Here is a 72,089-nt window from a genome sequence, read left to right as displayed (position 1 = left end):
ATATACTGCCTATATAAAACCCCAAAGCACTGAGTGAAGATCTCTTAATGATACCACTAACATCCATATAAAACCTGAAGCCTCCCTCGCCCAGACTGTGGATTAGTTGGTCTAATAGAAGACATCACCTTTACTAAGTCACTTTACCTTGTTTATCCCTCCAGATAATTCTGGTTAGAAACAAAAATGTTATTAGTGCCTGGTATATCAAAACCTCCATCTGGGTGTCCACCTTCCCTTGGAGAAAAAACCCTGAGAATTCAGGTAACTCCCCTGGCAAAACCAGCTTTGCCAGCCAAAGGGATACAGCAGAAGAAAGGTTTGTGAAGTCTCATTTGCAGTCACAAGTCCTCTCTCCCTTTACTTATCTGTTAATCAATGATCCTGGCAGGTCTCTTCCAACACAGCATACTCTATAGTCCTATGAACCTGAAAATATCATGTAGCCAGAGACTCAGAAAGCCTGAATGCCAAGCTCTGTCTGATCTGCTTTCCCAGCCTCTTAGGATCTGTAAGATCTCCATATTTCAGCTCCCTTAGAGCGAGGCTCCTCAGCCTCCCAAAGCACCTCACTCCAGAGTGTGATCAGCATTTATGGAGACTGCAGGTTATTACAAAACAAACCCTTTGTGCCACTTCCCTTGCTGCACTGCTACTGCAAGTGCAAGCCAGCTGCAATAAACACCAAAGCTGATATGTTGCTGAAATAACTGAACTTCATGCCATCAGTATTGTGCGCTTCTCAGCCTGCAATCTGTGTAGCACAGCCTTTAACATGCAGATGCTTTTAGATAATGCCACAACTTAAAATTGTAACCCTAGGAGTCCATTTTCCTCAACACATTTAACTATGCAATAGTTTGGCAAGAGAAGCAAGAAGAAAAAAAAAAACAGGACTACACCCTAATAAACAACTTTGTCTTATTCTTCACATCATATGTTGTTGGCTACAGATGGCAAAAGGAATTTAGAGCAATTACAGATTAACCACAAATACAACCAAAGCCAGAGAGGATGCAGACATACCACTAAATAGCCATAGTCTGTAATACCTCTAAATTAGCTCATTCGTTTCAATCCATTGATTCTTATATTAGCAAACTGTTCACCTGCTCTGGCAATGCCTGTTTCAGCTGCAGCTCGATGTTGCCCTCCTGTGGGCCGAAAAAAGGGAGAGCCCTTGAGCTCCTTCACACCTTCACCACGGAGAGAGAAATCTGGGCATTATTTGCTTCTTTCCAGCTGAGAAGGAGTAAGCAGAGATGAGCTGAATTCCTGTGGATCGTGTAAATGCAACATTGTTCTCCAGATTTAATCACTTCTGGACTACTTTTGGAACAAGTCTGCTGCACAAGAAATTGTTCCATAGGAATAAACATCTGCATCTTGCCAGATCAACCACAGTTTACAAGATGGTATTTATGCTGACTTTCTTCCAGCCAAGGGAGTGGAAGAGATACATGAAGTTTGCTGGAACAAAAGCAACTCTTCAATTTCTTCAGCAGTTTTTAATGGTAGAGTGATTTTTTTTTCCATCCTTTGCCTAACAGTGGAGCTTCAGTCTTGAGAAACTCCAGACAAACCATTCTTGCTTGAAATTTGATGAAGACCTCTCCCTTGCCTAGGCTGGGGTGAATTTGTCTGGAACAGCCTGGTTATAACAGAGTTTAGTCTTTGTCACTTGTGTGACTCTTCCCATGTTTTGTCACTTGGGGACTGCAGGTCCCCATTTCTGTACCAGACTGAATTTGGGGGCTATCTGCATTCTGAACTGGGGCTGCATTGAGGATGGCATATAGTTAAGCTGGTCTCCACTAATCTTCCACTTCCTAAGGATGGGGTAAAGGAGCAAATTCCCCACCAGCAGGAGGTAGGAAACACTCCAAAAATCAGCAATTCACAGAGCACAGACACTACTTAAACACTGGGAAGCTAATATTTGATTTCTTCATGCCAGAAGCAACAGCCAGGAGACAGGATGGGATTAGCTGGGCTGTGTGAGAAAAGAGCATTCTCCTTTTCTTGTGCTTAATTTGTGAGTAGTGAGAGCTATGAGGAACATAGGTTAACATAGCTTGTTTTGGTGCTTACACTGGTAATCAATAATTCTCTCTGCAAAGCCCCAGCACTGTCACATCTGTTACTCCAACAAAGTTGACTTCCCCAAGACTCCTCTAGGAGCAATGGCAAGGAAAAGGTGTTTGAGGCAGCTGCAAGAAGAACCTGAGCTCCAATTCCTCTTACCAGAGCAGCATCTCAGGTCTGTGCCAGGGTCATTGGGCAGAGATGGTCTCAGTAATATATGATACTGATATTTACAGCCCTCAAGAACAAAATCACATCAAGCAGAGAGTTTCAGGTTGTTTAATTCTTCTGAAGATGAAAGCTGTGCATAGCAGTGCTCCAAACAAAAGGAAAAGGGTTCAATCTTTAGCAGCAAGATTTGACTATACACATAGTTAACACAAAGCAATAAGCTGCGTAGTCTTGGATCATTGGTAAAATCCCCCTCTGAATCCAGAAATGCACTTTGTGGCTGGGTCTGACTGTTGCCATAAGCCAAACCAACATCTTCAATCCAAACACAACCTCAAGGAAGCTGAGGTCAGACAGTTGTGGCTTGGGTTCATGTCTGCTTGCTACCAAGTCAAAGGCTTCCCTCTCAAAAACAGAGCGCTAATGATCAAGTGACAATCCAAATGCAAACAAGAAAAAAGCACCAAGACAACATCTGGAAGCAATACTGGTAGGAAGAGAACATGAAGACGTGGCCAAATGCTTCACTGCCAAAGAGGGGTGAAAAAAAAAAAATTTATGACAAGGGGCTTTTCCCTGCCTGTGTTCAAAGAACATCAACAGAGCATCTGTGCAGAATAAAAGACGAGGAGAGAAAGTACATACGTGGTGAGGGAATGAGGAAAGTAGAAACTGCTAGAAAAGCAACTCCAGGCTAGCTAAGGAAAAAGAAGCTGATTAGCATGCAGTCAGTTGAGATCTACACAATAAATAGCATAATCAGCATTCATATACATCTGTCCAATAAAGCCTGAAGGAGCCACCATTTTCCCTTAACAATCTCCAAGTTTAAATCAGAAATTACCATGCACTGGCAAAGTCAAATTTCTGAAATCTTTCTTGCCACGATCAATCCATTGATTAGGCATCAGCATAACACAAGGAGTCAAATTAATAAAATCCCCTGGAAAATTTACACTAGTGCTTAGGCTATAGTGACTGCTGACACAATGAATGCAGATGAATTCCAGAGATGAGCCAGCAAAGAAAATACATTGAAGCAGAAGGAAATTTTTAAAGCAAATCTGTGCATTTCCTGAAATGGTAATTTTGCTGGATTTGGCTTCTGAGGAGGAGGAGGAGGGAGAAAAAAAAATTAAAAGCTACTTTTCTCTTCTGCAGCACCTTTAACAGAAACATTCCTCTTTATTCCCTGTCCAGTTCTTATACCCACACACCTTCAGAGCAGATCTCCAAATACTGGGATATAGAGAGAGATTCAGGACGAATATTTACTCTGTTCTGGGAGGGGGGAAGTGAGGGACAGCAAAGCCCAGGTATGCTGTGTTATAAAAAGAGGGAGTGATGGATGTTGCCAAAAGCCCCCGTGGCCTGGTTTCCATTTCCCAGCTCCCAGTGCCTCTCTGCAGGAGGCTGAGGCTCCCAGTGCTGTGGGGAGAGCCTGGCAGCAGCCAGGGCTCGTGGTCTCTGTCCTCAGGGATGAGCTTTGGCACAAGCCTTCAAGCTGAGCTTCCTCCTCATGGCTGCAAACACAGAAGCCAACACCCATTAGAGTCAGGACATGGAAAAAGCTGTTGTCTGTACAAGTTGCTTTTAGAAGACCTGGTTCTGCAGCTGAAAGCACTTCTAACCTACTGTGGAATTATACAATGGAACAAGAGACAAATTTCCACTCCTGCTTGAAGTGAGTTTCACAGGCTTTATTCTTCCTCTGAATCACTTCAGCTCTGAAACAGTCTTCCAGTTAAAAAGTCATTTCTGAAAGCAGCTCCATCCAAATGACAATTCAAATAAAATATACTACACACATTTATTTGTCCTTAATAGTATCTTCCTTGATGGATTTATACTTTCCATACATCTATGAAATGAAACCTGACCAGAGATGTGAAGAATTCCCGAGGATGCAAGATCTGATGAGTAAGCAGCTGCTTTATTAGCAGCCATACAGCTCTTGATTTAGAGGCTTTATTCACTCAGAGCTGAGGAACATCTTCTGTGCCTGATGCTATAAATGTCAGCCAGGACTAAAAATGGCAGCAGGACATTCCTGTTGTTGCTTCCCAGGCTTGTCACCCGAGCCCAGTGAAGCTGAACGGGTGATAGAGGAAGCAGATGCCCTGGCAGTGGCACAGCAGCCCCAAATATTGCATCCACACTTCCTCCTGTGCTCCTGCAGTGAGGATGGCCATCGAGGGAAAGCAGAGCCATAAAACAAAGAGGTTTCCCTGCACTCACCCACAGCCCAAAGCACAGACTGAACCCACTCCACATCTCCAAACTTTCCAGCGATGGGACGAAAGCTCTCCAGCACTGCTTCGTCCTTTCACAACTATCTGGGACTGCCAGATCTGTATTGATCCCTGGCCAAGAATGACCTCTCAGGATGCATGACCTCCCCAGCTGACAGCCCAGCTGTGGTTGCAAAGGGCTGTAGGATAACCAGGGCATGCAGCACCGCAGCAGGGAAGCAGGGCTGACACGTGGCACAAGAGCCACTCCATGCACCTTCCCATTTCCAACATTCTGCTTTCTCTGTGAAGAGAGTTGTCCTTTCCCCCTTGCCCCATCAGTCTGATTTAACCTGACTCATTACTGCCAACCACAGAAACCCCATGATAAATAAAGATACTTGCTGTGTTTTCCATCCTCATAGGAAAAAAGGTTCTTAACCCTTCATGTGCTCCTTTAGTGCATTTCAAGGAGCAAAACATTATGTAGCCACCAAACAAGATAAGGTTTTTTTTCTGGATTAGTCTTTAAGACCAGTTTAGGAATTCCCTCATTTTCCAGCTATTTTTTTTGAAAATGCTCTTCCCATTTACCATATCTAGAAAGGAAACCCCACAGCACGAAAAGGCTCAAAACTGTAACTTTTCAGCTCACACAGATGACATCAACAATCTCAAGTAAGAAAGAAATTGCTGTTGTATTCTCTCACCTGACACACCCATAAAATCAAAAGCCAGTCCAAAAAATTCAAACTGGCTTTACTCACAAAGAAATTGCCTTTTCTGATAATGACTTCCTTTGACAATAAAGTTACATTGAAACAACTGAACTTTGCCAACAGAGAACTTATGAGGTAACACAAAGATTTCACATCCTATTAGTCAGCAGCTCAAGATTTTTACTTCCAGACCATAAACTAAAGAAACTAAATTAACAATGAATATTCATAAAACATAATAGCCCAAGCATTTTACAGGTTTAAGGTGTAAAATGTACATAATTTTTCCTCTTTGTATTTTTCACTGAAGCCTACAAACCACATAATTGGTTAATGCACTCACTGAAGTATACAAAGTTTCCATCAAATTAGAGCAGATGAAAATTGCTCTGTTCACCTGCCTCTTGTTAAGAAACTTCAAGACATGGGTCTGTGCAAATTTTTTTTAAATATAGTTTTAAGTTCTATATTATTTTTTTGACCTGGCTTTGAAAATGTACTACTAAACATAAATGCCAGTGGTCACCTGAAATATTTGAGTGTTTTGGTAAGGAATTAAGATATTAAAACAAATAAAACAAAAAGGGTTTCAATATGTGGAACAGTAAATAATTTCAAAGAAAAATGATGACATTTTATTTCTGGGAGGTAACAAATATTTTCTCTTCTCCAAATAAGTAGCAGAAAGGCTTGGAAAAGGGGGTCACACCTCTCCAGGTAACTTCATACTCACCACCATACACCATATGGCAATGGCACATTCAACCACCATCTAGGAAAACATTAACCAAATAATTAGCCCCATCATGTATTAACACAACCTCTTATATATTAACATTCAAATTTACAAAAGCCCTCACCAAAGGCAGACCACAGCAGTGAAACGTGGCACAGATCACCTGCTCCAAGAGCCACAAGCTCAGCACAAAGGGCTCGCCTGTGGCAGCTGAGAAACTGCTCTTGCCTGGAGCCCTCTGTGTCCATCTCATCCCACTGGCTGCACAGACCACTCACAGAAAACCAGGAAACCTCATCTGTGCTTTTTTACAGAGCAAGGCTCTGTAGAGCTCTGAAGAAGCAGTTTAGAAATTTACACTTTAAGAACTCTTGAGAATAAAGATCCCTTGTCTCTGTCTGCCTTGCTCCTGCCTCCATTGATGCAAAAGCCATCGGCCACCCATGCTTGTGTTTTGTCCCTGGAAAGCTGACATCTGGCAAACACATGAACATGAGAATCAGAGGTATCATTTAATCAGAAGGTAGAACAGGTACAGGAGAGGCTGAGCACAGTGCAGGGAGGGTGAGTCTCTCTGCTGCCCAGGGAAGGGAAAAGATGCTCCCACGGCATCGCGTTGGCTCTGCTGCCGCTCTTGGCTCCCGCAGTCCGGCTGATTTTGGGCTCCTACCAGAAGACATTTTTAGAAAGTAACAGAATAGGACCAGGAAAGAGATCCCGCACCAAACATCAGCTTCTTGGGAAAAGTTTTGTCTTTGTTTCCTTGCTGTGCAGAGGGAGCTGGCAGAGGCTGTGTCTGCTGCCCCTGCTCGGAGCCCCTCCTGCCCCAGCCCCGCTGCCGGGAAGCGCTCGCAGCCGCCGCGGCCGCTCGCCTGGCAACTGAGTCACTCAGCCAGGGGCCAAGGCCAAGGCTGGAAACTGAGACTCTGCAGCCTCTTCCCAGATTTGCTGCCAAATGGAATGAACAAATCAGTTCTGAGCCACAATTTTCCCATCAAATCCTTTGACGCACTCAGATGAAAGGCTGTGCGAGTGCTGCTCTGTTACCAGACGCTATTTCATCCTCTCCCAGGTTGTAAATTGCAACTTCCACCTAGAAATGTGGGTATGCAAGTATTATTCATGACATTTTTAGGTGCATGTGGACAAATGCACACTGCACAAATATGACCATATTGCTTGACTTGACTCCTATAACTGTACCTTAAGTATTATGTTGGAAGTGGTTTTGCAGCTTTTATTTCTGTCCTAATTTCTACTATCCAAATCCCATCCTGGTTTAACAAGCATCTGTACAGTTTTGACTGCAGGATGGCAGACAGGATAAAGGCACTACTTTATTTGCAACTTCTACCCACCTGAGAAAAAGTACATGAATAAGACAAAGCCTTTTTTTCCTTCCACTGTCTCTGCTCATACATTTATTAACTGGTTTAAATATTTTTACCCCCCCAGCAAATTACAGAAGAGAGTTTATAGAACACATAGATCATTAAATGAAACTGAGAAAGGTCATTTCCAGTAAGCTTAAGTCAAATGTGCAGAAATTCAGCATTTTGCAGTCATGGCCCCAAAAGAGATCTCATTATTTCATTGTTCATTCACTTTGTTTCAAAATTATGGTTATTTAGTCTCTATTTATCAGAGTTTTAAAGATTATTCCTGTAACCAGCCCTAAGTAACCACCAAATAAATCAAATAATGTTCTTGTGGTATATTTATGCAATACATACCCAAGATAGCAGAATAAATATCAGAAGCTTAGAAGACAGGAGACTATTGTAGGACTATCCAAAACTCACTCCTAAATTATAAGCATTTTTTCATGCTGTTATTATTCTTGGTTTAAGTTTAGTGAATATGAGAATTCTAGTAGCCTTGTGTCCCAAATTCTCATGAAAATGAGCACAAAAAGCAACTTTACATATTCAGAGGGTCTTCTTTGAGCTTCATGTGTTATCATTTAACCAAAACATAATGAACTCCAGCTTGCAGAGGGCAGCAGTTCACTTCAAAGAGTTTTAACACACCTTCAAATAATTTCCTGACTGATAAATAAATACAAAATTGACAGTATGCAAAGCTGTTAGTCCACTATCTCTGCAAGTTTTTAGACAGTCCTGAACTTACAGCTAGTCTAAAAAGGAATGGAAAGTTCTATTTTGACATTTGGTTTGAATATATTTATTTCTGAACCAAAGGAGGGATGAAGAGAGGAACTGGAGTCTGGAGAAGCATACCATGAAGAAACCATGCTTCACATTTAAGTAGCATTTTTATTGCCAGTGGTATTGGCTGTGTTGTTGGACTCTTTTCTCCTTTCCCACACCACTCTGCTACACAGAAGAACATTCACAATTCAAAACTTAGGCAGTTGGAAAGCTAGATGAAAAGGAAGAATATTCTCTTTATCAAGGTTCACTTTATACACAGGGCTATCAACATTGCTGAACTCAAGCCAGGTGGGAGCACAGAAAGAAGCTCTGTATCTTCAACCAACTTCCAGGAATCCAAGAGAAGCAGTGAAATGTTCCATAAAACAGTGAGGAAGGACTGCAGGCATCTCTGTAATCACTTTACCAGTGGACCACAGGCGTTTAGGAAAACACTGGGTTCAAGAAAGGAGTTGGCACAAGGGATGGAGAAGTGCCATGGCTTAGCAGTGCTCTGCTCGGACCACGGGACACTGCACCAGCAACACTCAAGGAAAGCAGCACAGTAAAGGCAAAAATTAATGAATTAAATTTATCTAACAACTGTTGGCAAGGGAGCAAAGAGTAAACTAAAGTTGGGGTAGGAGAATGTGGGGGTTCCAATTAGTGGCCTTATAAATAATTCTTACTGTTTCAACTGGCCAAATGTGAGAAATGACAGCAGAGATGCCTACTGGGAATGCAGCCCCTTAGAACAGAAAATGGAAGACAACAGTGGATCTGTTAACTTCTGACATGATCAATATATTTCAGCTTGGCAAGTGGATTGAAATAAGACATTTAATTTTATTTTTTGCATGAAGGATAGACCATGATATGCAATGTTGTCACTTGCTCACTCAATTCCACAGCCTTGCACTTTTTCTAAACTCATTTCGTATGGATTAAGATTTATAACTTTGCTTTGTATACATCTACTTGGTTCCATTATTAAAGAAAAAATTCCAACAAACAAAAACTCAAAAAAATGAAACTCACAAACTTATTTCTTTCTTTTTAAAAATGAAATTGAATCCCAAATCAGTTTTCTTTAGTAGGGTTTTCTAAAAAAATCTGCAAGCTTCAGTACTGAGAGGAAAACATTCTTATCATCTTATCATTAGCAACAAACACTCGTCACTTCTTAGACATTTAAAAGAGAAAAGATAAAAATCCAGTAAACTTTGCTGTAAGTTTTTATCATGAGCAGATTTTCTGTGGAAGATATTCAGCCCAAAAGAGCTTCCTTGGCTTGCCTTTGAAGTAAGGAAGCAGCACTACAATACAGTATGCTGCACATAAAATCTTCAGCTTGGAGAAAAGCACATCAAAAATAAAAGGGCAAAAGCAGATGGGAATATTTGTAAAAGAATTATACAGAAGCAAAATCTATATTTGAGATACTTATCCCATGAAGCTTGTCCAAGACACCAGAATTGTGGACCCAGGCTGTCTCAACCCTTGGCCTCTGTGGGCTCACTATCAAATCACACCTCCTGCTTTGCAGGAAATAGATCAATTAGCACTTTGGCCCCAAGTATTTTGCAAACTTCTCACCTGTTCTTACGTACCCACAAGCTGAGGACACATTGAAGCTGTGTGCAAAGGCTTGTTCTAGCTGAAATGAATCCTTAAATTAGCAACCTACACTCACAGATGCAATCAGGGTCAGTACTGCATGAAACGTGTCAAAAATACACCTGTCCCTGTACTTGACTCCTTTCTGCCTGCTAGCTCAGCAGAGCTTACCCTGGAATTTTAATGCCAAGCATGAGACTGGGCAGGTATTAGAGCACTGCATGTGGGGGCATCTGAGATAAGGAACCCTGACTAGGTTGGAAGTTTGGCTTTATTTCTGAATACATATGTTTTAATGAAATCTCTCATTTTGGTTGTACATGAAGAAAAGACTCTTCAAGAATAAAGTCTGCAACTAGAAGCTCTTTTTAAAGAGAGTTAAAATTATGCCAAAAGAAAAAAAAATTGTGTTCAGGCTGTGGTATTTTGATGACATTGCTCAAGTGCCATCTCAGGCTTCTGGTCATAAAATCCTCCACGTAGGGAATATTTTTGTTGTCTCAAAGGCTGCAAAGCTTTTCTCTCCTCTGCAATATAATCTCTATTTATTTATTTTGAGCTTCTGATTCCCAGCATTCGAATGCTGCTATGGCAGTACATCAATGTACTTTTGTTCCCTTGATACTAAAAGTAAATAAAAATGGAAACAGCTTGCCAAGAACAGATCCATTTATTTGCTCAAAAAACATTTCAAGAACACCTGCACAGCTATTTTGGAAACATACTGGGATGTCCATTCAGGCTTTCCTGTTTTAGTAACTTCAGGTAGATTATGCCTACCTAACGCTGGAAAACAGAGCACTTCCCATACCACTATGTTCAAGCTAAAAAACATCTCATTTTTCCTACTTTTGTTATTTGAACAACTAACATGGATCAATTAATTCATGTGAAGCTCATATTCATACACCCTTTTTTCAGTAATATTTAAAGAAAAATGAAGTCATGCCTGTGTACTCCCCTATGTGCCCTAATTTTCAGAAAAATATAATAATTCTTTTCAGTATGAGGTGCACAATGAAAATCCCCTATTTGCAGAACAAGGCCAAGTTACAGCTAGGCTATAGGAAAAAATGAAGCATAGGTTTGTGTTCATACACATACACTGATGGATAATGAGATGAAGGCTAAAAAGCCCTCACCAAAGGCAGACCACAGCAGTGAAACGTGGCACAGATCACCTGCTCCAAGAGCCACAAGCTCAGCACAAAGGGCTCGCCTGTGGCAGCTGAGAAACTGCTCTTGCCTGGAGCCCTCTGTGTCCATCTCATCCCACTGGCTGCACAGACCACTCACAGAAAACCAGGAAACCTCATCTGTGCTTTTTTACAGAGCAAGGCTCTGTAGAGCTCTGAAGAAGCAGTTTAGAAATTTACACTTCAAGAACTCTTGAGAATAAAGATCCCTTGTCTCTGTCTGCCCTGCTCCTGCCTCCATTGATGCAAAAGCCATCGGCCACCCATGCTTGTGTTTTGTCCCTGGAAAGCTGACATCTGGCAAACACATGAGATGTGGAGGGGGCACAGTTTGGATGGAGAGACGTGCACTGTATGCCTGAGTGATGGGAACACAGGCAAGGAGGCTAAGAGAACTAAAAGTTCATAGCACATGTGGCCAAAATGCTCTCGTGCAGATTAACACATGTGATTGAAGTATAAGAACTGAGAATTTCCTCTATTTTCAAGCAACTCTATCAAAATCTCCAGTTTACAATTCCTGATGGCATAGCAAAGATAAGTGTGTGACAGCTGGATCTAGAAATTTTACAGCAAATCTCTCTTTTATATACCAGGACCTAGCCTACTTCATGTGGTACGTGTTTTAAACAATGACCAAATGCTTGAAATAGCTGCCTGTGAATCACAGTGTACAAAAGTGATTCAGAGATGATGAGTCTCTAAATTTGGCTATGCTAGAAGTTCATTGTTGCACTCTGTACCCACCCACTCACACATTCTCCCAGCCCTGCCAAAGATAAAACTAACCCAACTTCTAGTAGCTTATACTTAATACTCTCTGCCCCAACTTCTCATGCATTCTCTTTACTTCATGCTGAAGTATTGTAACAAGGCAACCCCCATGGCAGGGAGAAATGAGGTAAGAATTGTTTTAATCATTCTTTTCTCTGCTTCTCTCAGGTTCACAGAATGTGAATCCCACACTGGAGTACCTTCCTTTAGAAGGCACCTCTTACAGAGACTTCTATGTTAGAAGTCTCTGAGGAAAAAGCAAGCTAACCTCCCAAATCTTCATCTCTCATAAGCTCAGAGACTTGATATAATTTAGGAGCTAAAACATCAGAGGACTTAATCCTTAAAAAGCACACTCCATTTTCTCTAAGCTCTTTATACACATCCTGGGGTAACTAAGTTGGATCAAACTCTAGCAGTAAACCCTAGATTTCTCTTTAATCAGTGTGCTTACAGTGGGATCAGAGCAAGATGAAGCTTACTCTCTCTGGTACCCTCACCAATTCCATCTCTCCATCCTGACTGCTACCACTAGAGGTGGAGAAAGACCTATCGTTCAAGTATCAACATCACAAACTGAACCCTTTGAAGTTGAACCTTCCCCTTACAGAAGTGATAATTGTTACCAGTCAGCAATTTGCTTTAAGAAACAAAGACCTGATCAGTTATTCTGCTAGTCCTGCTGCTAGAGACATGGAGAAGTGGAAAACAGCAAGGCTGCAAAGCTCCTCTTCACACATGGTGATGACCATGTGAAGAGAGAGACCAGTGACCCATGTCTGTGGAAGATTAAAGCCTCAAGTATGAGCAAAGCCCACTCTGAAGGGTAGGTCCTGATGTTTTAAAGTATTAAATATGGTAAACCATCTCATGGGCTTACATTACTGCTCACTGATTGTCATTACTGCTTACTGATTGTCATTCCAACTCAGGCTCTGAAAATGCAATGCTTTCATGCCCTGTCTACACTACAGACATTGCAGCAAGGAAGTAGCCTCTAATAAATGTATTCTGCTCCTCTCTCTCAACAGACTGCAGAAACCAAGTGGTACAGAGTCACTGGTAGTTGAACAACTCCTCTCACAACTAAGGAAAATTCTGGGAAATAGGAGAACTCCGGTTTGAGGCCAGCAGACCAGTTCCTGAGTCTGTTACTATGTGACTGTACATCTCCCTTGCCAACCTCAGGCACTCAGACATTCAACAGCCATAAAACAGAAGTAAGTGGAGCAGGCAAGTACAAAGGGAAGCACAGGACCCACAACACAAGCAGGTTTTTTCAAGAAAGCCCAGTTTTCTCCACTGCCTAAGCAGCACAGCATCACCCCAGGCCAAGACCCTCCTTGCTGGCCAGGCTCTCAGCTTTGCTGCTTCTGCAGCTGCACTGATGCCAGCACAGGCTGTAATCATGCTGACTGAAATCCTACTTTTGAACCATTGCCACACTCTATTAAACAACTTAAGATTAATATGATTTTATCAGAGAGCTGATCTTACATTTGATCCTTGTGCAAAATAATCCTGAGGGGCATTGCTTTAACACAGCCAAAACAGCTCTTGTGAAGTGGAGCTTAATCCAGAAAACTCACTTTCCAGAAGCAAGAAATTGCCAAGAGAAAAAGATGATCCTGCATTTAACAGCCTTTGCATCATGCCAGGATATCAAGAGCTTCTCAGACCTCCTCCTGTTAGTTGTTAATTCCTTGTTAGTAGGAACACAGCTCTGTGCAAACAGCTGCAGAAGGAGGGAATTGTGTGGGGTGAACTCTGAACTTCCAGCCATCCCCTCCTCATTCTGTCCTCCCCCTAGCTCTGAAATACAATAAAATGCAGCCACCACCCTGTAAGTGGGATGCACTTACACAGATTTGACCCATATGTCAAATAGAAAGAGAATTACACACAGAAGAGAGGAAGGAAGGAAGAAAAAAAAGAGACAAAGTGCCAAATATCTCACTGAAGAAAATAAAAGTTTTTCTTTCCATTTGTATTTAAGCTTTTGACCTAGGTTCTTCAGCACTGTTGAACAAGACTATCTGCTTTATTATATTCCAACTTCTTACATTAAGATACAGAAAGTATTTGTGTTGGAAAGCCATTTAAGTGGCACTTCCACCATCTAGGTACAACAAAATCCTGGCAGTCATAAATTAATTACTTATTCTTCCAACTCTACAGTTGACACTACTAGTGTAAATCTCATCTCTAAGAACTACCAATAACAATTCCACAAATGTATTTTGTGAAAGCTCTGCCCTCCAATTTGTAGTCTGCTGTGGAATCCAAAAAAATCCCAATAAAAAGTAATAGTCAAGTAATTTATTTGACACCTCAGTCACAGGGGCTGCTAAGACAGGTATTGTCTTCCCTTCCACTCTCAAAAATAGCAGAGCAGCTTACTCTGCCATGCAAGAGAGTGAGAATTCAGAGGCAAAGATTCAAAAAAATACTTACTCATTCCAGAACTGAATCCACTGAAGACCATATCAGAAATAAAATAAAACTGAAGTTCTTAGAAAAGCTCACTGTAGTAGCTGAACAGAAACATCTAAGCCAGTTCTTTCAAGCAGAGAAACAAAAGCAAAACTGGTTACGCGTACGTGGGAGGAAAGAAGTACAAGGGTCCTTACTAGATTTTCTGTCTCTTTAATATCTTTATCTGCTGCAAAAGAGAAGCTGCTGTGGAAGCCCTGCACTGAATTAGCATTTAGTCCATGAATACAGCATTTGTGGGGAAAAGTCATTATAAAGAAACAGGCACAATCAAATAGATTTCATTATTATTGCCTCGCTGAAAAAAACCTATTCTTTTGGGGCTTGTCAGTCTTACTCCTACCCACTCACAGTAAGCATGAAACAGTAATCCTCTGGGAACAAAAAAATGAACTGGCAAATAGATATTGGAATTACTTGTTGAACAGTGATGATAAAGAAGATTAAATGTGTAAAACACGACCAAAAGCACTGAACAGTTCTTAGGAGTACAGCTGGAATAATTCACAAATATGAAATAAAACCAAGCTATATTCAGTATTTTTAAGCAAAAGGAGACTTCAGAAATCTACTGCCTATATACTGTTCTCTTACCCACACCACAGTCTCTCCAAGCACTTAACAGTGAAAAGTGAAGCCTGATGAAAGCAGAACAAACAAAATACTTTACAAATTCCTCCTGTTGCAGAGCACCCTTATGTCCCTGTACTCCCGAGGTTTCTCAGGCACTGCTGGAATTTAGGTTGCTGCTGTATCTTCTATGCCCCAAAACAAACTTTGCTAAAGAGACACGAGAATCCAAGTGCTTTTAAAAGTAATGAAATACAGAGAGAACCTTCTAATAGTGGCACTTCTGTTCAGTCTATGTGATTTCATATCCTCACATTCCAACAGCAGGGCAAAGCTTTCAGAACTAATTCAGGTCAACTGTTCAGAAAAAAATTCTTTTCCTGTCATGTGTGAGTCCCCAAGGAGTTAATAAGAACACTTCCATACCTGTTGCTGTCCACTTGAAAGGCAGCTGCCACCCTTTGCAAATACTTTATTAAAAGAAGAAATGAGAGAACATTAGTAACTCAAGCATGGCAAACACATTTTCCCTTCCAACAAATGTGCAGCACAGTAAACACAGAGTTACTTGTCACTACGTGACAGAGTGAACTAAGAGTTGCAAACACAAAAATTTAGCAGTAATTAAAGCCCTCGGGGTTTTCTTCAGGCAAAATACACACAAAAAAGAGACATTTTGCTGAGAATTACAGAATACATAACTAAAATACAAGTTATGGGGGAAAGGAAAAATTCTGCAGAAATCCAGAAACTCCCCTGTGCTCCAGGATTGTATTTCTGTGGTTTTTTTCCAAGAAATCTCCTCAAAACAATAAACTGCCTGTTAACTAATCCAATGGCAAAAAATATTATTCTGTTCTAAGTTAGCCTAAGAGACCACAGACAAATGCTCAGAAAAAGATGACTAACAAAGGCTGTTTTCATTCTGAAGGCTTGAAGATTTTCTTATCTGTAAGGTAATTCTAAGCACAGGCAGTAGAGAGAGAGACACTGAGACAGCTGTTCCACACCAGGAAACAAAGCTGAAGGATAGCAACCCCAAAATATTAGCCTGAAAAGCAGGAAAGTTGACAGTATAAAGAGAAATTGAAAGAAAGTAAAAGATTTCCTGTCAAAAGCCATTCCTTTTCAAACTAGCCCATTTTAATATATTATTGAGGTTAACTCACTTTGATGTATTTGCTTCAGCATAACTTTAAATATGGCTAAAACTCATTCCTCAAAACGGCAGAACAGGGACATAAGCAGATGTGGTTATTTTCACTAAAAGAAAAATCTTTGAAACTCTCTCCTAATCCTGTCAGCTGCAAATAAAGTTTCTGTTTAGAAAATGTGATATAGAGCTTCTTCAAAGATACACAGTTAAAAAGTGAAGTACTGTTTAGATCATCAAACAGCCTCCACATAAAAACAAACCCAGGAACCATCACTCCTGCTGGGGTCGTTCTGCAAGTGTAATGCAAGGTCTGGTACACAGGAACTCACTGAAATAAACTCCAGTAGCAAATAACCCAAAATCTGACATGCCCATCTCCCATCTACAGTTCATTAGAAAATATTTGTCAGTAAATCAGTATTTTAAGAACAGTCACAAATGCAAAGAAACTACCTGATACAGTCAAGTAACAGCTGCTCCATTCATTTAAAATTACCCTTTATTTCTCTCAAGGTTTTCCAACACGTCGTGCATTTTGGCACGATAGACTTTGAGGCAGTCAGCTTCAAGTTTTTTTAAATTACAAACAGTAGATACAGTAGGAATATTTTAAACCAATTTCTTCAAAATAAATGTCAAGTTAAGACCCTTAGCTTCAAAAGAGACTGCCACCATTTCATTTTCCTGATACAAAATTCAAGTAATTTTAAGAGTAGAAAACTGTCCCTATAAAACATCCTATTAAAATTTACCAGCATTCTGAAAATAAGCATAAAATTTCCAGTATCCATTGGGTGCAACTACACATTTAGAAAAATAACTCACTTTCAACAAAGGTCACTTGCTGAAGAAAAGTAAGCTTTCAATAGGATAAGTTCTCAGAACAAATGATAAAACATTTTCTCCTTAGATAAAGGATTTCATCCCTGTTCCATCTCTGCAATTAATTTATTTTTTTCTTCTAAGGGTGTACATTTCAGTATTGACAACGAATACAGAGACGTTTTCCCTTCGGTATAAACCAGCATATAGAATTATTGCTTACCAGAAACAACTGTAAACAAGATTCATTTGATTTTGTTTTTATGCTGTGATTTTCCTTTCTTTGGTTGGTACCAAATATACAGACCACCAAACTTTAGCTGTGTCACTTAACTGAATGAAAACCACGATCAATTTTTCCGATGATCTTGTATTTAGCATTCCTTGGGTTTTGGGTTTTTTTTCAATGAAGAAATGGGTTCACTGTGCTTTTCCATTTTCTCTCCTTACCCACTCTTTAGGACAGCAGAATGGAAAAACAAGTAGGACATGCTTACTTTGGGACTCAAGGCTCAGAGCAGATATCAAGAAATTTCCAACAATATTAGAACATTTTCTGTTTTCCTCCTTTTAGCCCAAAGTATCTCTGCTGTGTAGTAACAGTAACTTAGTTTCTTTTATCACCATCTTCCAGAAGATATCTATAAATAAATGTTTATGTAAAGAACACTGCTGTTGAAGAGGACAAAGAAAAATAAAATTAAGGATCAATAAACGATACTGCAATGTATCTTGTGCCATTCAAGATAGGAAGTCCTTCGTGTAGATGTGTAAGTCTTCCTGGGTGCATGAAGCTCCATCCTTTCCTGGGGGACTCAATGGAGCAGTTGTATCTAAGGAATTTACATCCACCTCCCTGTAGTAAAAACACAAACACAACAAACCCCAAACATTTATCTTGTGCTTTAATAAATTCCTTTTTATATATCCATTGCTTCAAATCATTTGCTATTATTAATAGGCTGGGTTTTTCCTTTTACCTTCTCTTAGCAAGGTTGTTTACATGACAACATCTTTAGAGCATCAATTAACAGACAAGTATTTGCAATCAGATTTCCCTTGTCTTGCTTTAGCATTCACTGGATAGCAACTCATTCAAGCAACAAATCTGACAAACAGACCTTTGATAACTTCACTATAGATTATACCAGAGAGAAGCAAATTGTGTTCACAGGCCTTTGTTTCAGGACTGCACCCATACCCAGGACAGCACTTCAACAAATCTTAATTAATTAACCTGGCTGCTGATTTCACTCTGAAGGTGTGCTTTTTAAAATAGTAAGTGTGCCAAGCACATTTATTGGTGTTAAGTACTATGAATGATAAAGGCTTATAAACACAACAGGTTAAATTTCTCTGTCAGTAAAAGCTGGATATTATTGCCACTGCACTGCCTAGCTCCACATTCTGGGGACTGTTTCATTTGAATCAGTATCAGACTAGAAAATAATTTAGCTCAGAAAAAAACCTAAACAGATACAAGAGTTAAAAATTTTCATTCTGTGGCTGATCTAAAAAAGAACCATTAAAAAAATTTACAGAAAAGAAGTCACTTGAGTCAACCTGGCACTATTTAAACTCTTTTTCAAACTGGTTTTCACTGTACAGAAATGAAGCATTTCAGAAATGTTAAAAATGAAATGACTAACATCTCCTAAGTTTTTCTTCAAACCCCTTCTCTCCTACCATCTGAAACCAGCTTGATCAATTCAGCCTGCCTGGATCAACAGTTCTGGATCCTGGAGTTGAGCAAATTTAGTGCTTGTCAAAAAACCACAAGGCATAATGTATCTCAATTTGTGATGTGCAGCTTCTCCTTCTCAGCTGGGTCTCTACATGTGTTTGGGCTCTAATGTTAGATACTCAAAGAACATTTTTTAAGCCAGTAACTCACCTGGAAGTCCTCTCCTACTTTGTTGAGGGCGATGTTGATTGTGAACGTAGAGGAGTCGTGGTGAGGTCTGAGTGACCGCTGCCTGTCAGGGCTGTATTTCACAACAAAGTTCAGCAGAGCATAGCCCTGCAACAAAACACAGTCAGACCTCAAGCTGTGAACTGCCAAATCACACACAGGATTCCTGGGATTTTGTTTAAAGCTGAGTTAAAATAAAAAATCAACAACATTCATCTTTAACTACTGCTATGCCACATATAAACTCCCAACCAAACCAAAGAGGTGTATTCATTAAAATATTTAAATTTAGTCACACCATGGAGTAATTTCTGCAAAAGCTTTAAACCCATACCTTGGTATAGTAGCCAGCAAACACTTTTAGTGTGACTGGGGCAATGAACTCTCGTATGAAATGCAGCCATTCATTATCCAGTCCTATTTGCTTCATGTGAATGTCATCAGTTGGGACATTTTCATAACCTCCAGAAATGCGGCTGTCCTAGTGAAAACAGCACAAATAGCTTGGATGGAACATGGGATGTTTCTGACATTTCAACAAATATTTATTTGAAATCTGCAAAATCACAAAACTGCAACAAAGCAACGTTTTGGGGGCTCTCTGTACTGCAATTCTACAGCTAACTGCCAAGGAAAAAGGTGTGCTGAGAGCAAAAATTCAAAGTTTTTATAGGATGAGCCAATATTCAGATGTGTACCTGTAAATAAAAGGGCTTCTCGGGATAATAAGCTTTATTTATTGAGCTGCAGATGAAACGGAATTTCTATCAGATCAAGAGACTACAGGCCTCAACTTGACAGGGTAATATTCGACAAAATAATTTGAAGATAAAAGGATGTTAAAATTCTTTCCAGAGGCTCCCACCTCTGGAAAGAATTATGACTATAGTTTTTCATGGTACATGAAATTATGACTATAGTTATCACTACAGTTTTTCATGGTATAAGATAAACATTCCTCTGATTTTAGTGGTAGTTAATAAATACCTTGAATTCTCTGAGAATGTTGACACAACATCTCATAACATTTTCAGGTAACTCCTTAGGGGGACAAGTCTGACAAATCAGTACTTAAGAGGTAAATGAGTAAAACTTGTCTGAACAGTTATCAACAGCCATCCGAATTCAGCTTTGGGTAACTGCCAGGTACCTGCTACAGAGCTGCACCTCTGTTAGTGTCTAACCTGCTGATTCAAAGTCTGCATTGGGTTTCTGTGGCACAGCTTGGGCAGCAGGGGAGCTGCAGAGGTGGCATTTGTGAGAAGCTCCTGGAAACTTCCCCAGTGGAGCCAATGCCAGCCACTGCAAAACAACTGCCACTGCCAAGGCTGAGCCCAGCAGTGACAGAGACAGCACCTCTGTGGTGGCAGTGCCTTGCAGAAAGGGGATAAATGGGGGAAAGGTGTTTTTAAAATGTTGTTTCATTGCTCATTGTATTACCAATTGAACCAGAGTACAAAGTAAACTAATTTCCTCCAACTGAGTCTGTTTTGCCCTGTGTGAGCTATTAAATGATCTCTCCCTTTCCTTATCTGTCAGGTCAAACTCTTTTATTTTACTTTCTCTCTCCTGTCCAGCCAAGGGCAGTGACAGAGTGACTTTGGTGGGTGCCTGGCATCCAGCCAAGGTCAGCACCACAACACTAATTGAAGAATGCCTCTAAATCTGCTGAAGAAGTAGCTACATGGTAGACTAAACTAAGCACTTCATCCCACAAAGCAGATGTTTCAGACCATTGGCAATTGTTGGGATTTATGTTTGTTGCAGTACACTGTGAGTTACTGTTGTAAAAGTAGTTAAGATCACTCATTAAGATTATGTTTACATAGGCTGACACTTACTTGGTGTTTTCCACCAGACCATTGCCCAAAATGCTCCATTTCTTCTACTAATTCATCACAGGCAGTGTCGGAAAATATGGGAAACCAAAACACATCTGGACAGGGCTACAAGAAAACCCCAAACAATTAAAAACTCGATTCTCAAGCACATTCTCACAAAAGCAAAAACTATGAGCTACATTCTAAGCCCTGACCCAGCACTAAGAGTGTGTCAGTGCACCCAACACCTTCTGTGCCTTACGGCTCTAAATGACAACCCTGGTCTTCCACATTTCAGGTTAATATGGGAAAACAGCTTAAAACTTAACACTGCTTTACACAGAGAAAACTTTTAGAGAGACAATGTTCATTAAATCACTGTCCCTAATTGTCACAACTGACCATCCAACACAAGTGCTCTGTCCAGATCAGTTGCATAAAAGCAAGCAGCCTATATCAAACGGCAGAAATTCAGTTCTAACCCAAAATATTAAAGAACTGTTTAGTCACAGACCAAAACAGCATTTGCATGGAAATATTTACTGCAAGCCAATTTATTATCAGTCAGTCACACAAATTTCTAAAAAACTACTTATACTCACCTGTTCTACTATGTTATCAGTGAAGATCTTTGAGTAGTTTGGATTTATGTAAGTTTCCTTCCAATCCTAAAAAAAAGTTATTAAAAAATATTACAACAGAACAATGACAATTGCAAGTGATAAAAAATTATTTATACTCTATTCATTTGCTTTACTGAAAGCACCAGAAACAATTTAAATTTTCTTATTCTCAAACAAACTCATTCCCATCCTGTCAAAAATCATGAAACCTGTTACCTCAGGGCCACATTTCCAATTTCATGCTCTGGTCACCAGCTGGCTTACTGATATGATATATTGTCATTTGCTTGGATGGGTAAAGAACACCTTTGAGCACATGATCAATATTTAGCACACAGGAAACAAAAGTTCTCCACATAAAGCCTTTAAATTTCAAGCCATTTATAATATATAAATTTATACTTTTTTTTAAATGAAATAACTTTTTAGCAATAATTAGATGCATACCACAGGATTCTCAAAGATCTGCCAGAGGTCATTGTGGTAGTGGGAAGTATTGTAATTGGCTGTAGAAAGAAGTCTTCCAAATTCATGTCTGTTGGTAATGTACATGAAAACACCCTATACCAATTAGAGAAAGCATCATTAGCAAAACTGTCCATCTTAGCAAAGCTTTAAAAAGGTTTTCATGATTGTGCTTTTATAAAATATAATCACACACTTGTACACATATATTGTAAAGGTGCTGTTAATTTAGCATTTTAATTTTCAAAGGGTTGACTCTAATCACCAACTACTCTTCATAACTTCTAGTTTACAAGCATTTACCTGCATTTATTTTCTAAACACATTAAACCAAAACATATATTGTTGAGAACATATGTAGAGTTATAGAAAGGAAAAAGCAGAGGAGTGATTGGTCAATTTGCTTTCCAGAAAACTTAAGCAGATGCACTGAAAGAATCTGATCTCAAACTGAAAATGCTCACACACAAGAAAACCAACATCTAGGGTTTAGTTTCAAATTAAAATCCGAAAGAATAAGCTAACAATCAAAGGGTTCATGAGAGTCAGAACAAGAAACTTATTTCAAAGTATTCACTACATGATCCGTCTGGTGAATTGGCCTGAAACAAAAAGATATTGGCAAATACAGCACACAAGAACATTCAGATCAGCGTCCAAAACAGCTGAGCACTCTGAAGTCTGTTCATTTAATTATATGGAAGATATCAAGTAAGATACAGCTTTATTATCAAGCTATTAAGAGAAGGTATTAACAGAACTCCCTTGATTAGAAGTAGTAGCAGAAAATAGTATTTTCAAAAGAAACTTAGGTTCTAGGAAAAATAGTATTTTTGAAAGAAAGTTAGGTTCTAAGTTTCTAAAAGAAACTTAGGTTCTAAATTTTTTAGTTTAAGGTTTTTCAGACTAAAACTTTTCTTCTGAAATATTTGTGACTTTTGGATTTCCAGCAGATGAAGACATTACCATTTGGGTACTTTGGTACTTCTGTATATGTTTTTGTCTGAAAAAGAGTTAAACTGTTAGAAAGATTAATCATTATGTTAAACATGCCCAGTTCTGGGCACTTACCAAATCAAAAAATAGCTGCAGCAGGGAGACTAAGGAGGGCCTGGGTGAAAAAAAACAGCTTAAAGTGACAATGTGGTCACTGAGGGGGCCTGGCAGACCTACAAGTGATCTGAGCTTTACTCCTTCCTAGGACTGCTCCATCCATTTTAGCTACAGAAGCGTGTCAGCACACCTTGACCGCAGAAGCACTGAGAAGCCCCCCTGAGGAAACCAAGAGCCTCCCTGAGATGCTTTCAGCTGGGCATGAAAAACCTGTCCCTGGCAAAAACCTGAACCTCAGCAGACTGAAGAGAAAGCCAGAGCAGTATTTCATCAGAGGAAGTGGACAGAGGAGAAGTATCTTCCTGTGGTAGAGTGATACTGCATGTAATAATAACTAATTAATAAAAAACAAATAAAGCAACACCTTTGGGGCTCTGAGCATATGGAATGTTTCCGAAGAAGGGGAGTCTTTTTCCCTTTGTAAAGTCTAAAATGAAGGAGAATCATCACATCAGTTTTCTGACACAATCTCTTTCTCTTTTCCCAGCTAGTTTTAGGTTTCCACAGGTACATCAGGGAAATAGCAGCCTTTGACCAAAAGCTGATATGCCTTTACAGACAACATGCATCTCCAAGCAAAGCTCTTCATACACATGTCAAAGCTGTTTCCACCAGCCCCTTCTTATCTGCTGCAATACAAAACCAAGCACGTTCGAAACCCTCCTACAGCCCAGACTGACAAAGAGGAAAAGAGGAAGCAATTTTCTCATGAGCCAGTCAGATTAGTTTAATGAGCACATGGAAAGCACAGGTCTTGCAGGAACTGATGCTAAGGAGGTTTGGATACAACAGGACTGAACGGGGATGTTCTGAAGAATCAGTACAAACAGAGGAGATCATGCCTTGTTATGAGGGAATAAAAAAATTAATACTTGCCAACTTTTCTTGTTCAATTCAGCAAAAATATTTTTCAATGCTATAGTGTCTGGAAATAGGTCTGGTTTAGGTCTTATTTGTCTCTGTGCTGAAACTAGTGTAAATATCAGTAGAAATATGGATTTACAGATTCATAACTTTACAGTACAAATAAGTTCTCTCATTACTTCCAGGTTAACACAAGTAGTATTTATCTGATACAGTTTTAATTTATCTAGAAAAATTAATGAGAAATTCATGCTCCCTAAGATTCATACCTTTTCTTAAATCACCCAGGCTTTTTATTTAACACTGCCCATCTTTAGTTTCAATACATATCTACTTAATAAAAAATGGCAAAACATTCCAAATTAGTCTGCTGGAAGTTTCACACTGTATAAAAATATGCATGATAGAGATGATCCAAATGCATTGATAAATTTTAAGTCATACACAGCAGAGCAGTTGAGCCCTCTTTCCTCTACTGAGGTTGTGCCAAGGAGAAAGATATTCAACCTCAACAGAAATTTTCAGGGAGTTTAACTGGAAAACACCATGCAGTCATTGCATCAGTGTATTGGCCTCTGTTCTCAACAATAAAAAAAAATACACCTGAACAGTTTTATCACACAAAAATTGGCCAGTACTTTGACTTAGAAGTAAAACATACTATCCAAGATCAATCAAGCGAAGCAGCCTATGAGTACAGCAGGACTCAAAGAAATGTGTATATTTGCAAGCAAGCTGTTACAGATACACCTTACCATCTCCCTGGCATTCCTGCAGAGGGCCATATCAGGATCCAGCTTATCACGCATGAAGTAGTTCTTTTCTTTCATCTCAGATCTCAGAGTCTGTCCCTTAATTAAGTATATATTAGCCATGTAAGGGATATTCCATACTCCTCTGTTGAAAATAAGAAAAAGAAAAACCAACACAAAAATAGTTTAAAGCTATGAAAACTGATTTGTTGCCTATTCTGTTAAATCAGCATCTCTGTATTTGCTGACAAGACTAAGCAAGATGCGAGGAGAAGAAGCTGAAAGGTTCCCAAGACACTTGGAAAACTACATCTGGACATCTCAAAAGTAGGCGTAGGCAGTAATTCAATTTTTATGAAATACTGTTATAAAAATATTGCAAGGTCAAATTCTCTACGGAATTTTAACTACACATGTACTTCATGTTTCCATAGTTAAGGCCATCAGTCAAACTCTCTTTTAATATTATTTTACAATACCAGATGGAGAAAGTAACTCCAAAACAGATTTTTAAATGAGTTTAAAGACTTCACTGAGACTCCACACAGTTGGTCTGACCTCCTCACACAAATACCCACAGACCACAGTAGGCCATGTATTTATGTGAGTTGAGCCAATTTCAACACAAAAGCATTGCTTTCAAAATGCTCCCTCTGCAGATTCCCCCCCCTCCCAGTGCCACAAGCACATCTTTTAGAACAGGAGGACTGAAAACAAGCCAGTCCTATTCAAGCAGTCTGTTTCAGACCCTTCTGTTCTTCAGAGCAAAGAAAAGGCATCCCCATATGGAACAGTCAAGCTTAGAACAACTTACATCACATTAATTCAGGGGAGGGTTAAACCCAAAAGTTTATCCTTGACACAAGAAGAGCCCCTCAAGATATATGTGACATCAGATACAGAATGAAACACACAAAGAAGTTATAGCTGTTCCATTGATTGAGCATTGGCCCCAAGGAGATGACAAAGTCATTTAATGAATACAACAACCATTCCTTTTGCCTGAGGTTCCAGGGATGTAGAGTTTTGGGTTTGCTTTTTGTTTCTCTTGCGTTTTCTGTACTGTACATTGGCGGAGCAACCAGACATCATCAGACAGGTACCAGTAACGGCTGTGTCCAGACCTACCACCACTAGGCTTAAACACTTGACTTTTTTTTCAAGCTGTGAGTGGGAATAAACAAGTGTATTTCTATGAAACAGAAAACACAAAACAACATACCTAACCTCATCTCTCCAGGAGTAATACCATACTTGTATATCTTCATGCAATATGTTGATAATATACACTGGATGCCCTGACTTTAACAATTAGTTCACAGTTACTTACACTCTATTCCCTTGGACAATGTCCACATAATCTTCTGATCGAGCATAATAACCATCAGGGCTCAGAGCACCCCAGAAATTGGACCAAAGCTTCCCATGGCGAGTTACTAGTGGAGCAATTATCTTCCTGTGAAGTGACAGATTGAATAAGAAAATATGAAAATCTGAAATTGAAATTCACATCAGGAATGCCTGTTTGACAGGAACAAAATGCTTTGTGAATTGATGGGCCTCAAGCCTGTTATGAACTATGGCAATGAAATACCACAAGTAAACAAAAGAGAATTTAACTCTGCAAAAACAAACAGGATCATATTTTCTCTGGACAGACCCCAGAGAATCCTTTCAATTTAGAGGAAATTCTACAAAATAAGAGATTTACTATACCTGTTCTGTTCTATCAGTATTCTTAAAGTTTTTGGGTTTGTCAGCACGACATCTGCATCTATGCTTAAGTAATAATCACACGTTTTATCCTGGCGACAAAGGTCCCTAAAAACACAAAAAGGAATTATTAACTCATGTTAATAACAGTGTCCACATGGACGCATGTCCAGAAAAAATTCAAAAAACAAACACACACAAAGATTTAAAAAAAAAAAACAAACTACAAGTAAGTACTGAACTGATTCATTGCATTAAAAGTCCTCTGCAGCACAGTATTGTAAAGAAAGATGTCCTTAGAATTACAGTAGTTTCATTAACTAGAAGATTAAAATACATAGATTAGACGCCTTATATTTTTCTTTTAATTAACTAAGTGGCCTCTAGCTTTTACCAAGTTCTGTAATACCTTCTATAGAGTGCCCTAATAGAAAATGGGGCAGGGGGAACATGCCATTAATTTCTATAGCTGGCTATCAGTACAATCACTTAACAGTGAAGTATGACCTTATTTAGTAAGCTCCTCTAGCAAGAGGCTGTAATGCTGGCTTTGGAAAAAGATTCCACAGATGCAATCTGAATGGTAATTGAAACCTTATGGAGGGTATAGGACAAAAACTTATAAACTTATATAAAGAAACATATATTTAAAGAACTCTTCTTTGTCTTTTTGACCTACAAGAACAACAAAGTTGGTAAAGAGAAATATAAACCAATTGCAAAGCCAGTGAATTTATACCGGAGAAAGTAACTGAATGTCTCCATACACTGTTCCTATCAGTTGTGATTTTGATTTCAGAAGCATAAACTGCACAAATTCCCATGCTTTGAAGAGAAAGACAAAGAAAACACATTCTACTGTAAATATGAAACATTCACAGATTATGTTTGTATGTTTCTGGTAAGGTTGACTTGCTAGGCCAAAACTTGGTACAGTGAATTCAGCTTTCCTATGCCATCAGAGTAATCAGAGATTATAAGAAATCAAATATACTTTTAGAGAAGGTGGAACAATTTCCTCAAGTCAATATGACAGCAATAGCTTCCTATCATGCAAGTGGCATTACTGAATTTGTCTATTTTCCCTATCTTAATTCCACCATAACAGCTCGAAACATTAATTCTTGTTTTAAAATATCTATAATCAGTGATTTAGTTCAAGTTCCACTTGATTTGATACCTTTTATACTGCACTTGGCATCAGATGTAAATTTTTTTCCAAAAACATTCAGCTCCTTTATCCTTATTCTAGTGAGGAAAATAGACCTGAGACCAGACTTGATCCCAGTCTAGGGTTCCAGCCACAACACTTGCCAGCACTACCCCAAAAGCAGGTAAACCCTCTGCTGCTAACAAAAACACGAAGAGAATTAATTTGAATTATAAAAATGTGATGAAGTGGAACAAATTTATATTTAGTTATAGGCAAATATACCTGGAAAATTAATTACGTAATAGCAAAATGCATTGTCCTTTAACTTTTGCCTTCTTTTCTGCCCTCATTCCTTTTAAATCCAGACCCAGAAAATTCTATTCCAACTGGTCCCACGTGCTTTGTGTTAGAAACCTCCTGTGCCTCATTCATATAATAATCCAAACCACAAAATACTAAATTCAAAGTTTTGGTCTAAGTCACACTCAGTCATTCAGTACTCTATTGAGAGCTCTCTAAAAGCGTTCCTGTCCTAAACAGTCAGGAAATTTCAGGGTTACATTTTTCATCCTATTTCTTTCTCTACAGTGTTGAAGACTGGACCACCACATGGCAGAACTTTTCCTTCACATCTGACATGATGGCTTGTATCTGAAAATGCTGGAAGAATTATGCTGCAAGCACGAAGTTCTGACATTTGGTGATCCTTTGCACTTTAAGGTCACTAAAAAAAAAAAATCTCTCCAAAACACTACAGGTTTCACATGGAGGGAAAGAAAGTGATAAAAGGTTCAGTCAAAATTAATAAAGCAAGCACACTCTCCAGAAATTAGTGCATCTTCTCTTTAGGTTTTCAGTGTTGCCCAGTAGCTTTGCCCAAGGAAATAAATGTAACCCTTTCTATCCTCATGCTTGGCAGTATTGCATTCTCACAGTGCATGCTAACCTCTCCAGAGGTAGAAATCCCAGATTATATGTGAAACTACTTGTATGCACATCCAAGTCACTCCAAGGAACACAGCTTTCTGGCAAAGCTCATGTGTAAAATGCTTCCTTATCTACATTCAAAGGCTAAACTCTTCAATCTACTTGCTTTCCACCCCACCTGCTCTGAAGTAAGACCAAATGTTGAAAAGAAAGCTGTGTCTTTGTATATCACTTAGAGCAATTTCAGTGCAGCAATTAACAATTCAGAAGAAAGCCAAGAGTTTTGGTTGGCAGTGTGAAGTGAAGCTCATCAGTTTAAAGTATTTTGCAATCAGAGTGATGTTTGACTGAGTTTACAAACCACAAGTCCATCTGGAAGAGTGACCTCATCTGAAAATGGGAGAATGTCACAGCTCTTCCCTTCATCACACTTTCCACTGAGATAGTCCAAGGCTCTGCTTGGTTGTGACAGAGACATATTTTCCACCCAATTTCTCTGCCATCGAGCCTTCTCTCTTTTTTTTAGACATAGTTTGAACTTGCAATTAATCAAGTTATCATTTTGAGACCTCTCAGTTCAGAAATACAGTTCCAAATATGGACTGCACGCCCAGAGGGAGAACACTTAAATCATTTGACAGACCTCTGAAAGAAAAGGTGTTCCAGATGCAAGTCTGCAACCAAAAGCCTCGGTGACATCTCCTGCCATTTAGGGTTACATTTTGCATCTCTCCAGACACCCACAATGTGCACATTCCCACTTAAAAGCTGAGATAAATGACATTTTTAATAAAGTTTTGGAAAATTCCTACCCTGTTCTGTTACTAATATTTTTGAGGGAAGAACAAAAAAGGAATCAACAACCCCAAAAGAGAAATCCTGAAGGCTGTAAGTACCAGGAGCAAAAAATATTGTGGAAAACATACTTTTTATAAATAAAAGCTCAGAAATGAATATTTCCCAACTTCCCGTTATTACTTGAACATATTTAATTGCTTTTCATGTTTTCTGTCATAACAAATTCTGTAACAGCTGGCTGAAATCTCATCTGCAACCAAGGCAAAAGCAAAGATGATTTTTCCTTCAAGAAAAAAAGAACTAACTGTAAGAATTCATACCTTAGAGACAAAGGCTAAAAAAAAAAAAAGACATGAAACACTTGAGTGGCATCTCCAAGTGTTGCTATAAGTCAGTAGGTTCTACCAAAAGATGACAGGTTTCCAGGTCTTTGGGTGAGATTTAGTATCACTATAGATACTGATGACACTGAAGATTCTGCCTTACGTTGTCCATATAACAACATAAAGGAAAAGGCAACTCCAGAAACTCTACCTCAGTTACAGTAACATGCACCAAAAAAAGTTTGTCATGAGTGTACATCTGCTTTAGAGAGTACTAGAAACAGAGAAAGAATGATTTATAAACATGTGAATGGGTGCTTAGGGTACCACTAGACATCTGCAGCATTTCCTAGAAAGGCGAGGGGAGAGGTGTGGACCTCAGCCAGAGATCAGCCTTCAGCACAACAAAGCCCCATTCAAACAAACTTCCAAGAACACTACAGGGACTCAAGACCTTCATTCTTTCAGCTGAGCCTATGAACAGCCTATGCTCAACCTCTGAACAGAAATGGCCTTTGGAAATTAACTTCTCTGCTCTGACACTCAGGGAAGATCCGGCAGAAGAGTGAGTCCAAGTGTTATCATGGAGTGAATCCTGCTGCAGGGCCACAGCAAGGTGCTCCTGATCCTGGTGGGATCCTGGGCTGAGAATTCAACTCCATCACGTGGCTGATGTGCTGGGAGAGCTACAAGCCACTCTGCAGGGGCCAGCTGCAGCACTAAAGGGCTGACATGGGATACAAACTCCAAGGTTCAACTTCAGGTACAGAAAGTGCCAGGTTTAAAAGCTAAAGTTTTGGATACTCTAGTAAGAGCAAAAGAAAAAAGCAAGACCAAACATAAGATAAAGTCAGTTGCCTTTGTGAGAAACTTCTGCTTGAGCACTTCTGAAGGATATTCCTGCCTCTTTGAACCACAGGAGGAAAGAGAATTCAGTCACCTGCACATGCAGGTCAAGCTTTAACCATATGTGTACTTAAATATAATGTCACTTAAGAAAAAAGAGTAAGCACTAGCACAAAGAGCAATTGTTTAAAGTATATCCAATGCAAAAATGAAAAAAATTCTGCAGTAAGGTAGCTGTAAAATAAAAAAAATACTAAGCATTGTCTAGGCCATCATCACAAGCCAAGATGACAGACTACTGAAGTAGCCAAACCAAAAAGATTTTTTCACAATGACAAACAGCTTTTTATATTAGACAGAAACCCTAAAACACTTGACAATTCATGTCTTATATCTAGATCTTTTCTGCCACAAAAGCTCCCATTTTTACAGGTGAAGATGTAAACATTAAAGGCACAAAATAATACATGTGGCAAGATGGAAAATGTGAGCGTTTGCATCAATATAACAGATTTATAAATTAGAACCTACATTCCCATGTTCCGGGCTTCTGCTTGACTCAGGTTTTCTTCAGGCCCAACAATTTTAATATTTCTGATAATGTTCTTGGCTTTTTCCCAGAATTTCTTGATGTGCTTTTCATGGTAAACCTCCTGTAATCATGTAAACATTTTTTATTGCAAATGCAAGGCACCAATAAGTATGAATCATAAACACAGTGTCCAAGAACACACTGTATTCTCTCCTAAAGAAACAGATGCCAAACAGTGTTTGAAGATATTCCAGTGTATCTGTCATTAAAATGAACCTCCTCTGTCCAAAACTTTAGGAAAATAATCCCACACATCAGCAGTATTAATCAAAGCTGTACAATAATGCAAGATTCACAAACTATCAATGCAGTATTTTTCAGGATATTTATGTTACAGTCTTTAAAACCCATCTACAACCTCAGTGGCATGCAGAAGGTTTTTATGCTTCTCCAGAATCACTTTAGCGAGGGAGCTGAACCTGCACCAAATTGTACAGGCACAGCCATTGCTTCTTTAAAATGAAGTCCCACTGATTGTTCATTTAATTTCTATTTACCTTCCTCCTTACCTTTCTATTTATCTCTATTTAATAGCTCTTAGCTGCATGCAGTGCTTCCAAACCAGCGCCCTCACTGCAGCTGTTGCCTACCATGGCTGCCATTAAAAATCCCGGGTAGGGGTTTTCCCCCTCTATAATAAAAAGCTGTTCAGTCTTTATATTCCATTTCAAATACCATAAAACTTTTGGCTGAAGCTACAAAACCAACACAGCCTACAATTTCCATGTGCCCATCTCATTTATACCCTCAAAATCCCCTTACAAAACCACAATGAACACTTTAGAGATAAACTCTACTTCTATCACTGAACTCCTTTTTGCTACCATATCAACAGCAATACATGCACAATGAAGAGGGGTACAACTAAATTTTACTCCCATTTCTCTTCCAGCCTCTTTTTTTTTCTAAAATAATTGCAAACATTTGACACCTCACTCACTAAAATCACAGTATCACAGAATTATTTGGGTTGGAAGGGACTTTAAATATCATCTCCTTCCAACCCCCCTGCCTTGGGCAGGGACATCTTCCATTGGACCAGGCTGCCCAAAACAGCAATACTGACTGAAGTCACTGGGGAAGTATCAGCAATGCCAGATCATTAGGTAATTAGCAGGGAGTTTTCAAAAACAACTTCTCTGCAGTGCCCGTCAAAATATATCTGAACACACCAATCTTTCCATGGGACCCAGCAGGAGTGCCAACAGAAACAAAAATGCACTGGGATATCAGCAAGATGAACAAAAGGTCCCATGTCAACTGTCAGGTGACAGTTTCAATAATTTGGTGTCACTGTTGCTCAGTCCTGAGGTGGTCAGCAGTTGGCCCAGGTGGTCATTGCAGGTCCCATCCAGCTGGAACGGTTCTGTTCTTATTTTACTCTATTGTTTTATGTCAGTCAGTACTTCCTCCAGAAGCACACACTCCAAAATACATTTTTTTCATTAGTTAAATAATCTAAGCAGTTTCTTTAAATAGACTTCAGTAAGTCCTGACACAATTTCATTTAATTTTTCCAGCTCTGCATACTAAACTCTGAAGGATTTTTTTCTTCCTATGCATTTTAACTGTGTTCTTATATCAAATCCATGTACTCCACACTTTGATTCATTGCATAATTTCCAAAACTGAAGCTTTGTACAATGATAAAGTCATACTTACATTATTATGAACGAAGATACTGAGTGCCTCCCGTGGGTAGTCCAGAGTCAACAGTCTGTCTAAAAATTTAGGTAGGAAAGGAGTGGGTTGTTCAATGAAAACACCAATTTTTACTCTTGGATATTCCTAAAAAAAATGATATTTTGATACAACCAATAAGACTTGCCTCTTTTCTACAATTAGTTACAGTAAAGAGCAACTAATGTCATGTAGCAAACTTAGTCCACACAGCTTTCAAACAATCAAAACCAGTGTGCTCAGCAGTGCTATGCACCCCATTTATTTCCACTGGCTTCACAAAATAAGCAAAGATAATGGATTTAATATTGGTATGAAACACACACTGGAAGTAGAAAATTATGTAATATGGTTTTAAAGTTCTTATTAAAAAAACAAAACACTAAAACAGCAAAAGAATAATTTAAGGAAATACACCTAGAACAGAATGGCAAATTTTTTTTTTTTTAACAGGGTACAGACACAGATTAAATTTACAAGAAAATATAGAGGAGAGCAGTTTTTTAAAAATAGTTAAAGAATAAATACCACTACATATTTTACTCAGCTGTACCTTAAGCCAAAGACTGCAATATCCTTCTATAAATGCATATGCACTATTTCTCCCCATTCACTTTAACTGGGCCCTGCATTCCTTCCCTACTCACTGATTTTAGAAAGATCTTCACTAAACTAACATAGCTGCTATCCTTACATCCAAGAATACTGAACTTTCGGGGCCCTTATTTTAAAGTGAATTCACATATTTTGATGGTATTTGGCTGCTTTGTATGTGCTTGATAGAAATCATGAGATCATGACCACTAAAAGAAACACAGACAGCACTTTTGTGTAGTCCTTAAGTGTATTACTGCAGCATGCAAGACAAAAAAAATTTAACCTTCAAAGGCCTCAAATCCTACACAAGGAAATACACAGACTAAAAATTATTTCCATCTCCAAACCAGACAATTACTATAAAAATCTAATCCATTACAAGACTCAGAGAGAAACCTTATATGAGCATAAAAGCTCTTTAAACAGGCCAACACCCACTTGAGAAGTGTCTGGATAAAGCATCAACACATGCTGAGGTTTCACAGCGTCACAGTCTACATGGGAACCCAGAAACACCCAGTGCTTGCCCTGACCCCTCCTGCTCACAGCTGCAAACCTCATAAGGACTGCTGGGGAAGCACAGCCACACAGACACCCCAAAAACTGCAGATCAGCAGGACACTGCTCCATCTCCAACAAAGCACCTGTGCCCCTCTGTGGTGACACTGCTGAGGCTGGCACAGGCACTGGTGCCTGTTGAGCTTGAGAGGGTCCCCAGGACGAGGTGAGAGATGAGAATCTGACTCCATGTTCTCAGAAGGCTGATTATTTTATTATAATTATATTATATCATATATCATGATATAAAATATAACATATATTTTACTTTATATTCTATTTTACTTTATTTTTATGTTATATTGTGTTATATTATATTATATTATAAGAATGCTATACTAAAACTCTACTAAAGAAAGAGAAAGGACACAGACAGAAGGCTTAACAAAAATGAATAATAAAAACTCGTGACCAACTCCTCAGAGTCTGACACAGCTGATGGTGATTGGTCATTAAGTAAAAACAACTCACATGAAACAAATCCAACATGTACCTGTTGCTAAACAATCTCCAGCCACATTCCAAAGCAGCAAAACGGGGAGAAGCAAATGAGATAATGTTGGTTTTTTCTCTGAGGCTTCTCATCTTCCCAGGAGAAGAAATCCTGGCGAAGGGGTTTTTCAGAAAATATGACAGTGACAGGTGCCCCTGATGGCCAGGGACAAGGAAAGCTGCCCAGGCTAAGCTGGGCACACTGAGCCACAACTGCTGCAGCCACTGTGCTTTGTAATTTGTCTAACTCAGAATCATTCTCCCCTTGTTCTCCAGGGAAAGAGGAAGAGGTTCAGGATGCATGTGCAAAGGCTATGGGGACAATGAGGAATTACTGACACTGCTTCATTACACTGATATGTGAACTGCTTGGCTCTGAACACTGAAATCTCAGTGAGACCAAAGCACAATGGTGTTTAAAAAATTAGGGGGAAAAATTCCTGTAAACTGCATCTCCTCAAAGCACAGAGTTCATCAATTCAGACCTTGGTTTACCACAAAGAATTGTCACTGCATAATGTGAATCTAGGTCACAATGAGCATTCTGAGTATGTGAAATCAGAAGTTGCCTCTCAGCAAAACCTCTTTGGGAATACCCAGTCTGCACCCAGATGTTGCATTTTCTCTGATAGATTTTCTCATTTTCAGTGAGGTCATGTATTTGACTTTTAAAGTTTACTTTTTAATAAACAGTAGCTGAGTGCAAGACAATTTTTGGAAGACACACAGGACAATGTCTCAGTACAATTGCACAGAACAAAGTCCAGGATCTCCTGCCACAAGAGTTGCCAGTGAAATGAGGAGTGAGATGATCCTTTTCAGCCACATTGGAAAGTCTCCACACCAGTAAGAAGCTTTAGCATTTAAAAGCATTTCTAGGGAGGTTAAGTTGGGCAACAAACTCAATTTAGGCTTCAGGAAAAAAAAAAAAAAAACACAAACCAAAAAATCTTTAAGAATGTAGCAACAATTTTCACTTATTGAGTCCAGGTGCCCTCTTCAACTTATTTTCCATTATGCTGCTTCTACCTGAACAGATGGTTAATTTGGGGGTGGCACAGGCTGCTGACATTACCAGAAGAGAGCAGTTTTTGCACACCTCAGTCATGACTGCAGCCCAGAAGATCCTGTTTCTGTCAAAAGGACAAGGACTGAGCAAAACACCTTGCATATGTACCTCTGAGCTCCTTTGTAGGCAATCCCAAAAAAAAAGCAAAATCCTCAGAAGATATGAATGTATAAATGCTGGCAGTTAAATAAAACAATATGGAGAAAATTATTAGAGGCACAGAACAGGAACTGCTCTTTCCACTGAAAATTTCTCGTTAAGTAGCAACCAGACTGGCCTGAACAGAGAGCACGTTCAGAAAATGAAATCCTGCTGGTACTTAGAAATGTCTGAAGTAAACACCTCCCCTGAGGCCAAGGAAAAGCCTTGTTATTTCTTCTGGCAGAGTGAGTGAGGCACGAAGTCCAAAGAATGCATTACAGGAAAGAAGACACATTCCAAGCAGATGTATATGAACTATAGGAAGCTATCCAGTAAATCATTGCATCCCCCTTACTGGCTTTCAAGGTTTAACTGCTCCAAAACTACATCTTAAATACCAACACCATTGGAAAAAAATTTTTGACAACACCTTTTCCTCAGGTAAAATTTATGATGGGAGTGCATACACTATCTAATTATAACACCATTCAAATGTTTATCTTAAAAGAAAAATAAAATTTAAAAACAGAGAAAGAATCTGAAAGTTATTAAAATTCCAGCAAAAACTTTTTTAGTTTATATTCCAGTCCATTAGCTACTTATTGCCCAGAAATTCTTTCACTTTTTCCTTTCATTACAAAGACAACAAGCCACTATTTCTTTCATGCTATCCTTAACATGATCTTCCAAAGACCTGTTCTCATTCAAATCTTCAATACAGAACAGCAATGAAACATCTGCTGGAAAGATTCTGTTAGACATAATCAGAATTTACTTTTTCATCCAAGTCTTACAATTCCACATGGTAGAGGTCAGCATTTACTCTGCCTCAAATTTACTGTGTACAAGCTGAAATATTTACAGAGACACGAAAGACATCATGCTTGGAGTAGAAGAGCCAAAGCTGCCGAGTCCTGGATACACACACGCCATGTGTATGCGTGTATTTGTCCTACAAGAATGCTGAAAACTGTACTGAAATCCAAATCTTCTTCTACAGAAACACATTTGTTTACATAATACAAATATTTGCATTTTCCTCTACAAGGCAATGCAGTTTTGGACTGTTTAATCTCAGAAAATAGTAACTGTAAGCATGTTAGTTCATTATTAAACTCTTTTTGCAACAGAAGTTGCTCAAATGATGCATATTGACTGTCGCCCTGATTTTTTAAGATTTTCTAAGCCTTCTGATGTTTACATTCTTGTAACAAACTTTCTCACACGCTTTCTGTAAATAACTTATTGTTTTGCATTCTTTTATGGAGGAGGAGAAATTTGATGGATTGTTGGCTTGTCCAGTGTCATTGGAGAGGTGGCACTTTCACCCTCCAATCCACTGTCACTTTTGGAAAACTGTAAATGTTGGAGTCAGAACATAAACTTCCCTTTTCTTCACCTTGAGAGCAGCAGTGTGTCCGCTCGTGTTGTTTCGTGTCCTATAGCGACATCTGACTATTCTGTAGGTCAAAAAATCTGAAATATCTCGAGTTTTTCTACCTCTTCCCAAACTCTAATAACTCTCTAGAACCTTGCACAATTCAAACAATTCAAACATTGTTCATTCACCCTCAGTGAACAGAGTTGAAAATCTGGAGGTCTTTTGGGTATGGCATCATCAGTGCTGTGCAAACCTATATTAAAATACATGTATAAAAATACTCCTTAAAATAGTAAAACATATTGCAGGAAGAAGCCTCTTGGCCTCAGGAATCACTGAACACCTCTCAGCTGCACCCAAAGGGCCTTGCTCCAGTGCAGAGGGCTCTTACCTTTACTGCTGACAGGTCTAGTAGATCCAGATCACAAACACTGCAGCCAGTTTCCCGCGTCCAAGCATTGGGAATATAGTTTCCCAAATAATTCAGGTGAATCTGACACATAAATGAACAATTTAAATTTATGAAAGATGCATGCAAAGCATGATCTGTACATTTCAAACAATTCAGGTTTACTCATTTATTCACTAGTAGCTAAAGGCAATTGACAGGAAATAAACATTAAAAATAGCAGGTAAAAACTTTATCTTATTCTTTTTGAAGAAAACATATGTACCATGAAGTCTGCAAAAATGAATATTTCATAACAATGACACGCGCTTGAGGTGAAAAATGAAAGTATTACACATCAGAATGTAAAAATTATTTGGTACAAGAAGTGTATCTAACCAGTGCAATTTACTAATCTGCAGATTGGAGAGATGAAGTACAAAGCAGGAGTATCTCATGAATAAAATATTTTTAACTATTGGGAGTGAATTCTGGGAATTTTTTATGCTAGTTTATTAACTAACTAGAGAAAACTTTTTACATAATATATTATTGTGCTTTTGATTCCATCCTGGATTTAAAACAGAAGAATTTAACCACACTGACAAAGTGATGCCTAGCAAAAGTTTCCTCTTTGTTTTTAAAACATCATACAGGCAGAGGTGAAATCTTTTTTGTTTAATGTAGCGTAACTCTTGGGTTAATGTAAGAAGTTCCTATGCTGTTAGCCCAACTGTAAAACACAGAACCTTTTCTTTTATTTGCAACATGTCAGCAAAGCCAGTGATGACAGAATTTGAGGATTTAGTTGAGGTAAAAATGGAAGGAATTGGTGATACATTTCACCCCTACTGAGTAGTTATAAGGCAAACAGATAAAGGCATCATTATAATCACTGATTCCAAAATCAAAATACAAGTATAAAAATAAAGAAGCAGCAGTCCCTGGGATATTAGTGAGTTTCAAACTTTACTTCATTCTCCTGAAAGGCATTTTTTCTGAAAATAAGGAGCTACAGTAAGAACATTTATTCAGAAGAAATTAGAAAGTAGTCATGCCCCATCCTTCAGCCAACAGACACTACTGTAAATGATCCATCTGTACATTTTGCACAGAACAAAGAGATGCAGCTGCCACATTACCAAAACACAGCCATTTCTCTGAGAAACTGTGCGGGGACATCTGAACCAGTGAATCCTTACACAGGAACAGAATCTGTCAAAACAGCTCTTTCACAGGGCAGACAGGGCTGTAGCATGTGCCCAAAGCTGACAAGCCATGGGCACAGTGACAGCAGTGATCAGTGACACTGAAGGCAATGGCAAAAGCCACGCCTGTACCTAGACAGATGTACTTACACAGAGACTGCTTCTTTTGCCTAAATGCAATGTATTTTTTATATATGTGTATACACACACCTGGGTTTAGGGTAGGAGCAGATGTGTTACTGTTTTGTATCCCAGCCCATCACTCTTGGCTAGATTATCCTGCCCCCTATTATTCTGATTTAATAACCAGATGGACATTCTTCACTGGCTTCAAGAACAGCTCTGTGTTCCTGAAAAAATTAACAAAAGCTTACTTGCTTCTAATATTCCATGCTATGATGAATTTGGGAACAAAATTAGTTGTTTCAACAGCAATATCAAGTCACAGTGACAGCAGAATAATATGAATTCAAAGGGGGCTTTTATCCTCTTAATTCCTAGCAACATTAAATGTAAACCTGCACTGGTAGTGTGCTATGACTGTTTCATACTCTTCTACCATTTTATTTTTTGCCTTCATGGATGCTTTTGCTTTACATGAAAATAAAACCAAACTGTCACTCACTTTAGTTGGACCATTTCCATGAATGGTGACTGGTAGGGTGTCATACACTGAATTCCTTGCTCTTACTTTTCCTTCTTCAAATTTCAAAAGGACTTCATCTGAAAATCAACAAAGCAGTACAGTAAGTTCATTAAAAAGTTAAAATTTCAGAGTTTTTAAGTCCTTGATGATACAATATACCTTGCTGTTGCTATCATTGTCAGTATTATTAATTTGGAAGCTTTTGTTCATTTTTCTAACTAGGTCTTGAATTCTAAGCTCCTTATGATAAGAAAGGTGATATCAAATTTCATCGTTTCTCATCAGTAGCTTCAGTATTGATATTTATAGAGAAATCAGTTATTTCAGATATGATCTGACTACAAAAAAAGTTGTTCCAAAATTAAAGGTCAGCTGTAAGAAAGAAAGTTTGCACAGATACATTTTTCCATTTAAATTCATGACAGTTAAATAAAGGGAATTCTACATTATTTGAGTTCATTATGTACAGCCGTTTACTTGAGAACATCTAAAATGCAATTTTAATTACTAATCTTACTCCTGTAATTAAGTTTTGGAAAGGCAAATAGAAAAATTATCCTTAACTCCATATTTACTGCCAACTTCATCTATTTAAAACTATTTTTCCCATTTTAAATCAAATATTTTACAATGAGAGCACTCAATTAATAATCAACCCAAAAGACCTGTAACTAATCTGATGATCAGCTTTACCCATCCAAACACTTCCTTAAAATAAGCACATGTTTAAAGAACTACACTCATGGTTAAGCAGAAAAAGAAGTGTTAATAACAGTTAATGAAACACACAATGTGCCAATCATACACTTACCAACAGCTCCATTTAGGGTCTGGAAAATTGCACATTTGTGGTCCAAAGTGATGTTAATGCGCTCCTGAAATCAAAGCACCAAAGCTGTTGAGGCGTTCTAAAAGCCAATGTTTTTACAGCCACACTGCAATTATACCACAGTGGCAGCAAGGAATCAGGGAAAATGTGTTCCTCAAATTGCTATATTTGTCTGTATTCCCAAGTTGTGCAATTCTATAGCAATCAGTTTTGCATATGCAGAAACTTTAAACTTGGAGGATAAAGGTCATAACTCTCCACAGGAAGTGTAATTTAGCAGTATAAGCCAAAGAAAATTTGTGTCTTAACAAAAAAAAAAAAAAATTAACAAGTCTTGGCCAAGAAACAAAACATGCTGCGTTTCAGAGTCACAAAAATATAAAAGTCAAATTTAAGTATCATTTTCAGGATAGAAAACACTGGTGGTTTTAAAGCATGTTCCTAATGTTGTATTACTAATCCTAGCTTACTTTAAATACCATGTTTTACCATTTTTAAAATGCTGATTCAAGTATGTAACATTTCAAACATGCTTAAAAACAGATGATGTCCTTTTTTTTGGTCTTCCAAGATCTTCTTACACATTCTATAGCACTGGGCACATTATTACTACACAGACAATCAGTAGTGATGTACAGTAAGCACCATGGAGCTGTTCTGAATCATGGTGCAGCAGTGCTCTGCACAGATGCACAGTTTTAGTCTAGAAGACAATCCATTTAGACAACCAATTATGTTACTTCTGACTTGGATGCAGAATCAGCTTTATATCTCTACACCCTGTCTCTTCAATTGCATACCTGGCATCTGACTGAACTTGCATGTAAGCAACTCAGTCATTACAGGCTGGAGGGAATTTCCCATGAGGAGCAGCTGAGGTTTGTCTCGTTTAGAGGAGCTGCTCCCTGCAGCTTCCTGAGGAGGGCAAGGGGACAGGGAGGAGCTGAGCTGGTGGGGATGGTTCAGAGCTGCACCAGGGAAGGTTCAGCCTGGACATCAGAAAGCATTTCTTTATGAACAGGGTGGTCAAAGCCTGGATCAGTTCCTAGAGAGGCTGCCAATACCTCCAGCCTGTCAAGTGCTTAAAAAGCATTTGGGCAACAAGCTTAGCAATACACTTTAGCTTTTGGTCAGGCCCATATTGGTCAGCCAGTCAGACTAGATGATCACTGTAGGTCCCTTCCAACAGAAATATTCTGAATATTCTGTTTCTGAATCTGTGTCCAAACAGGCCAGATTTTCCATTAAGTTATGCCAGAAACAACATGTATATATTTCAAAAACTTTGCATCTGCCTTAAGCACACAAATTACTAAAATCCTTCTCAAAATTCTTCCATATCAGCTTCTAAAATCTTTTTGCATCAATATATTGCCAGCTTCCCTTATCCCTCTTTTTGCAGCATCAGGGACACACCTCTAACACTCATCATGCTTCAACACTCAACTCAGCAGAGAGTTTTGTTAAGTGAGGACGCAGAGAGGTCTTCACCCAAAATTTACAATGCAGCTTTATTGGACATATTTGCACAGAAAGCTGAAGGCAGTATCTGAAATGGCAGCAAGCCAAAGTATAAGACACTGGATCAGCAAGTAGTTCAGTGACACCCTGGCAAAATGCCATGTTCTCTGGCCATCAAACTGCCAAGTACAGGGGACCCTCATTGAGATAAATGTGTCTGATCATATACCTCAGAGCTGTTATTTCTAACAATGAAGCACAACCTGCCTGGGGCTGAAGACAGCCTGAAATAATATATCAAGTCATGACCCTTTGGGAGCCTGTTCATCATTCCAGCAGTAGGAACCTCAGGAGAACAAACAACTGTCAACATGGCACTCCAGTATAGACAGCATTCCTTGTCTTTTCATCTCCTGGTGTTTTATGAGGAGCAGCATGTTATTTCAAGCAGAAAGAAAAGAGAAAGCAAGTTACTACCTACCCTTGCCAATGGGTCAACATAGATTTTGGTGTAAAACAGCTGGTCATCATCATTATCCTGCAGATTCCATTGCTGCACAATATGATTTATGGATGGAGCATAACCAATAAATCCTGCAACATCATACACATAGGTTATTTCCATAAAAAACACTACCTTGCCAATGCTGTCCAACAAACAGGGACTTCATTCTGAGTGCTGCCAGTAAATAAAAAGTATGAAATTTATGAAACTTGGCTCAAAATCCAATCTTCTTCCTGAGGTATGTAACAGGTCTGTTTCAAAAAGTTAATAATTATTGGCTATTTTTATACTAATGGTATTTTAAGGAAAAAAATAAATCAGATCTGCCCAGAATGGTTCTGAGAATGCCAAAGCATGATATCAGACTATCACTTGCCCAAGAAGCCCACCTGAAGAAGGAAAAAGCTACCTTTTCATCAATCAGTTCTTACTGGCAGAGATGCCTGAATCTAATACTGCCAGAAATACAATGAGAAGTCAACTCAAAACCAAAATACACCAAAATAAAAAAAGATAGGTCAGATAGGTGAGGGAAAGAAACAGGGACATTCCCAGATCTGCACACTGAAGAAGGGTGTCTCAGAAATGACACACTCAATAGCTTCTGCACAGCACAGTGTTTGTATCAGTGTGTGTATTAATCAAGTGCAAAATTATTAGCAAAGATGGCATTTAAAGGATTTCAGAATTCATCTGTCATTGAGATTACAGGGAGTAGCTCCCACTCCTTGTAGAAGGAGCTGTGTAAGCCATGCTGCCAGGCCAGGCAGAGCTGCCAGCACATCCACCCTGTGTGCAGAGATCTCCAGAGTTTGGGAATTCTGTGACCAGGCTATAAACAGCACGTGCTGCTCTGCTGGGCGTGTGCTCTGCATTGTTCCTGCAGCAGTGCAAACACAGCATTACACTGCCATGCACAGCTGCTGGCTAGACCCTGACCATATTTATCTGCTTTTTACAAGTTATTGCCAAACACACACTGTGCAAATGTGAATGAAAACTATGCCTGAGCAGAGAAGAGGAGCTATTCAGGTGGGGAGGAAGATAACAGCATATCCAGTCATCAGCTTTGTACTTGGCTAATTCCGGAACAGCTCCACATGCAACAAGCGCACAGAACAGATAACAGAGATGGGTCATGCTCAAGCTCAAGTGTTTGAGGATCCCACTTGCCTCCTGAGTTCAGGAATCGTTTCCCACTCCGGACAACAGGATATTTGTCTGCCAGCCTTTTATCTGGCCAAATCAGTCCATCTGCTGCAAACACCACTTTGTGATTAGTTTCCTGAAATTTCTTTAGCAGCTCTTCAGGGCCCCCGGCAAAGATAACATCATAGCTTAAAAGGAAAGAAAATACATCCTTTAGGTTGGTTTCATTTTAATACTTCTGTGTTCAAAACAAAACTATTCAAATTTAAAAATCAAACATTTCATTCTGAAAAATGACTTAATTAAATCATATTTAACCACCACATAAAAATTCTATACCCTTCTAGGGAGAAACTTCAGTCAGTACTACGTAGCCAAAGTAGTTTCTTCTCCTGCTTTTTAGTCTTCCACATTTTGGACATTCTTTTTTCTTCACAGTTTGTTTATCTGAAACTCATTTTCCTATTTCAGGTATTTTGCTTATGTTTTTAAGAACAACAATTTAAAATATCAAGCTTTAACAGATGAAAAGTAGGACTGAAAGATTACTTAGATGACTTTCACTGGGAAAATCTAGATCATCTTGTTCCTAAACACAACAGCACTGACTCTTAGATCTCGATGAAGTCTAGGTGCCCATAAAAAGTGTATTGCATCCTGACAAGGCACAGATTTCTCCTTCAACCTCTTTAACGTGCTGAAGACTTAAAAGGCTCAAAGTATCACAATACCTATTTATGAAAAACTTTACCTGCCTTTGAGTCACAATTCCTACTGAGGATAAAGGCCTAAAGGTGGGGGGCTCATCTTTGGCTGTTAGACACAGCCAAAGGTCAACAGTGTGCCAAACCAGAATGAATCCTGCCTGGGTTTGGCCAAGGTCCTATAAGAATGGAGCATCCCAAGCCTGGTGGTTCCTTGTGGCTGAGCCAAATCTAAATCAATGCCTGGTGGGCACAGGGGGTTGGGAACACCACCAAGCAAACAAACCAATCACTCCACCATGGGCAGGGATCCACACACTAGACCAGCCTGCTCAAAGCCCCACCCAATCTGGCCTGGAACTCGGAATTTGCCAGGGATTGGGCATCCACAGCTGCTCTGGGTGACCTGTGCCAACACCTCCCACTTCAAGGTTCACTTTACACAGCATGAAGAATGACACAGTGAAATTGGAATCACATCACAGTCTCTGGCTGAAGCAGCAAAATATTTTAATGGCAGCATCTCAGCCTTGCAGTTTCCTCATCTGAACACAGGAATATTCTTGTTCTACACATGTGCCTTAAAAATTGAAAATCACTAGCCCTGATAACAGGCAAAGTAACAGGAGAGCTATGAAAAACCAAGGTCTAACTTTGACCAAGACTTTTCTTGCAAAGCCTTTTAGCTGGGCTAACTAGGACAGCAGCACCCCCACCTGCAGTACACAGAACATTTTGCTTTGCAATGGATTACCCAGCAAAAGTGCCAACAGATCAACCATTACTGACTTATGATATTCCTTTATTACAGTTCTGAAATTATTCAAGATGTCATTTCTTCAAAGAGGATTTCATGAAATTGGCCAAAGAGAACTGAACAACAGCTGGCTTACAAATGTAAAAAATATTTTCACCACAAAGCAAAGTATAAACCCTGGAGAGGAACTGTGTTATGTAGTCTATATAAGTAAGTGGTTTTCTGAAAACTCTGTTATGTTTTTCTGCAACTTTGGCAGAAGAAGACATGAAAGAAATTGTACATTTTGGACCTTCCCCAGTTTCACAAAAATGCCTGTTTCTGCCCAAATTTACAGGAATACATTTCACTCCCTTTTCCATTCAATTTCTGCAGCCTGTCTCAATGCCAGACCGAGCCTGTAGAACACACGAGAAACAGGAAACGCATTGAAGACAGACAAAAAGAGATCTGTCTGAGCCTTTAACTTAACAGCTCATGGCAGGCTGTGCTTCTCCTCTGTGAGCAGGGCAGTGCTGCTGCTGCTAGGGCTTACAGCTGCAGGAAGGAACCCAACACCCTGGAACATTGCTTCCAAGGACTGTCATTCTGTGAAAGAAAGCCAAAGTTGAGCAACAGGCTGGGCCAGGCACAGGCTCTGCTTGTGAAAGGGATATGCTACTTAATAGAGCACAGTTTATAATCCTAAACCCAGATCTGAGCTGCTAAACTGCAATGGATATCATGCAGCTCTGTTAATCCAGCAGGAACCTACACTTGCCAATAATGTCCATGGCTCTCTTGTCAAGAGGTGACTTAATGTCACCACACCTCTTCCTGGGCAGGACCTCCACCTTGCTGACAGTACCTTCATCAGCTGCTTCATGAGGCTCCCACTCTTCTCTGCATGGAAAGGAAAACTACTTAACACCTATAAATGCATCATTTGCTTTGTCTACCTGCTCTGTCAGGTAATATTTGGCCTATTCAGACCCCATCTCCTGCTGTAAGGGGGGATTCACTTCAGGTCTACACCACTAAAGCCATCACAAAACAGGCCCCAAGACTACCCTTGACAGTTTTTACTGTTATTAGGGATGACACAATGACTTACTTTAAAAAACACTTCAAAATTTGACAGGGAAAAACAGTGTGGAGATATCCAGGAAAAAGCAGGCTTCCCTGGCAAGCAGAAACAGCTCAGAGACTCTTTTATTTATTCTTCATAAATCCTTCAAATTAAGTAGAAAGTAAGAAGAAAAAAAGAAAAAGAAAGAAAAAAAACCCCAGAAAGTTTCCACAACCTAATCCCATTTCCTGAAGCTCCCAGATGGCAGATGCTTGGGACTGGAATCCACCCCTCCCTCCCTCTCTTTTGCAGCAGCAAAGCATCCTGGCTATGCACCCTGCACTCCCAGCCACACAAGGAAACAGCAGCAGACACTCAGGTGCTCTAGGACTGACCATGCAAGTTTTGCATCCACAACTTCAACAATCAGAACTTGCTACTAATGGAGTTGCAGGGTGAGAGCTCAAAATACAAGACAGTGCCTACTAGTGACTAGCAATGTCACAAAACAGACACAAAACTATTTTGTCACTTAGACTGTGTCCCCACCAAGACCACACCTTAACCATTTTGAGATACATAGAAAATATAATTATCCCTTAGTTTCTGATGAATGTGAAAAAAAATACAACAAAACAAACAATAAACTGAGAGGCTTCAGAATTCTCCCATGACACAAAGAGATGTCTGTGAGAGTTCTGGATGAACAGTCACAGCACCAACCAATTTATCCAGTCTACATTGGCCATTAGCCAGTTCAATCTGAAATGGTCCAAAACAAACCAGAAGCCGGCTCAAGCAAAAACAAGCCTAATTTAAATAGTGTTCCATCTGCAGGCATTTTGCTATCTACACATAGGCACAAGCTGTCCACAGAAGAAGCTCAAACTATTTCCAGAATTCTGAGCCATATAAAAAACTGCTGAAAAAAAAAACCAAACCAAGAAACTAAGTTTGTTAAGTAAACAGCTCCCTAGAAATTACTTTCCTAGTTACAGTAAGCAAACCAGACACTTCCTTTCCCCACCCCCAAGATTAATATTCCAAATGCTTCACAATGAATATAATAAAAAAACACTTGAAGAAGAAAGGAAGTTCATCACATTTGTCTTTTCCAAACTTACTGCCACATTGATCAGTGTTTAAATTGCAAACCAGGATTTCTGGAAATGCAAAAGCTCATTAGAATTAAAATATAATGCTAGAATCAGTGAACTGTTTTTTTCTCTCCTGTCTGGAATCAGTTCCACCAGCTCTAAACAAATATGTACTTGGGATTTTGGACTCCAGGAACTTAGGAGGCCTTAAATCCTGTGATTTTTCATGGGAAGAAAGATTATGGTTTTTGCACTTCGACACACACGGTCCTCTGTACTCTCTCATCTGTGCCAGCAGACAGCCTGCCCCTCCAGAGAGCAAATTATGGTGGAGAAAAATTTGACCTAGACCTCTGTACCAATGTGATAATGAATTTGCATATTTTACCACACAGGAAGAAAATAGTGATGAATTAGGATAATAAATTCAGAAACAAAGAAATTCAATGTAAGTAGAAAACATTTGGGAAATGCTTGTTTTATCCGAGCTTTAGCACAGAACAAAATCTTTGAAATTAACCCTTAAAAGTTTCAGTTCTTGTATGATTAGTCGGACAACACTATGAACAAACACATAATGTATTTACTTTTAGAAAGATTCGTTTTTCATTTAGCAAATGCAAAACTGAACAAGTCAATAAAAAAGAAATTCAAAAACTGGATGTGTATCTTCAAACTAGGTAACTTCTACAGACCTAAGCATGCATAAAAAATATTCAGCATAATAAGCATCCCTTATAATGCTTATTTATAAATTAGTGACAATTATTTAGATTTTTTGATTTCTAGTTATTTCTTTTACTCATCACAAGAGGTAAAATTGGAACAGAAAATTAAGTAAAGTGTTCGAATTTACTACCAGTTTAATGGATACTCCAACTTTCCCAAAGTGTTAACTTACACAAAACAAATTAACTTTCCATAAATTGCCAGTGTCCAGCCACTTTGCCTTGTGCTGATGTCTGCTGTGCAAAACCTGCCAAGCTCCTGCCTTGAAAAAGTGCCCCTAAGTTTCTTCAACTGTCAAATTTTAGATAAATAAAGCAGGTTAAAAGCTGACAGAGAATTCTGGAGCAGACATTCCAGCATGGTAACAGCAGCATGGGTGAACTCCCCCATGACTCTTTCCAAGCTCACACTCAGCTGCCCCTCCCCAAGGCTGCCTGTCACCACTGGAGCCTCCTGTCCCTGATTCCAGACCTGGTCCCACACCTTCCTTCAGTGATTATTTCAGAGCTGTGACCCTGCTCTGGTTAACATCAGTGTGGAAGAGCCTGGTGTCTGCTGCCAGCTGGATTCTGAGCTACTCTGGCCATGCTGCTGTCACAGGAGGAAAATAAGAGGAAGAGAAAAAGCAGAGGGAAGCAACAGAGAAAGTGTGCTTTGAGCACATTTGAGCTCTACGGTTTCAGTGACAGGAGAAGCCTATCTGGCCTGCAGGGAGGATGTTCAAGCATAGCTGTGCTGTGAGCTATAATCTGGCACCTGCAGCAGCACTGTCTCTCCATGCTTCCATCACACAGAGAGTACAGGCACCAGGCTACATCTGACACCAAACTCTTGTTTCAGCTCTCTATCACACAGACATTCTCCTGTTAAATGCTTTCCTCAGGGAGCCATTTTCCAGCTTCCTCCTTATCACTGTTACTTCATGGAACAAGATTATGCCTCTGGTCCCTACTGGACACTTTATTTCTGGAGCTGCTTTTGCTCCCCTCCCATCCACACTCCCAGCCTGCAGCCACATCCTGCTCTCACTGCAGCTGAACAGGGAGAGGACAAATGCTTGCCTAAAAGCCTGTCAGCTCCCAGCAACATTTTTTTACCCCCTGGAGGCAGCAGAACTATGAACAACTCTTACATCTGTAAATTTGTTAAAAAGTAACAATTGCTCCAAAAGCAATCCACTATTTTTATGAATGAAGAAAGATGCCAACTCTCTCAAATAAAACAGTGAAGAACAAAAGCATCGTGAAACTTTCAGCATGTCACAGGAGCTACTTTTGCATGTCTACCCAGAGTAAAACACAAAGACAAGAAGCCAGGTTTGCTCACCATTCCACAAACAGTACAACCAGGTCCTCTTGATCAGCGTAGCTTTCAATGCCCTCTTTCAGCAGCCGAACTTTCTGCCCTCCGCCAATAGAGTTGGGCAGCTCACCACCTTTCCATTCTTCACCTTTGCCAAGAACCTGCAATAAGGAGGGGGAAAAAAGCACTTATTGCTAGTACCCAAACCCATGAGGCGTTTTTAAAGCAGACCCTTATTGAAAACAGATGCTAAAGCAGAAGCAACACATTAAAGCCAGAACTTCCAGCATCGTAGGTTTTCCATGTCTGAAGCAACATTCAGCACAATGACATCACTGCAAAAACATGAGAGAGACATTTCTTAACCAAATAAGAATCAAGCAATTGCCTGCTACTGCCATTTATTCAAATGTGTCTCCTTCAGGAAAAATAATAGAAAAAAAAAGAAGCTAAGCATTGTTTCAAAACCAGTATTAGAAAAACATTCTGAATGAGACCTTTAAAATTCCATAACATCCCTTTAGGAACAGGAGGCACAAAAGACCTAGGTGGATCAGGGTATGACTAATTCAAATTGCAAGTTTTTTGTACAAAAAGGAAAGGATAGGTTTCCCAGTACACAGCTCACTGCTAAAACTGAGTTAAACATAAAACTCCTCCCCAGCCAAGCAGTACAGCAGATTACATGTCAAAAAAAGGTAAAAAAAAAAAGCTCTTAATGTGGTTTGAAGATAAAGTTTTTGGAACATATAAAGCCTGGAAGAAATACATTGCATGATGCTTTGGAAAAATCTGCAAAGCTAGAAGATGTATCCAGAGCTCAGGCTGCTCAGGTGCTCTACTACAGCTTTATCATATTAAGGAAGGTTCTCTCAGTCCTCTAAATTCAGTGGTAGAAGTCAAAGACGCAAATAATTTCCTATTTATAGTGCAGGCACTGTGGTAAGTAAGAAGAAAAATTTCATAACAGCATCTGAATTCCTGGATTTTCTCTTGGCAGAACCAATTTTGGGGAAAGTTTAGGAGGTTAGTGCCCCCCCTTTTTCCCAAGGTCATGCAGAGGCCAGCCTAAGTACGTGACATACAGAGGCATGGAGCAAGGCAGAAAAGGCTGGAAAGAATGATAGAGACACATTGTCCTCTCAGAAATTACAGGCTCCTGGGAAACACAGAGAAATTTTCAGCTGTGAGCCTCCCTCCTTCCTTGCAGCAGTGCTCCAGTCTTGCTTAAGGAAAGAGATCCAAAGCCCTTGAGTGCGGTGCAGCTCCCAGAAGTGTTCATACAAACAAAATCAGCCACGCTGAAAAACAAGGCTCTGTGATAAAATGTGCCAGAACCTGTGGGCAAGGAGGATGCTGACCATGATAGCTACAAACCCCCGAAGCAGCTCCTAAGGCAGCGGAAGCCTCTCCCTCCCATGGTGGTTCAGAGGGGCATCAGCAGGTAAGCAACAGGGAGAGCAGCAAGTGCCCTTCCTGCCCCACAGCTCTGCTGCTGCTCCCCTCTGTCCCAGCACACAATGAAGCTAAGGCAAGGTCAGCTACCATTTACTGGTTCTGTTTCACAGCATGGACAGCACAAACATTTGGTACAAAACACACAATACCTTTATTGTGTAGTTGAAATGCTTTGCAGTTCGCATGAACCGGTGAAAGCCATCGGTTTCTTTAGTTGCTACAGTAAAGACCAGAAGTTTATCTGAGGAAGAAAAGGAAAGAACATGGATTAGTATGATTTCAGGGCACAGTTTGTGACATAAAATGCAATGAACAGCAGCACTTGCTCAGGGGGCTCTATGACTTTCTGCACCTCATTCAAAGAGAGGAGGCAAATACGCTGCCGCAGTACAGGTGTGAGACATTACCAAACAACAAGTGCTATGGGCAAGGTGCTGTATTTAAAGTTATCCTCTGGAAGACAAAGCAAATAAGTCTATCTACTCTGTAAACAACTAGTTCAAGACACAAAAACAAAGCTAGTGGGACTACTGGACAGGAAGAAATCTTCAAAACAAAAATAACTTACTACTTTTCAGTCTGACCTAATCCTGTTACCTCTTACCACACAACTGCGTGGTGGTAAGAGAACTTCACCCAACCCCAGGAGGTCCCCTGAAAGCCAACAGTGCATACTCTTCATGAAAATTAGTCAAAAAAACCCAACCAATGAAACCAAACCCCCAACAAACAGCATTTAGTGCTTTTAAGTCCTTGGGCAGAGACAAAAGAGCAAGGAGTTTGCTTGGTTGGTTTTTTATTCAGAGCATAGGTACATTACAGCACTGCTAATTTTGCCCTCCTATTGCACACAGGCAAGTGACCAATTTCCTCCTCACTTTCCAGAGCTTTTAACACAGTTCAAGTGGGGTCATGAATTTCCACTAAATACCTTCCCAATTAAACTACTGAACAACATTTAGAACCCTATGCAATATGCTGAATAATGAAAGTAAATAATTTGAAGCTATGAGAAGGTTTTATTCCTATCTGAAATCAAGTATTTAACCAAATCAGCCTAGATGTCAAGAGTACATTGCAGCTTCCCCAATTCAGGCCAAGTTCAAGCAATAGCTGTGCTCTAACCAGAGCCCATGAGATCAATCCTTACAATAAAATAAAATTAATTACCTATGATGAGTATTCCAGACAGAGTGTCTGTTACTGCATTACTTGCCAAAAAATATCTTCTGGATTTACCTTCCTCAATCCAGCAACATGTGCAAGAAGTGTCTGCTACAGAAAACACTCCTATTAAATCTTCAGCCTTGTCCACCACCAGGACAAGGCTGAAGTCAGCACTCAGCAGCCCTCAGATAGCCAGGACACCATCCTGAGTGTATTCAAACCACTCACCACTTCCCATTTTGTTTTATGTGACACCAGCAAAAGTTAACACAAAAAATGATGACCCAGTTCCTACGTTGTAGAAGAAATGCACCTTGCAACTCACTCATGCAATGCTCTGCAGCCAATACTTAAGTGTATTGACTCAGGCAGAAATACCTGTCAGAATACAGACATAGTTTGTAGAGCAGCATAAAACCCCCTATTTGCAATAATCCGTGGCTGTCTCTGGTAGAGCAGGGATAACCCAAGCACACGTGATGCTTCCTCTGCTTTTGCTACTGGTCTCAGTTAAAGGGGGCTCCTGACTCAGGCGGTGTTTCTGCAGAAATTGCAGAACACTTGATCTGCTTTGTGACCTTGCTCTCCCCCAGACACTCCTTGAACAGGTGTAACCTTTAAGCAGTGACAGCACCCTGTGCCCAGTACCTACACCACCAAAACCAGCCTGTGCCTTGAGCAGGGCTCCTGATTTTATCTGACATTGCCCAAGTTCCTCAGCTACAGACAACATCTCTACCTGCCCTCCTCACTACACACAACTTTGTGGATTTCTCTCACATTCTGCTATTGCCTTTTTCCTTTTCTTTATTTTTTTCCTTGGGTGGGGGTGTCTGGGAGGCATGTCTGTGAACAGGGTGGCACAATCCTTTTCCTCAAAGGCCCCAGAGACAATTTTAACTGCCAGCTCTACCAAACCAGACACTCCTGCAATACAATATGCAACAAAGAAGAAACTGGAAATATTGTAAATTCTTCCATCAACTCAACTTGAAAATCCAAAAATTTTGGAAAGCCAGATTTGGAAGATAATTTGTTCCACCTTTTTCCCCCTCTTAAGTGCTAGGAGACTTTTGTAGCAAAGAATCAGAAGAAAATCCCCCAAATACATCTCAAAAGGACAGGAGGACCTCACAGTGCAATAAGTTCACACAGACTCACAAAGAGACAGAAACAGAGTAATAATAACTCAGTACCTTCCAAACAGTTTATTACAAAGATCATGCAATTTCAAGTAATTCTACTGAAATCACCACAAAATTAATAAAGACCATTGTATCTTAGACTGTGACTAAAACAGAACTGAAGGCAGAGGAGGGTTTTCCTCTATGAAGGAAATTAAGACTGCTTTTTGTTCAAGCACTACATTTTCAAATTACAGGGAACTGGAAAAATCTGATCATACCAGAATTGCATCATAGAGCCAACTGGATCCATTATTAAAAGTTTCCTAGGTGACCAGCTCACTGACTCTAACCACAGAATTTGGTTTGAAGAAGGAGTATTTCACACCTACACATTGCTAAGAAATGCTAACAGCAAAGATCTCAAAAATCTGTACTTGACAACATGATGTAAATGACAGAATGTGGGCTGCATCAGATTCCTTCCACAGTTACTAAGTCAAAGAAAGTTTAAACTAACATACAAGTACAGTTTGGCAAGCAAAAAATAATCTAGTGTTCTTTGTGGGATATTGTTACTCTCTCTTAATGGAATACACATTATTCATGTATTTCAAGATTCACTATGGAGTCTGGTATGTTACTTGACTTTTGTGGAACAGGAGGAAGGAGAATAATGTGCCAAATCATATGGGATTTCAGCCTGAACTATACAAAATGAAGAAAGCTGAGCAGGCAAATAATAGTTTATACTGATATGAAATGGTAAAAGAGCCTGTACTGCACCACCAGACAATGAAGCAATCTAAATGGGCTGCCAGATTGGGGTTTGCAAACAGCCACAGAACAAAAGAAAGCTATTTTAAAGGTACTATTTACATGGGAAATGTTTTCCTTTTAACATGCTTACCCATGGTCTTTTTTTTTTAATTAGACTAGAAGAAGTTGAAGAGGCTTTATTTTATGTCTTTGTTGCACCACTGACTTTTAAGTGCACGTGGTACTTAAATAATTTTTAAGTGCACCAGAACTGTAATTATAGCATTTGAAGTCCCCTTAAAATTAGAGCTTCTTTCTAGATTACTTAGTCTTCACTGGGGCCTCTTTTGTTTTGGTTTGTTTGGTTTTTGTGGTGGTGTTTTTTTAAGCTGTGTCTGACCAAAGAGCAGAGAAACATGCTTTTATTCTAGATATAGTATAAATAGAGAGACAATGGAAACTGCAGTAAATGATAGTTACCTTGGCACTTTATAGAGGGTATTATTAACCAAATGAGAAAAGCAGAACCATCCTCCTCCAGCTAATAAAAATATTAGCCTAGTTCCTGTAGGTTGCTGTGATTATATTTAGATGTGACAACTTGAACAGTTTCACTGGCAGATTTCCACTAAACGTAGCATGGGAGATGTTTGTTTCTTCCAGTGGAAGTGAGTTAAGAGAATGCTTCTGACCACTAAATACTTCTGCTAATTTCTTTTCAACCTTTTCAACTTCATTCACTTTGAAAAGATCTATTCCTTGCTTACCACATTTAGGTACAACAACTTCCTGGAACACTTATCCCAGTTGTGGGTAGCCACATGGATACAGTGACTTCCACGATCTCACAGGAGTGTCAATGTGAAGCACAACATTCCCAAAGCAGCAAGTTTATCCAAGTGTCATTTCCATTTCAGGATGTGCTCAGCTATTTCAGCTGCTGCCACCCACAGTGTCCCTGGGCACAGAGCAGGTTTGGCCTCAGGGTGCCCTGTGGGTGCAGAGGTTCAGGGCTGCCCCAGAGCCCTCCCTGCACAGAGAGTGAGCCCCCAGCAGCACCCCTGTCTCCAGCTGTGCAGTGAAGACCCAGGCACAGCAGTGGAAGGATGCCTGCAATTACTCAGACCCCAGGCTGCCACTGCAGCCTGGTACTCCCCAGTGAGAGCACTACAAAATCCCCACAAGGAATTCCAGCTGCAGCCAGACACCATTCCTGCTTCACCATCCCCTCCATGAACCCCTACCTTTCATCGAGGTGTCTACCCCAAGGAGCTCTGCTGTGTGATCTTACACACAGGCTTCAGCTCTGCAGCTCAGCCCTGACTATCCACCCCACACAGGGACAAATAAAATCCTGGGAGTGTCTTCCAACAGGAACAGCATCCTCAAAGTTGAGCACAAACTTGAAGAGCACAAACTTGAAGAGCACAAACTTGAAGAGCACAAAACCCAGTTTTTCCACATGTTTTCAAGACAAGCTGAAGCTCTGCAGATAACTAGGGAATCACCAGTGGTGCCAACAGCAACTTCCCCATTTATACGGACTCATCTGCATGCTCACAATCCCAAGAACCATTAAGACAGCTTCCATGAGACCAGGAACACAGCAGGTGGTGCCCCTGCTTCCCACTGGCAGGGTGCTGAGATGCCACAGAGGATACAGGCTGGCGGCTCCCCCGCACACAGCCTGCCAGAGGCACCTTGGCACTCATCCAGGGCATTGCTGAGTTTGGCATTTATTTCCACGGGTCAGTTTGTGTAGAAAGGAAATGTAAACCCTATGCTGAAGTTCAACAGGAAGGCATGAAAAAAAAAAAATCTCCCAAGAGCTCCATGCCAGGTATGTGTTCGGTTACTAGGACGAAATTGTGTCAGACAGATTTCCGATAGTTACACCCACAAAACAGCTGCTCTGTTTTGAAAACAAGCCTGAGAGGGCACGAGTTTAGCCAAGAAAAGTATATCCAGTGACTAACAGAATTCAGTTTTACATGCAAATTAGAAACCCTCCAGCACACAAGTTGTGAAAGACAACAACACTGCACACAGAGCACATGCAGCGCGTTAGGAAATCCAGTGAAAGTTTATCAAAACAACTCACACTTCTAGTATTTTTTTGCTGCTACCTTCAGGGACCTGACTGCATCATAAATATTTATTTCCAGAAAGAAGATCAATAAACCAGAAGCTTTGCCTTCAGTGAATTGCCTGGCAAGGTCTAAGCCAGGAATTGCTGTGGCAGGACTGCTTTAAGTAGCGGTGACCTTTCTCCTTGTATCCTGGCAAAGAAGCATGCAAAGAACTACAGTCATTCCTCACACACCCACATGGTTCTTATTTATCTTGAATGAACACTCTCAGAGATTACCACATAATTTCTACCAGGGGTTGTGGGCACTGGTATAGTAGCTTCAGAGCAGCCAAAACTGAGGATATTGCTCACAGGCACACAGAAGCTGACATTTAGTCCTTGGATTCTACTACAGACTTCTCTGGAGTAGAAGTGAGCTGCAAGATCAAAGGACATCTGTTCATGGTACCACATTATGACATTAAAATCTATCTCTATCTTTAAAACTGGTGGCTTATAATGGTAAACAAATGATGTTTGGTACTTGTAATACATTTTTATCCATATTCTAGTGTCTACATGAAACAGCCTACTTTCCTGTTTGCAGACTACATCCCACCCTGAGCTGCTCAACACAGGAATGATTGCTCATTTAATTGAAAGACTGATACCCAAAGTCAGCTGCAAAATAAATCAACAGCATGCTAATAAATTAGTTGCTAGATATCATAGAAAAAGCTTGGAAACTGCAAGGATACTAGGAATACTTCTGTTGGTTTAAGGAAAAAAAACACATCCACACAAAATGGAAAAAATGTCAGGTAGTACTAAAGCATAGGCTGAACAGACACCTGGAAGAAGCACATGGATGCATCCAAGGTCATTGATAAAGCTGTGTAATTATCTTCTATGTGTCCTGAATCTCTGGTAATGTGGGACACCAACAGGATATAGTTTCCCACAAAAACAAACAAAAAAAGAAAAAGAAAAATAAGGAAGAAAAAAAACCCAAACAAACTTCAAGCAAAACACAGACTTGATTCAGCATGCCTTAACACCTCATAGAAGCATTCTTCTCTATCACTGGAGAAATGCACTAAAGCTCAACACAACTGAAAAACTGTTTCAGCATGGATTCCTCTTGTCAAAACTAAAGAGCACAAAACCCAATTTTTCCTCATGCTTTCAAGACAAGCTGAAGCTCTGCAGATAACTAGATAATCACCAGTGGTGCCAACAGCAATTTCCCCATTTATATGGACACAGACTGTATACTCAAAATCCCAAGAACCATTAAGACAGCTAAAATACCACAGAGTACTTTCAAAATCCAGGTCTTTTAGCACAACACAATCTTACACTTATCACTGACAAAGGCAATATTAGACTTTACAAAAAGGAATTTGGATTTTCCACTATGAATAGGAGTTATGGCCTGAACTTAGGATTCTGTGTCAAAATATTTGAAAATTCCCATACTCTGAAAAGATGTCAAACAGCTGGAGATGGGAAAAACTCATCCTATACAATGTAACCATGATTATACCTACAGACATATGCTTGGTTACTGTAATCCAGCAGCAAACGAAGATCTTACCTACACAATGAGAAAAACACAAACTATATGTGTGTATATATATATGCATGTACACATCCAGTGAGAGCTTATGACGTACATATGCTCAAATAAAGCAGTAAGCCAACAGAAGAGTTTCTGGTCAAATAAAACTTTTGGCATAAAGAGAGAAAAGACAGAGCCATCCGACAGCTGTTTATTTTCCCCCTAGGATTCTTTAGAAACACAACAATGTGCTGAAATAGCAAACATGGTCATCTTCTTTTCTCAGGAAATAAATGTGCATTACACTGCAGGAGGGGGAAAGATGACTGGGGCATAAAACAATACTACTTCATACTTGAGAGTCCTGAAGTTTTTTTAATCTGATCTTTATACAATGCTCAGTTCAGAACACTGCTCCATGCCTCCACTCATCCCACACTTCACTGCTTCCCCGAGAGGCAGACTGGCTTCAAAGTCCCACTAACCATAGCCATGATCACATAATAAGATTGGATTCTCTGCAGTTCAGTAGTATGGTTGGATTGGTGCTAAAAACTATCCTTGGATGAGAGACAAAGTATGCTTGAAAAGCTCATGAAAGATCAGAAAGTGGTACAAGTTAAAATAAATTATAAAATTAGAATTAAAAGATAGCAAGTTAAGAGCAGTCATGGATTGCCAAACACCTACTACATACTGATTTTCTGTACCAATACAATTCTTGTGTGAGAGAGGAGGTTTTCTAGGAATGTCTTTAAAGGCCAGAATTTGAAGAAACTGACCATACTGTACAGACCTCAGTATCTGTTTTCCTCTCTATGACAAACCTCCCTTTAATCACTGCACTTCTATGCATATAGGTCTTACTGCAAAACACAGACAGTAATACAAACATTAGTTTTGTAATTTCCAAAAACTTATGAGGTTTTTCTAAGGTACTTCTGTCTTTAAGCCATTGCAAACAGTTTACAGCCACAATTGGCATTTATGATTATTACCGGCATTTATCAGGATCACTCAATGCATGGGCTGTCTATGGATAATCCTTCCTGTGCTCTTCCACATTATCTGTAAATCTTGCTGAAGTTACTGAGCAATAGCTGCTGGTATTGAAGCTGCCAACTTTCCCAAGCCAGGGAATAGTCCCAATAAAGGCAAGAAGCTTTCAGAAGCTCTCTAGGGAAAGAAATACACAAAGCATCATTTGCCAGTTTCAAATAGCTGGTACTTTTGCAACTTCCCCAGCCACTGTACATGCTGCCTGGTACAGGGCTCTCCCTCTTCTCATGTGTTTCACAGGAACAGAGAAGCTGAGCTAGCAAAAACACATCCTTGCACTAAGCAGGAGCTGCTCTCAATTTTCTCACAGTAGAGAATGTATGTTAGATTAGCACTTGCTAACACACAGCCCCTGGACAGGACACTATTTTTTTTTCCTTTTCTTTTCTACAAACAAATTCCCTCAGGCTGTAGTTCACAGCACGCAGTGGTGTGAACATGCGCTTTCCTCTGCCATGCAGTGTGACTCAAACAGCAAGTGTACAGAGCTGCTGCTCACTGCTGTCTTTCATCACACTGTTTCTGATGTCACACCAATACAGCAGCTAAAACAGTTACAATAAAATGATCAAATATTGAACAGAGACAGTTCAAAACCAATTAAATAAAAATTTGTGACACACAAATCACAGCTCTTTCTGTGTAAGTTTATCCATACCTACACACACTTTCAAAGGTTAGCAGGAACTCCCAATATACAACTGATTTCAGGAAACATTTGAAAGCTGATTATATCTCAGCTCTTAACTTACTTTCTTTTAATTCAGAAGCATTGAATATATAGTCAACAAGAGCTCATTAAGAACTGTATGTGCACTCATCAATCACACACGTCAGCCCTGAGTGCAGCACTGGCCAGTGCTCAGGCCTGCACTCACTCTAATGCAAGATTTCCTTGTTTTGATAGTTAAACAAAGCCAAATACAAGCAGCAGTAAAATGCTTTTCCATCAGCTTCACAGGACTTGGATGAGACTCCGCATACTGAGTCAGCTATTCTGCAGTAAAGCAAAGATAAGACGTGTTCCTTAGTTCCCAAACTAAGAAAAAAATTAAAATCCACTGTTTGTAAATGACATCATTGCCATGCATGAAGGAACTCCTAGCTGCCTAACTTCCTGACAAATGGGGAACAGATCAGGTTGCAGCTGTTTATGGGTGCCCAAATAGAAATGAAACCACAAACATCTTGAGAGGCAGTGGATGGAGTCACGGCACAGGCTGTGTCTTGCCTGAACGCACGGCTTGGACAGCCACACTATAAACTGTCATCAGGGCTGTGCAGCTGAGAGCAGGACACAATTAGCATCAGCTGGCTACGTGAGAAAGTTTACTCAGCTTCTGCCTTTTTGCAGCCTTGCCCTCTCTTGTCTCTCTCATAAATATGTATCTGCAGAAGAGCATGCTCCTTCTTGGGCTGTTGTTTAACAAACCCAGCTGTTTAAACAGAAGCGGTCACACACAGCACCAGGCATGGCTGAAGTCAATCTTTTGACAGTTAATCAATCCATCAATGAAACTCAGCAGTTAAGATTTGCAATAATAGTTTCTCCTTCAACTAGTCTTTTAAAAACAGAAAACAGAGGAATTGAGCTGGAAGTGGGGCCATCCTGAAGACCCACAGCTGTCCTTCACCGTCCTTCATGCCTGCACTGCGGTTCATGTTGTGAGCAGATGCTACCACCCAGATCAGTCAGTTCGTCTGAAAAAGCTGCCCTACAGCTCCACATCTGGCCCTGTGTCCGAACACTGGACATGTAAAATTCTTCACACACAAGTGACACTACCCCAGAAATAAATTTTAAAAAATCCCACACTTTTCAAAGTTCCCTTTTCTGTGTGAACGAGAAATTCAAACTCCACACTTGTGCCCTGTCCTGTACAATTCAGTCCTTCAAATCATGAAATAAAAATTCTGTGCTTGTGACACGATACACCATGACATGGCATGTATGATGTATATATCAAGGTGTTTTTAACATCATACATTTCACCCAGCAGCTTCAGGTATTAAAGTTATGGGCCTGGTTCTGATCCAACACAATGGCTTTACAGTAAAGTAAGGCATAATTAAGTAAAATGCTTACAAAGACACTGTCTTAAAGTTTTATGTAAATTACAAAATTAATCTATTTTTAAATTACAAAGAAGAAAAAATTAAAAGAGCAATGCTATCAGATGTTGATTAGTTTCTCCACAGCTGATTTCAGCAAGGATGGGCTCATTCAGCACATTAACACAGAACCACAGGTATAGCATTCATTCTTAGAGGAGTGGCACTTAAGTAACAAGTCTATTTTTGTTAAGCATTTTTTTTATCTTTGTTTCCTTACAGCATGTTTCCATTAATTAAAAACACTGCAGCTTTAAAACATACTTGCTCTTTCCTAACAAAAATAGATATTTGGAATAAAACTGCAACTTTATGTATTTAGTCTCCTTATCACCAGTATAATCTATATTTTTAAAATCAAATTCACCTTAAAGAAAGAATTGAGAAGCAGTTCTATTAATCCTAAAGCTACTTGTAGTGTCAGGCTGTGCTTGCAAGCATGTATTCCTTGAGAGTTAAGTGTCATTTATTCTCTAGAACTACATTACCACATATGAGACACAAACCTGCTGCTAGTCTGGTCAAGCTGTATTTTGTGCTGGAGAGAACGCTGCTACTGTTTAAATTAAGAGGGATCAAAAATATTCTTCCCCTTCCAACCTGTTTGCAACTGGTCCCTCAAAAACTATAAAAAATTAACATTATAAATGAAAACAAAAATGCCCTTACTGCAATCATGCTTACTCCCCATGACAAGGGAATTCAATTAAACAGCATGTCAATTAATTTGTAATTCAGACTGGCAGCTCTACACAAATGGAAAGATACTGCTTTTGATTACACAGTGCAATAGTGCTAATTCAACAGACAAACTAAACACTTCCCCATGAAAAGACAAAGTCACTTATGCTTAAGTAAGCAGCAGTGAAGGAAAAAGCTAAAAACTTGCCCATAAATGATAACTCCCCAGAATATGCCACCAACCTAAAGAAAACCCTGAGAAATAACGTTAGTTTAGATCCTTGACAGAAATACATTTCACACAAACCACCCCTGGCTCAGATAAATATAGCGGTCATTCCCCTTGCCCCTTCAGTGCAATTTGCAGCATCCAGTGCTGATGATAAAGGTCACAACTGCTTTACTTCTCCTTGCTTTAACTGAAAATGCATTTTACAATCAAAGTTGCAGCAACCCCACTGTATATCAGAGCAAAGCAATGACACATCCAACCCTGTGGCGTACTTCCACAGCTTAATTATTACCTTCACCTATGAAAAGAAAGAAATAAATCTATGGAGGTTTTTTTGTTTGTTTTTAGCCAAAGAGACTGGCATTGTGCAGCCTCTAACCCAAGTGCTACAGAGAATTCAGACTACAAACCTTGGGTATCTTCAAGGATGAGTATTTTTCAGGAAAAAATACATGATGAAAGCACAATTTTACTGCTCCACACTTCTAACGCAATGTTTAAAAATGCTAATTTTAACTAACTTCCAAACACTCACACCTCCCACTACACACTGTTTCATTTGTCATTCACAATTTATTTCAAAGCTGGAAGCTAAAGATATCTCCATGAGTAGGTAATTCCCATCTAAGTGGTGCACACTGATGGAACCTGCCTGATGTGCCCCAGACACAGGTAACCCAAGCACTGCCTACGGCACAGTCAGTCCTGCCTTCATCACCCTCTGCTTTTCCCCTTCTTCTCTAAGGAGCAGCTTTTTCATACAGTCCTCACAAAAAAGGTACAAAACTCCCAAGAGATCTGGAGGATGTTTTGCCACAACACGGCTTTATGTAGCAGTTTTAGGTACTGTGGTGACAAGGGGTGACACAAGTAGCACCAGTAAAGAGGCGAGAGACAGAAAAGTGTGCAGAGAGGCAGGCACAGAGAACTGTGCTTATGGCCTCTCCTTCCCCAAGCATACAGAGTCTGTCAGTACTTCTAATAAGTACATCAGGATGGTTCAATGACTAAATTTTCTTGTTTGGGCACCACAGGTGACCCAGAGGAAAGGCCTATCGATCGCTGTCACTCAGAGCACTCGGGCTGAGCCCAAATTAACAGAAATGGCAGCAGTACGAGCTCTATCTCAAAAAGCAGTATATGCTGTATCTCAAAGCCAGTCCAGCAGAGTTAGACCAGCCAGCAGTTACTGCCTGAATCATTTGTGACCAGCACTTGAGGGACACTGGGGTGGAGGAGAGCCCAGCGGCTCAGTGCTCCACAGCCAGCTGAGCCGCCACACCTCCCAGCCCAGCTGCTCTGGGAAGCCACCCACGCTGCTGGAACCCCCCAGGCCACCCCTCCTGCTTTGGGAGGGCACACAGACAGCCACAAACCATGGGGCCCACGTCAAGCCCGGCCACCATCACAACCTGGGCCCCGAGGCCTCAGCACGGGGCCGAGCCGCCACAGCCGCCCTGGGGAACTGACTCACAGGCTGCAAAGGCATTTTCCTGCAAACAGCTGATTGATAAAACATCCTAGGTGAGAACATCATTTTACATCTGCTGCCAAGAAAGTGTCTGCCTCTCACACAATCACAAATGTCGTTTCCACTGACTTTCTGCGTGTCACAATAAGCAATCTGCAAGCAGCAAGCGTGCTGCAATGAAAATATTTCAGCACTGATGTTTTAACACAGAAACTTTTGCATCTCCAGCACACAGGAGCCAGTGTTTCAGAGCTCAACAGTGCTCTTCTCTGTGACTGCCTGAAACATAACCCTGCGGCCAAGGAAGGAGCAGAGGGATTTCTGCAAACACGCTTTGCCACAGGGCTGCACTGATTGCTCCCTGTAAGCGGTGCTGTGCAACAGGCAGTTCTCCCAAAATCACTTTTCCAAGCCTTTCTGAGGAAGGTCTGATTAAGAAATAAAGATGCAGCTTGGCAGCTGGTTCCAGACAGCCTTGTTAGAGCTTTTGTTGCAAGTAAGCAACACTAATGGGCTGCAGTAAAAACTGACAGGTAAATTGCGCCTTCACCGGCTGTTCTACACTGAATTGTACAAAGTATCAATAGACTAGAAATTGAAAGACAGATTTCTAGAAATAGAGGCACCATAAGGTCTGTTTACTGTATTACTTCTTCAAGTAATACAGCATAGACTTAGGGAAAACATTTAAGGGTTAAAACTGGAATAAAACCAAGTAACACAGCAGGCAGTGTCTGAGGTCAAGAAACTGCTCTCAGAGTGGTTTCAGTTCAGCAGAGATTGCTACAACTCAGGCTGCTCGTGTCTAAATTAAAAAGAATTAAGATCTTCCTGCACGAACACCTTATATAAACCTACCAGGGCTTCCCTGTACTGTAACTTGTGTAGAATAATTTTTATTATTGATACAGACAAAGCAGACTATTTTTGGGCTGCTGAATCATACATTGCTGTCTGGAACAGGGACTCTACTTTGCACACATTTGAAAAGCAGAAGGATTAAAGAAGAATCCTTACCATGCCAGCTATTAGTTTACACCAGCCTGAGAGCCCACATTTCAAGTGCAGTTAAAACAAAACATCATTTGAACAGATATGTTTGCTGGAATAACCGTTTGCCATAACTAATTTCCAAAGAAGTTCAACTTACAATCTCACTGCCCTGAAAACAGGGATAGGAGCTCAACTTTTTGCTCAAACCTGTCCCCGGGGGGTGCATTCCAAGGGGCAGCAAAGGCTGAAGGGCAATGCTCACACCCCCCAACCACACCATAGCCTTCAGAGAAATACTCTGAATGACCAAAAGTAGCCAAGCATTACAAAAACTGCAAGTTGGAACTTCATTGAGTTGTCTGGAATTCTTCAACAGTTTTGGGTTTTTTAAATTATTTTAACTTTTTATACTACTTATCAACTAAAGCAGTAGTTTTAATATCAAAGTTAAAACCTGCTGACAAAACTTGCTGCTCAAATAAAGAAGCCTCCTTGTTCACCCCAGAAGAAATTAGGCTAGATATTAAAAATAACTTGATAACTCTTGAGAAAACAAGCCAAGAAATGAAACTATTTTGGATTTCATGTGATAATAATGTAGTGGGATGAAATACCTTTGTATGCCTAGAATAGAAATCAGAAGTACAGACTCTAAACAGTATTAGAGCAAAAAAGAGGATTTGGCATTTTGTTGGACATACATATGTTCAGACACCTCTATCTGAGGGAATTTCCTGTATACATTATTTCACATGCTGAAGATAAAACTTCTTTCTACATCCCGGCTCCTTGAAGCAAACACCACAACACCAGTGAAAGGAAGGGAAGGCTCTGCAGGACGAGAAGGGGCACTGGAGCCTCCGGCTGACTTTTGCACGAAGTAGGAAACCTCATCAGCGCTTGCTGAAGTTCAGAGAAGCAGTGACTGATGCTATTGCTTTTCCGAGCACTGGAAAAATATGTTCATCAACACCTTGTCTCGTGGAGACGAGAGAAAAAGGGCGGGGGAGCTGGCAGTGAGAAAGTTTAGGAGCCTCAATTCCCCTTAAGGAATCCTTTTTGTTGTTTTTTTTTTTTCTTTTTCCCTTAAGTGGAATTAGGCATCTATGAACTCCTGGGCGGGTTAAGACACTTTCAGACGAGCGCTTCGTCTCGACAACAACCTGGGGAGCGCTGCCCCGGCGGCCCGTTCCCCCAGCGCCGAGCCGCTCCGTGTTACCGTGCGGGGCAGGGACGGGCCGGTGGGAAATAGATAAATAAATACAAAAATAACCCGGCCAAGCGGCGGGTCCCAGCGTTCCCTTCCTGGCGGATGTTGCCGAGCCGCACGGCACAAAGCGGCCGATGCCGCCCGGTCAGCAGCGCATCCCCGCCGCCCGCGCACACCTCCCGCGGGCACAGCCACCGCATCCCAACCCGGTCACCGCACCGCACCGCACCCCGGCCCCCGCACCACATCCCATCCCAACCCAACCCCCGCACCCCATCCCGGCCCCCGCACCGCGCTCACCTGCGGGGCCGGGGCGCCGCTCCGCCGCCGCGGGCAGCGCCAGGACCAGCAGCGCCAGCAGCAGGAGCCGCGGCCACCGAGCGCCGCTCCTCGCCATCTTCACCCTCCGCACCCGCCGGCCTGGCCGCGCCAGCAGCCCCCGGCAGCGGGGGAAAGGGGCGGGCGTGGAAAAGGAGCGGGGAGAAGGCGCCTGGGGACGGCGGCGGGCAGACACCGCTCCTCCTCCTCTCCGCGGCGGGCGGCAGCCACGGGCGCTCCCCCCGCGCCGGGCTTTATACGGCGGTGGGAGGGCCGGGGCACCGGCGGCGCTACAGGAGCCGCTGTCGGCGCACGGGGCCGCCGCCGCCGCCGCCGCCGGGGAGGGGCGAGCGGCCAAGCCCCGCCTCGGCCCCGCCGCCGCCGCCGCGGGCGCTGCACGGGCGCGGCCCCGGGGATGGGAGCGGGGCTTGGCCGTGGCAGGTCGGTGCTGTTTGCTGTGCCAGCAGCTACACTCGCCTGCCCCGCCGGACACTTGCTCATTGCTTTCACTGGCCATTATGTGTCGATAAACGCATTCCCCAACGTGTGATTTTGTTGGGAGAGTGTGAGTACCTGAAGCCGCTAAGCCGTGAGCCCATAGAACGACGCGACCCTTCCGCCGGGTGTGCCCTGATGGCATCGGGAGCGCGCTGCCCATCGCTCTGCTTGCGAAGGACACGTCCGTCAAAACCTCCATCACCTCAGCATTCAGCTGACTTGGTTCGTTTGTCTAATCAAAACACACAAGACTACTACATTTTTACCATTAAATAATAGCCAAAAAAATCACCGCAGGCAAGCTCGGTTATGATAAAGTGTACTGGCCCACCTAAACTCTTTTTCTCATTATGATACAAAGCATATTCAAATAAATACCATAAATGTTTGAAAGTGACATAAAAAAGCATATTCAATACCATAAATGTTAATAAGTGACATACAAAGCATATTCAATACCATAAATGTTTAAAAGTGGCATAAAATTTTAAAAGCAGATGTCAGCCTATTGGAATCAGTGTAGATTTACACCTTGGAAATACTATTTGAAGACCAAAGGCATTATCCAAAACAAAAATTAGTGGTGAAAGTAAGATTCATGTATTTGAGTTCCACGTATATAACTATCGAATAGACACTTCATTTTTTATCCTAAATGTCTCTATGGGCTTAACAGATGTTCTTTTTTGGACCTATAGAGAACAGAAAAAAAGGGGAAAAGAAAAGGAAAACTTGACCTGAGCTACTATGGCTCTAAGTCTGTGCTGTTATTTGGAACCCAGGGCAGAAACCAGAACCTGCATTATTCTCCTAGATGCCTTTATGGTTAATTGGAAGAGTTCATTCTTTCTGTATCAGACTGCACAGACAGCAGAGATGGAGAGCAAACCAAATAAAAGGACTGGGTCCTTGGTGTGAAGGAGCTTCTGCAAGGTAGAGGCTCATAAAAGCAGCAGCTGGGAACTAAAAATATAGTTATGCAATTGATGGAGGAACAAAAACGATCCTCCAGTTCTTGGGAAATTACTCATTATGTACTTTTTCCTCCCACCTCTTCCAGGCTCACCAGAGAACAAATATGTTGTGAATGCAGACAGTATGACCACATTACTGCACACATCCATGAACAGCCTCTGCTCACTCCTCCAAGAAGCAGCACCACTGCTGCTGATCACCTCACCACATTAGCTGAAAGTGAGCAATGCCATGACTGGGATGATCCTGCAAGTACATCCATCTTCAGGTTTGGTTTTTCAATAAACAAGTTCAAGAAATTTGGCTAATGGAAAATGAAGATGGAAAAAATAGTTAATCTATCACAGCTGTAGTTTTAAGGTAGAAAACAGTTTAAACAAGCATTTCAAGAGGTCCTCAACAGATCAAATCTCACCTCAGATCCAGTACAACTTCATGGTGTCACTTGTACTGAGAGATAGAAAGTGTAATTGCAAAGCTGAAAAAAAACCCTCATAGAGAATAAATCACTAAAGACATGTAGAACACACTTAGTACCATCAACCCTGAAAGAAATCACAGATTTATTCAATAAAGTCTGAGAGGAAAAAACAGGACCATTGGGTATAATTTCAGAATACCATGGAGATGATGTCATGGCTCCCAGGGATGGAATGGAAATCAGACAAAGCTTCAGCCCCTAGAATTGAGAGTAAAATCAGTGGCTGATGGTCACGTACATACCCAGTGCTTTGAGAGATCACAGCCATAAGCAGCTGCTTTTTCCAGAGAAAATACACAGGTCCTGAAACAGGACTGTTAGGTGGAAGCCAATGGGCATGAAGAGGAGAGAGCATCCAAGAGGAATCCTAAGAGGCATTTTGTTATCAAAATGTGCAAGTAAACAGTAGCAGGGAAGAATGAAAAGAATTGGTGAAAGAACTCTGTAAATATGCAACAGTGAAAGGAAAGGAAATAGCTGGCAAAGACAGATTTCTAAAGTAGGAGGGAAATGGGTTGAGGGGACTGTGATATAAACACAGCTCATACCTGTAAGTGCAAGCCCAGACCTGGACTAGAAACTTATGCATTTTCTTGTTATTTTCCATGGTCTCTTGAAGGCTAGTTTCAATTTTGGACTCTTCTTAGAAAATGCCAGCTTTGTCCCCAGAGAGAAAACAGAGCTGAAAGCTACCCAAAATACTGCTTTCAAAGTGACAGATGTGGTCAAGACTTCTCCTACCCCCAGAGGCTTCACTCGGACATTGGCTGATGGAAAGGAAAATGCTTGTGAAACTCCAGAACTGAGCTGCACCAGCTGTGCAGTGCCCAGGGGCTCTCTCTTGCCCTGCTCTCACAGACTCTTGGGTTGGAAACGCTGCTTTTGTGCACAAATACCAACTTCAAGGCCTGAACTGGCAGCTGGTGGTTAGCAGGGTCTTCAGCTCTCCTGATGCTTTTGCAGGCTGCCTCAGGACTGTATTGCTGGCATAGCATCTGCAACACTTAAAGCATTTCAATATTAGAGCTCCTAAGCTGAAACTTACCCTCAAACCAAAACAATTTTAAAGAAAAACCTAGGCAGTATTGAGTGAAATGTACAAGTATGCCCGATAAGCTACAGAGGTTAACTCCTGAAGCAATTCCTATGGATGTTCCAAGAAACAGGCTCACATTCTTGCTATTCTCACTATTTGTTCCTTTGATTTTTTACTTTATTAAGCCTTTTCCCCTTTCCTCTGCAACAAGGCAATTTCTTCATAAGAAATGAATACATTTTGTTAAGTAGGCATGGAGGACAGCAGAGAGTTTTAGTTGTGAGGCCTAGAACGTGGGAGCCCAAGGATTTTTTTTTGTCCTACAACTACAGTAGTAGTGAGGAAAACAAGAATGAGAGCAACTGCAAGCAGTCCTCACTTCCAAAATTAACTGTGTAAAGTGATTTTCTAACCTCATAATCAGTTACCAAATTTATTTATTTTTCAGATCCTGTGCATTTTCAACAGCTCAGCAATAATATCTGAAATTAAGCTGGCAAGTATTTGGGAAAAATTCTACAGGACCTCTGCAGAAGACAACAGCTTCCTGAATTGTTTCTAACCCTAATTCCTTTGGTAGCTCTTCCTCGATATTTAGAGAGTTCTTTTACAGTCCCAGTAACTCCCTGTCTGTATTTGCCCATCCATACCTCCTTTTCCCTGTCTCCTAATTGTCTGTAGGAAATTATCGTAAGGTTAGAAACCCATTTTACCCAAACCACCACCAATTTTATATTTCAAAATGCACGAAGCCAGTGCCACGTGGAATGGAAACAAAGACAGTTCACTGCAGTACCAGCCCACCACTGCAGCCTAAGGGAGGCAGGTCCTGTTGCAGAAAGCCTTCTAAACCACAGGATCTTCTTATGAGACCTTTTCCACATCCTCTAATTACTCTTCATCTCACTGTCCTTACAACAAAAACCAGTGTGTGCAGCTGCAGTGCTTTTCCTCTCCTTGAATTTACCTCACCTTGCATCTAGGCCTCAAAACCATTCTTTTATTCTGGAGCCCCACTAGATTACCTTTTCCACAAATGGTAAAACAGAGAAGCATTGGTCACATGAACTTCCTTCCCGAATCTTCTAACACTAATAAAATTATTCATTATACATGATTTACAACAAAAGAAAAATAACATTGATGAGTGGAAAGCCACAGACAGACGAGATTTCCAACAATTCTGCAGCAGCAGCATTCCAAGAATAAAATAAAATCACTGTGCAAGGATCCCAAGTCCCTAACCTCAATAAAGATCATAGTTTTCTGACAGATTAAATAAAGTTTTGTCTGGCCAAAATCAGATATTCCCCATGTATTTTGAATAGCAGCAGTCATTAGTTATTTGCTATAAAGAACAAATTGATTCATCTCCTATTCCAGATTTTCCTCTCAAATGTCTTTCTTGTTGCATAAATTTTGTCCTCTCTGTGTGTTACAGTACTAATTCCATAGCAGTGATTTCACTGCCTGGGTCAAGTGGATATGATCTATAAAATTAAATAAAAGGTTTTGACTTCTTGCTTATATCATGGATCTAATTTATTAATCAAAGTAGTTATATGAGTTCATTTTTAAAACTAGATTTGTAAAAGACCTTTGAGATAGTAAGTCATACCAATTTTTCCAGTTAAATTATTTACCTAGTGTAATTTCTAAAAAGAAAATACTAGTTTTGAATTATAAATTCAACACATATCAGTATTTTACATGAGTTGGGAGTAGCTGAAGATAGATGCTTGCTATTATAGAATAATACTAATAGGAATTGACATTCCAAATTAATTTAAAAAAATAAAAACCCTTTGTCAGTCATAGGAAAAAATTTCTTCAGATATATTTAGTTTAGGTGCCTGAAGTTGTTTAAATTTGACCACAAGCCAATGAAACACTAGCATTAAATTATAATTAATTTTTCTTCTTTTTCAAAACATCAATAGGGACGCAAAAGTCCATCTGGCAATAACGTGGCATTAAACTGTGCATCACACTGATTTAGTGTGTGTGTGCAAGCCTGTAATAAGCCTCTTAAGAATTTCAACCCTAATAAGAACTCTTCCACAGACAAATTATTTCCAAAGAATCAGGCTAAATGGCACTGAAATTCTAGTCTTGCTCTCTGAAAATAGTTTCTCTTTGGTTGCCTCCCTTTAATTTAACCTCAATTTCAACCAGAATATTTCTCTGAGGTGCTGCCCCAGTGGTGTGATTATGGGTGTGATCCAGCCATGGCCAAGAGCTGCCAAGTGCTCCTCAGGGATGCTGAGCCCCCGCTGATTTCCAGGGATGCTCAGCACCTTTCACTGTGGAGCACTGGGGGAACCTCTTGGGTTGGAGTCAGGGTTTCTTTCCCAAACCACCCAATCAGAAACTACTTCATTTCATTCACTTGTTTATAATTTTAGCTATAAACAGCCCAAATGAGCAAAAGATTAATAGGACTAGCGAGCATTTCCAGGGTATAATTGGCTGTCATCCCATAATTACTCAAAGAGATTGAACGAGTGGCTTTGAAATTACAAGGAGAGTTGCATTCTTTTACTGAGATGGGAGCAGCAAAACATGAATACCCATGAAAACCCTGCTTAGTTTTTGTCTGTGGTTCATCCTTTAGCATTTAGGACATGGTTGCTCCAGCCTCAAGGGCCTATCCTGTGGTACAGAAGTCAGTGAGCACCATAAGAGTGTAATCCTGCTGATCTGGCCTTAAACCAGATGCATTAGTCCTCTGGTACTGCTTCGAGTGGACACAAAGGTCTGATCCTCATTTTTCACTTCCATTGCATTCATTTTTATGTGATTTATATAAGCAAAGAAACTGAGAATTAAATCCTGCAGAGTAATCCCTGCTGATCATGGTTGATCTTGTAAAGATTTCTTTCCCATCACCCAATAAACTATAAAATGCTTCCCACAGCCTCAAATGAGAGGTGTTGAAATGCACAATTCATCAACATGACGAAAGTGTAGCTTTTGTTATAGTTTGGGGATGCAGAAAAGAATATAATAGAAAAGGAAGCAACGTTCAAGAAAACTGGCAAAAAGAAAAATAATTTTAAACATTCGCTGTGTGGGATTAATGGAAACTTGTAGAAAAAATGCCTTTAAGAAATTTTCTGGAGCTGGGAAGTGATTGGAGTTTGTGTCTGTCAAAACCCCATCACTGTAGAAGTGTTCCTGAAGTGAGCCTGTGGTGTTGAGCAGGCTGAGGGGTGTCACACATGTGTGATCCGTAGGGGAGGGGAGCTCACAATGGGTTTTACAATAGTTCCCCTAAAACTGGCTATTTTTGTGATTTCAGAAGACCAGAGGAGAGTTCTATAGTAGCAGTTTGGGAAAACCACTGGAGCAGAGAACCATGTCCCACAAGTATTCCCCTATGGGAAGACATCAGATTTCATACCCTCTGTTACTGAAATGGTTTTGGTCAAAATTTCTTTTCCTTCTTCCCCTGCTCTGGGAGTTTTATGTCTGTTCTGTCTATCCACAATGACCTCATTCTCTCCAGCTGACTTGTTTGAGGTAAATAGAAACTGCTGTCCTAATTTTGACAGGTAGCTTTTTTTAGTAATTTAGTTTGATTTATAACAAAACTGCTATTAAATTAGTCTTATTCCTACTTCCTGTATGATGCAAATGAGGAATCCCAGATGGCCCAAAAACAACTTCTGGCAGCATTTCTGGAGCACTAGGTTCAAGAGAGAAAAGAAAGGAGATGGTCTGGCCATTATTTGGCTGCTGCAAAGTCCCTTTCCACAGAGCCCTTCAGCTCCCACTTTTCAGCAGGCAGTGTGTGAAAGAGCAGCCTCAGGAAAGGTGAAGGAAAGCTAAGAGCCACAGATTTTTCTTAATTTAGTGGCTGGTCAAAATATTATATGGCTTTTCAATACCTAACTATTTTGCCTCTCGACAAAAAAACCTTTTACAGGGAGAAAAGGTGGCAGCCAATATAAACAAGGAGAGTAAAAATAGCATATTTAAATGAACAGTTAAATAGAGTTACCAGGAAAGCTGAGGTTGTGAGCAGTGTCCCTGGCACAAGCAAGGAAGCAAGAAAATCTCATGACTCAATCAGTAGGGGAGTGTGCTTCCAGACTTAGAAACATTTAGGAGCTTTACACCTTTGAGGGTTTTTTCTCATCCTCTTCTCCCATCTTGCACTGTGTGTACATAGCTCTATTTGATAACAGGGGATAGAAGGGATGTTATTCAGATCCCTCCTAGAAAGCTCTCTCTCAGAACAGGCATCCCAGCTGTTGGCTCACACTTTTGTGCTCCATCCCTTCACTCAGTGGCTGAGAGGGCAAGGGTGAGAGCAAAACACATCTAACACTGAAATGGCCAGGAGTTACTGAAGGGAGGAAAAAAGTGTTAGGTTACAGGCTGTGTGCTGTGAAAGGGAAATGCATCCAGTCTGAATGGTTCTTTTCTATTGTATTTTTTAGGCCAGTGAGTAAAAGCACACATCCTTTTTATAAGGCTGGGAGCTTGACTGTTCTCAGCTTACACAGAAAGGGG

The 72,089-nt window shown here is 40.3% G+C and overlaps 1 protein-coding gene across 2 annotated transcripts; it reads right to left on the bottom strand.

Moving 5' to 3' along the window:
• Positions 1-16,382: 16,382 nt before the first annotated feature.
• PLOD2 (procollagen-lysine,2-oxoglutarate 5-dioxygenase 2) lies at positions 16,383-64,911 on the bottom strand. 2 transcript variants are annotated; one of them, XM_030954135.1, is made up of 20 exons: positions 64,564-64,911; positions 49,973-50,064; positions 48,390-48,526; positions 42,753-42,916; positions 41,556-41,668; positions 39,596-39,659; positions 38,764-38,861; positions 36,934-37,035; positions 32,287-32,412; positions 30,564-30,685; positions 25,989-26,093; positions 25,603-25,728; positions 24,276-24,417; positions 23,021-23,083; positions 21,526-21,639; positions 21,058-21,123; positions 20,477-20,581; positions 18,970-19,116; positions 18,618-18,743; positions 16,383-17,579 (listed from the first exon to the last, which is right to left on the bottom strand). In XM_030954135.1, the coding sequence occupies exons 1-20, from the start codon at positions 64,658-64,660 to the stop codon at positions 17,424-17,426; spliced, it is 2,265 nt and encodes a 754-aa protein (XP_030809995.1). In that variant the 5' UTR covers positions 64,661-64,911; the 3' UTR covers positions 16,383-17,423. The 2 variants fall into 2 exon arrangements, with proteins under 2 accessions (XP_030809995.1, XP_030809997.1); XM_030954137.1 differs by lacking the exon at positions 23,021-23,083.
• Between the last annotated feature and the right edge of the window lie 7,178 nt (positions 64,912-72,089).

This window comes from Camarhynchus parvulus, chromosome 9 (assembly GCF_901933205.1).
Source record: "Camarhynchus parvulus chromosome 9, STF_HiC, whole genome shotgun sequence".
Taxonomy (NCBI): domain Eukaryota; kingdom Metazoa; phylum Chordata; class Aves; order Passeriformes; family Thraupidae; genus Camarhynchus; species Camarhynchus parvulus.
This window is presented reverse-complemented; position numbering and strand designations above follow the sequence as displayed.

Excerpts from the sequence above, each read along its gene's own strand:
- PLOD2 (XM_030954135.1), bottom strand. The coding sequence starts at position 64,660 with ATGGCGAGGAGCGGCGCTCGGTGGCCGCGGCTCCTGCTGCTGGCGCTG. Across the intron at positions 50,065-64,563 it reads GCGGCGCCCCGGCCCCGCAG|ATAAACTTCTGGTCTTTACT; the intron begins GTGAGCGCGGTG and ends TTTCTTCCTCAG. Across the intron at positions 48,527-49,972 it reads ATTTCAACTACACAATAAAG|GTTCTTGGCAAAGGTGAAGA; the intron begins GTATTGTGTGTT and ends TCCTTATTGCAG.